Raw genomic sequence first — 67,549 nt, forward strand, 5'->3', positions numbered from 1 at the left:
GCTGTTGTAGCCCATCAGCCTCAAGGTCGTGCGTGTTGTGGCTTCACAAATGCTTTGCTGCATACCTCGGTTGTAACAAGTGATTATTTCAGTCAACGTTGCTCTTCTATCAGCTTGAATCAGTCGGCCCATTCTCCTCTGACTTCTAGCATCAACAAGGCATTTTCACCCACAGGACTGCCGCATACTGGATGTTTTTCCCTTTTCACATTATTCTTTGTAAACCCTAGAAATGGTTGTGTGTGAAAATCCCAGTAACTGAGCAGATTGTGAGATACTCAGACCGGCCCCTCTGGCACCAACAACCATGCCACGCTCAAAATTGCTTAAATCACCTCTCTTTCCCATTCTGACATTCAGTTTGGAGTTCAGGAGATTGTCTTGACCAGGACCACACCTCTAAATGCATTGAAGCAACTGCCATGTGATTGGTTGATTAGATAATTGCATTAATGAGACATTGAACAGGTGTTCCTAATAATCCTTTAGGTAAGTGTATATACATATATACATTTATTTATATATATATATATATATATATATATATATATATATATATATATATATTCTTGTATATTTATTTTTACAATCACTCACACAGTAATATGCTACTTATGTTTTGGATTTTACACCTTGTGAATATTATTGTGCTATTGTTGAAGTAGAGTGCCTTTTTATTCACAGATACTTTTACTAGACCTGATGAAGTGGTGTAATCCTGCAAAACACCTTGTGTGCTTCTGATCTTTGGAAGTGGCAAGTAACTACCCCTCCTCCATTTTAAACCTTTTTAAATATTGTTGGTACCCCCAACCCCAGATTATCGGTTAATTACTTTGGTAGTTAGTTTTTTTTCCCTGAAGCGTGACAACTCGGTAAACTTGTTATCCACACCTGCATTGTGTTTTGTTGTCTTGTATTTAACCTAACTTTGTGAGTATTCTCTAAAGCAATACTATCCCAGGTTACATCAGCTTACTACAACTTTAGAGGCTCTTGGTTTCCGCTTTTGTCTTGTTTCTACCAGAAGAGGGATAGGGATAGTTATAAATGGGTAGATGTGTGAGCATACAGTTGAGGATAGAATATTGTTAGGTTTATCCAGGATTAAAGTTACAGCTAAATTAGACCAAACTATACCCCCAGTGTGAAAATATGATGCCCAAAAAATGGTGCCTAGTTTTTTTGTTGTTGTTTTTTAGGGAAATAGTAGCTGACAAAGCAATTTTTGGCCAAGACTGGAGTTGAGAAAATCTCTTTAATGGTCAAGTGTTGAAGTCCATCAACAGTCATTCAGTGCTGAAATAGTTCTAGGTAGAACAACTACCACTTCAAGTTCAGGTCAGTAAAATGTACTGACCTCGTATAAACGCTTAATAAAGTAGATTTTTACTGCAGCATTCTTGTGTGCTCTGACCGCTTTTAGAATGAATGAGGAGCAATGCAGATTGGTTCCTGATCACTATGATCACATAGTTTTCACTTTTTCTCTCTTAAAATAATTTCCACCTCCATTTAGTGCCCCTGCAGTGAACCCAAGAATTAAATAATTAACATAATTTTGAAGTCTCTGAATAGAAAACATGGAATAATCAGTTTCTGAAAGTTTTACTGCTGAAATTTGAGATATTTACATATTTTTGTTTAAAAATTCAGAAAAGTCAAATTTTTTTCATTTTTTAAAGTATAATTTCTCTTAAAAACTCAAGCACATTCCGGATTTATTATAATTAAATGGTATCAAAAGAAAGCCCTATCAATCCTGAAAAAAAACAAGACTAAATGTGTTTGTGCAGACTAAGAATTGCCCGAGATCTTTCAACTCAAGCAAAGGCATAGCAGAAGTCTAAAATTGGCTTAAATCTAAGTTCATTAATGATCAGTGTAAAGTGCAGTAGTCCATAGCAGCCAATCATATTACAATCTCTGAACTCAGAGGGGCACATGAAATCCATGAAATATAAAATAATATTTTTGATTGGTTCCTCTAAACAACTGCCCTTCATTCTACTCATAACTAAAGAAGACTGCAGAAGCACTTTATAAAAAAAACATTATCTTCTCTCTTGTATCTGAGCAGCCAGTAGCTCCTTGGCTTTCAAAAGGGCTGTGTCAGAGGGGACCTGTAAGTCAGGCAGCACCCCTTTGCCTTCCCAGGATGATTTGGGGTCTTCAGTGGCTGATCGAGATGTAGGGATGGTAAGGTACAGATGAGTATCATCAACATGGTAGGTCTGGGGAGGATGGCACCCTCCACTTGTTTTTTCTCCTATAATGTATGCTCGTCCTAATCGCTTCATGATGTAGATGAACTCCTCAGCAGCACCTTCTGTCAGTGAACTGGTTAGTATAACAACAGGTTTCTTGGAACCAAAGGAAGTACCTGTAGAAGAAACATTGGGAGATTTACAAAAGGACAGTTAATCACTAAAACCAAATTCCCTTTAGATATTTAAAAACAATCTTTAAAGTGTATCTGGGGTGGATTTAGTGGGCACAAATGGACACAGAGGCATGTTCCCATCTATAGGGCATGCCTTTGTGTCCCCTCAATCTAATGGCATGACAATCTAGGAGTGAAAGGGGAATCCTTAGCAGGAGAGGCACTTCTGTGTAACACCCCTTCTCAGAGGCGTAGCTAAGGAAGGGTAAGGGGGGACATTTGTCCACTGTTCTATCCTGATCTCTGCCCACTCCCCGCCTCCCTCCAGCCCCCTCTTCTCATCATTGATAAAGTAACTATTTTCAGTGCACTTATTTTTTGGGGGGCCAGGATCAATTGCTCCACATATGTAATTTTGCCCTACAGGTTCATTATTGAGTTAGTTCAGCATCCGCTTATTGCTAAAAGTTTTGGCAACTAAATGTACCCACCCATTATGGGCTACACGTGCGCCACAGGAATCCCCAAACGCAAAAATTGTAGTTGTCCCCGGGCGCTGAAAAACATAGCTACACCTCCGCTCTTTCTCCGCCTCTCAGAGCCATCTCACTAGGTCTCCTCCACCCCTTCCTCTATTCTCAGTCCTCTGTAAGGGGCTGTACCTGATCTGGCTAGCTCCCCTGATCAGTTAGGGTTTTTTTTACATTTTGTTTCCGTCCCTAGTTCTCTTGAAATGCACGTGACATGAGATATTTTACTTGCCAAAATATTTGTAGTTTTGTCTATGCAGCCTTCAATGCAATTACCAAACTCGCCAACGATAAGTGCTGGCGAGTTCTTAAATTAGGCGTCAGTAAGGTTGCCTAATGCAATTGCATTTTACACCCCGTGGGGTGGAAAAGAACTCGCTTGGGCGATATAATCGCCCAGCAAGTTCCTTTGCATTTTGCACCCGCCAAACATTGATGATAACTTTTCACCTACTCTGAGCAGGCGAAAAGACCTATCGCCGGTGTCGGCAAGCTGTTTTAGGCATCTGAGAGCCTCCTTTGCTAAGGAAACCCCAGACACCAGGGATTTAAATAGGTAAAGGAGTCAGTTTGGACTCTTTACCTATTTAAAATGTAACCAAAAAACATACCTCCATCGTTCCCGTCTCGCCGCATGTCCCACGCCGCTCCTTCGCTTATTCTTCCTCCATCTCTATTCTCGGAGCCGGCAAAGCATCTTTGAGTCTCCCGTTGGGGCTCCCCATTCGTCCACTAGGTGGCCCAATGGGAATCATCCTGATTCTCATTGGTCCAATTAGAATCAGGATGATTCACATTGGGCCACCTAGTGGACGGAGGAGCGGCGTGGGACATGCGGCGAGACGGGAACGATGGAGGTATGTTTTTTGCCGTGTCCCGCGGTAGCGACGGGTGGCGGGTAAGAGCCTTGCGACGATGCGCTGGCTCTTGCGACGAAGCGCGCGCATCTCCCGGGGAGTGAGGCTGCAGCGCTGTGGTGCTGAATGACAGGTCCCCAGCACTAATGCCTCGCTCCACATCGCTGGCCACACAGGAGCATCGCTCAGCGAATACCTAGTATTCACCTGAGTTATGCTCCTTTACGCAAGGACATCGCTCAGGTGAAACTGGCAATTGAATTTGCCGGTAAATCCTTAGCGATGTGAGGAGATAATAAGCTCGCATGTTTTAAGCTTCTTATCTCCTCGAATTGCATATGGCCCCCAAACACACTGCACAGCTAGGAGAAACATTTTCCTAACATCAATAAGCTAACCTTATTTATACCTTTGATCTGATAAACCATTTGATCTACATACTTGTAAAGAGCTATTAGTTATTGAAACATGCTAGAATGACAACATTCTGCAATAAGAGCCCGAGTCTGGCTCACAGTGTTGGTCCTCCATATCTTAGTTTTATAGCAGTTGTAGAGTGGAGAGTCAAGAGCTATAGGGCTGGTTCACATGGATGTTTCTATTGTGGTAAATTATGGCAAATGTGATGTTTAGCGGCACATAAAATTTGAGTTACTTATCTATGATGAAATGCCAATTAATCTATTCCCAAGTGAAATAAAGCTAATGGAACAGTAAGTTACAGAATGTGTAACATGTCTATAATACCATTCCAATAAGAAGAAAGATGTGGGGCAGGACCATAACATGTGGCACAATGAACCATTTTGTAAACATCCTTGCCAAAGATTAATAGGATGATGAGACTGTAGACTATTTCATACTGTGAATCTAGGACATCTGTATCCTACCTGCAATCTGAGGCAGGGTCCACACATCTGTTATGGTATTTGAGGTCCGGCTGTAGACTTTATCAAGGAGAACAGGAGTTCCATCATCAAAAAAATAAGAACAGATTGCTGGGATTGAATTTGTGGGACCTCCAATGTTAAACCTATGAAAAAGATGAAACCTTTATTAATCCTTTTCTGTAGCATAATTAAAGGCTAATATACTCGAACGTTTCATTGCAATGCTGGGTGGACATTGATACCAACAATTATACATATACTGTATAATTATATATAAAGTACTGTTCAAACATTTTAAGATCTCTACCTAACAAATAAATGTTGCCCACATAGAAATATTTAAGCTTCTTCAGCCAAATAATATTGCCCGGGTAGCAGTTAACATGTACAAATACTGTAATTGCAGCTGATCACTTTTTCGCAGTGTAGGGAGACCTCCTGTTGCTCTAAAAAACCCAACTACAGGACACACAACGTGCATGACTGTCAGAGGCTGCCTACCACGTTGTCAGCTGAAACAATCATGAATGATCATAAACACAGAAAAGAATGAAGTTGAAGTTGTCAGATTTCATTGCTTAAATATGCTAAAAAAAAGAATTGTGGTCACGTATATTTTAGTCAATTGTGATTTTGAATATTATGCATTAACCCTTTCGGGACCGGCTGCTTAACCCCCCCCTTTATAAAGCGCCAACATATTACGCAGCGCTGGACATTAGTTTAGGTTACAGACAATATTTAGGGGTGACCTACAGCAAAATGACAATACATGAATACAAGAAAGACCAGATCATGCAGCACAGTATGAGTACAAGGTAATGCTTACTCAGTCACTGGAGGGGAGCATGGAGATTAGGCAAGTTAGGTTCACTCCGATGCATAGCATGGTTTCAGAGTAATGGAGGTGCATGATCAGGTAGGACACAAAAGGAGGAGGACCCTGTCCAGAGGCTTAAACTCTAGAGGGAGAGGTAAGGACACGAAAGGTACGGGACCAGAGTTCAGCTGTGGGTTTAGAGCACTTGTGAGGGGTCATAGGCCAGAGTGAAAAGGGGAGTTTTGAGGGCCTTCTTGAAGATGTTGGAGGGGGCTGCCCTAATGGGTGGAGGTAGGGAGTTCCATAGTGTTGGAGCAGCTCTTGAGAAGTCCTGGAGGCGTGCATGGGACTGGGTGATGCGGGGGGCGGTTAGGCGAAGTTCATTGGAAGAGCGGAGTGAGCGGCTAGGTGTGTACCTCTGAGTATGATCGGAAATGTAGGTTGGACAGGTTTTGTGAACAGATTTGTAGGTCAGACACAGCATCTTTAATCTGATCCTGGACTGGATAGGAAGCCAGTGGTGGAGCCATAGTGGTGGAGCCATAGCCATAGTGGAGGGATTCAAGGAGGGGATCCACCGTGGTGAAGCGATGGGAGCAGTGGATAATTCTGGCTGCCGCATTCATGATGGACTGCAGTGGGGCTGTTCAGGTCATAGGGAGACCAGACAGAAGGGCATTGTAGTAGTCAAGGCGGGAAATTATGAGGGCATGGATGAGGAGTTTGGTGGTGGCCGAGGTCAGGAAAGGGCGAATCTTACAGATGTTATGAAGGTGGAAGTTGCAGGACTTTGTGAGGTTTTGGATGTGAGGAGTGAAGGAGAGTGCGGAGTCCAGGGTGACACCCAGACAGCGGGTTTGATAGGTAGGGCGAATGGTAGTGTGGTTAACAGTGACATGCACATCTGGAAGGTTCATGGATGGGGTTGGGAAGATCATAAATTCCGTTTTGTCTAGATTTAGTTTCAGGAACCTAGCGGACATCCAGGAGGAGATGGCTAATAGACAGGAGGAGACCTTGTCCATGGTAGTGGTGGATATGTCAGGGGTGTGGAGGTAGATCTGGGTGTCATCTGCATACAGAATATAGTTAAAACCCATAGAGGAGATAACCTTGCCAATGGAGGATGTGTATAGGGTGAACAGTAGGGGGCCAAGGACCGAGCCTTGGGGGACTCCCACCGAGAGGTGGTTGGGGGTGGACGAGGACTAACTGAAGGCGGTCGCGAAGGAGTGGTTGGAGAGGTAGGATGAAAGCCAGGTCAGGGCGAGATCGTGAATGCCCATGGACTGGAGGGACTGGAGGAGTAGGGGATGATTTACTGTGTCAAAAGCTGCTGAAAGGTCAAGGAGGAGGAGAATGGAGTATTTACTTTCAGCTTTAGCTAAGGCAAGGTCATTGACCACTTTAGTGAGAGCAGTTTCGGTTGAGTGGGCAGGCCGAAATCCATAAATCCGGGGGGCGTGTTTGGGGAGTCAGGCAGCCGTATCCCTGCTGGAGCTTGCTGGGCATGGTATCCCCCCTGTTTCCAGACGTCCCCCATGTAGCCAGTAGCATTTACTCACCTCCCAGGCTCCAGCAAAGAGCCACTGTGGACCGCTCCGGCCGGCATCCCCGCTCGTACTGAGTTCTGGGTCGTCGCTTGATGATGTCATCAAGCCGGGACCCGGCACTTATGTCAGAGCAAGCGGGGATGGCGGCCAGAGCTGAGGGGATCAGCAGTAAGATTAGTGGATCCTCTTCTTTCCCCCCTACCGCCGCAGCTCTTACTAGTGTTTACTAGGATCCGCTGGCATTCATAGTGATCACGTGATCAGAAGCTTAATCTCCCCTCTCGGGTGCACACGGTCGCAGCGGGGTGCATCGTTTTCGCGGACGTTGAATCTATGTCCAGTCAGAGCGACAGCACCACTTGCTGGACGTAGATTCAAACTACGTCGGTTCTACTGTACTGTCATGCTCTGCCAAATGTTGAAATGTAATTTTTTTATGTTAGTGATATTGTGAGTTGGAGAAAGCCTTTAATGTGTTTTTGCTGAGAAAGAGACGTGTTTCTAATTACAGTTATGTTCTAGACCGTAACTAAAACGAAAGACAGAATCCCTGTCATCTTCAGGGACATGTAATTGGTTGAAAAAGAGTTTGGTGCTATGTTTCGATTTATTTGATTGGTATAAGGAACAAACATACACACATAAATAAGATATATAGACTGATTAGCTAATGATTGAACACATGAGATATGCACACACATATTTTAATTAGAAATAGCAAATTTTACATAACTGTTAGATTTTAACCTGTTAGCAGTTTCAATCAATCAAAATATTTCATTTGAAACTGATCTGTACTCTAAACCTCTGCCAGCAGGGAGCAGTTATAGTTTCCTGTTTCGGACGGCTTTTTCTTTTCTTCCACCTGCGGCTCTCTGAACTTCCGACATGTCTTCTGGGTCCCGCTCACATCCGCTCCTGGTATGACATGTGATCAGGATCCAGGAGACCATGTTAGCGTTACAGCGCCACCCAGGGGTGGTAGAGGGGTGATGGAAGAGATGGAAGACACTCATCACCAGGTGTCGCTGTAAAGGTGCGTACACACATCAGATAAAAGTCTTTGGAAAATGAAAGATCACAGACCAATTTTACCCCCTTACATGTAGTATAAGAGCCACACCTTCACAGTCTATTCTATTAAGCTGAACTCTCCATCAGATAAAAATCTTTGCAAGATACTGTTCACAAAGATGCTGTACACACGCAACAGATCAGTATCTGCAAAAGATCAGTTCCTGCAACATATCATTTTCTGCAAAATGAATTCATAGTCTATGAAATCTGCAGATCTCATACACACCTTGTTTAATGGACAATCATCTGCAGACCAGATCCACCAGGATGGATTTTTTGGATCTTCAGATGATTGTCTGATCTGCAGATGAATGTCCGTTAAACAAGGTCTGTACGAGATCTGCAGATATCATAGACTATGAATTCATTTTGCAGGAACTGATCTTTTGCAGATTCTGATCTGTTGCATGTGTACAGCATCTTTGTGTACAACATTTTGCAAAGAATTTTATCTGATGGGGAGTTCAGCTCAATAGATTAGACTGTGTAGAGTATGGCTCTCATACTGCATGGATGGGGGTAAAATTGGTCTGTGATCTTTCATTTTCCAAAGACTTTTATCTGATGTGTGTACCCACCTTAACGCTGACATGGTATCCTGGATCCGAATACATGTAATACAGTAGGAACCCAGAAGACATGACAAGATTACATCGCCACCTCAGTGGAGGAAAGAAGAAACATATCCAGCCATCCAGGCACATAACTATAACAAATTTGGACCTGCAGCAAAAAAAAGATCGATTAATTGATAGAGATATTATAACACGTCATGATAGTGACCTGTTTTCGGACTTTCCTCAAAATTTTCTGTTCATACTTTTTTATTAATCAGCTAAGAACAAGATGGCGGTTAGAAATGATCATTAAATCATTCCATGCGATATGAACTTAAAGGGATACTGTAGGGGGGTCGAGGGAAAATGAGTTGAACTTATCCGAGGCTTCTAATGGTCCCCTGCAGACATCCTGTGCCCACACAGCCACTCGCCGATGCTCCAGCCCTGCATCCAGTTCACTTCTGGAATTTCAGACTTTAAAGTCTGAAATCCACTGCACCTGCGTTGCCGTGTTTTTGCTCCCGCTGATGTCACCAGGAGCGTACTGCGCAGTCGCAGACCATACTGGGCCTGCGCAGTACGCTTCTGGTGACAACAGCGGGAGCAAGGACACGGCAACGCAGGCGCAGTGGTTTTCAGACTTTAAAGTCTGAAATTCCAGAAGTGAACCGAAGGCGGGGCCGGAGAATCGGTGAGTGGCTGCGCTGGCACAGGATGTCTGCGGGGGACCATTAGAAGCCCTGGGTAAGTTCAGCTCATTTTCCCCCGACCCCCCCCTACAATATCCCTTTAACACCAATTATCCCCTGATAGTGATAATAAGATGTAAGTAAGATTAACCCCAGCTGACACATGATAGATCGTTGATTGACGTAGGTAGAAAATTCCCCTAGACATCACTTTGGTGGGATTTAAGGTATCCAGCCATAGAACAATACAAGATCTACTGAGAGACACGCAGCAGCTGAAGCTCTTCAGATAAGCTACCTTCCCACACTTTGAATCTATTGGATCTATTAAAATATGAGTCATATGCTATATTTTTCTGATGACAAGCATTCATTTTCAGCATTTAATTATTTAATAGAGATCTTTATTTTTAACATTTAGGATTTAAGTTAAGATATAATCATTAGATCCATTCTATAATCAACTCCCTATTATACAGTATAACTTGATCATTAAGCTTGGGAGACAGGAACCAGCAATTCTTTTCAAGATATATTTTACTAACATTTTTTATTCAAGAGATTACCTTGAATTCATATACAGCTACTATCACTGATCAAGATGATTCTAATATTCTACAATGCATATCTGTCAATACTAACTGGAATTTACTGGAGAGAACTGTTGTGTTTAATTGTACAAGGCATAACAGAAGGAAGAGAGGCTAGATACAGTGGCTAACCTGCTAAATGTACCTCTGTCAACTTTGAAAGCTATTTGGAACTGTTCGGAACATTTGAGTGATGCTATGTTTTTGTATACATCCTGTTGTATTATAACCCAATACAATCTTTTGTATAAAATCAAATACTGAGTGCTCTGATTCATTACAAGGTGTAGCAATCTATAATCACTGTTATAGAAGGGTTCAGACCTTACTATGCCTGATTTATGATAGCAATGCTTTAGAGGCTGGTTCCTTTACTGAGTTACCAATCATGCAATAAGTCAAGAACCGCATAGGTTTTTGACACTGTGCTGTTCTGTTATTTATTTATTTTTTTTCCGCAGGTAAGCTAACAATCTGAAGCAAGCTGTTATACTTGGGAGAGATCAAGAAAGAGCAAGGAGATAATGCTGTCTCAAGTTCTGATTACTTTTTAGAGTTGGTCATAAGAACTGTGGAAACATATGTCACTCTTTGTAAAATTCCCCACTCTTGTACCAAGCTTTAGGCAGGATTCAGAGCTGCCCTCAGCTGACTATAGTAATCCAGATAGAATTAAATAATTTAAATAAATGAAATAACTTTTCAGCACAAAAAAAGTACCAAAAAGTAGGTGAAAACAGTACTGTCAAAATGAATGAGTATTATTTTGCTTGCTGGTAGCTTAAAAAGCATTTTCGTGATAAGGTGTGGCAATATCACTTAGGAAAAAACTAAGGAGAAAAAGTAAATGGAATAAGGCCCTATACAGGTGAATTTTGAAAAATTAGAATATCGTGAAAAAGTCAATTTATTTCAGTAATTCAACTTAAAAAATAAAACTAATACATGGAATAGGAACCCTTTGGAGGTGCTTTGAATTAAGTAGCTAATTAGAGTCTGACACTTAGAGCCTAGCATATTGAACATTATCACAATATTCTAATGGTCCAAGATTTTGATTTTGGGGTTCTCATAATCTGTAAACCATAATCATCAAAATGTTAACAAATAAAGGCTTGAAGTATCTTGCTTTGCTAATAATGGGTCTATTAAAAATATTAGTTTTACATTTTAGGTTGAATTGCTGAAATGGACTTTTTGCACAATATTCCAATTTTTCAAGTTTAACCTGTATATTGCTGTATGAAAACATTACAAATAATTCGAATTTCTTATGTTTTTAAATCCTCTTATTGAATATACTTACCTCATGTCTATAATTAAAGCGTTTGTATAAACAACCTTTTTCCAAACATGTTCCACTAGAAGGCTTGAAACTTGAGTGAGAAGATCGCAGTCAGCAAACATATCAAATCGCAGGTAACCAATGTTCTTCTCATATACATCTGTGTGGAAGGAAAACTTGATGAGGTCCTCAAACATATCTGGAGAGGGGATCTGTAAGTAAGAGTTTCAAAGTAAATGTATAGTTCTAGTTTTATTTTTATTACTTTATTTACTATGTTCATGACTTAAACTCGCACTATGCTGCAAATTTTAAAATAGATATCTATACATTCATATATTTATCCCAGAGTACTGTAAAAGAGCTGCAAGCAATATGGCTACCTCTGCCTGGTGCATCTTTTCAATTCTTGCAAACCATTCTCCAAGTGCAAGTGGATCTCTATGCCTCCAATAAAAGGCAATAAGATTTTTTGTTGCATTTAGCATAAAGGGAATCACAGTGTTTCTATATTTTTTATTGGAAAATGGAACAAGATGAAAAAGTATAACCCAAGGGTCATGTGGCAACTCCACCAATGTAATCTGCTTGATCATGCTTAATGCTTCAGACCAAAATGGCTTTATCACTGGCCAGTCCCAAAATGGATGGGACAATGTCCCTCTATCCCTGCAGCCTCTCCAACATGCAGGATCCCGAGTAGGGTCAAATCTGGAGACCTCTACCAATGTACCAAAAGCTTATAACTACTCTCTTGTCTTTTTGTGCTAATTGAAGCTGAATGCATAAGACCCAAGATTTTCTGCACCTGAGCATCTGATATGTTATAGTTCACTTTCCCATTCCCTTATAAAGAGCGGTTTGGTCAGAGATCCTGTATCAATTATCATTTGGTAAATAGTAGATCAATCCAAGGTTTTACTGTATTTCCAAGGTCCTTCCTGAATAGGACCTATACAAAAACATGCCAGGGAGTCTACTGCCTACTCACTGCACACAATTCTGTCAGCTGTAATGTGCCCTTACCATTTAAGGAGTGCAGAAAGTAAAACAAATCCAGAGAATCCTCTATGAAGGGATGGACTAAGCGAGAACCAGTAAGTCAGTAAGAGGTTCAAAGTTGGTAGATTATAATACCTGCTGTAAGTAACATCTACGTAGAAAGTGAAACATTTCTCGTACCTTTACTCAAATGCCTCTCCCCTCCTTTGGAATTCCTTTCCAAAACATATGTCATTCTCCAACCTTGGAAATCTTCATACGTTACCTCAAAACGCACTTTTTTTAATTTACAAACATACTCTCTAACGTAGGGCCAGTTCACACGGACGCTTGGCGGGTGTTTACTGCTAGCATCTGGAACTCGTCAGCAAATGCTCCCATTCAAGTGAATGGGACCCTTTTAATCGGGCAGCAGTTATCGTTTGCGGGAACGTGGCGTTCCGAACCCAATTTTCCCAGTCGTTTTAGGCAACTCTGGAAGCTTCATGCGGCTTCCAGGGTCGATTAACTGCCATGTCTTCATATCCCCCTGCAAGGATGAAAAACGCAGATTGTGACAGGACACTGCCGATCAGTGTCGAAAGCCCGCGAGAGCCCCGAACAAAATGCCGCAGGACGTGACTCTTCAAGACGTCCGTCTGAACCCGGCCCTTAGGCCATTTCCTAATCAGCTATCAGCCAAGTTGTACTCTTTAGTAGATAACCTAATAACACACTGCCTCTAGGTATGCATATTGTATACTACTGCACTTTTAACAACCCATCAAAATGTAGCCATTTTCTAATTGCTGCCACTAATACAGTTTTGAAGCTACAGTCACCAAACTTGGACCAACTATTCTTGATGACAACCCAAATAAAAATGTGAATTTTGAGGGAATGTTCAAAAGTGGGTGGAGCAAAAAATAGCCAATCAAAATGTATCTCTTTTCTAATCGCTGCTAGTTGTACTTTTATGAGGCTACAGTCACTAAACTTGGATCAATTATTCTTGGTGTCAACCTAAATTAAAATGTTTTTTGTTTTCTGAGGGATGCCCAAAAGTGGGCAGAGCAAAACACAGTGGACCAAAATTTAGCCATTTTCTAATTACTGCCACTCATATAGTTTTGAAGCTACATTCACCAAACTTTAACTATCTATTCTTGATATCAGCCTAAATGATTGCAGGGTCGTCAAACCTGGCACAGTCAGTCACAACTCACGGAGTGACAGGGGTCATAACTTGAAATAACTTAAAATCCTATTGGAACAATATGTATCAATCAATATATCAAATTGCACAATTTTTCTAATCTGATTGGTCCAATCATGCAATGTGATTAGTTTAATGTGATTTGTCCTATAATGCAAATTGATGAGTCCAATCATGCAATTTGATAGATCCAATATGATTGGTCCAATCAGATTGTGCCACTCAGATTGGACCACCATTAATGAAAGATTAGTCTAACCACATGCATGATTCAATGATCAGATTGGACTAATCAGATTGGCCTAGTCATGCAATGGGATTAGTCCATTTAGATTGGACCAATCACATTGCGTGATTGGACATTCACATTTCATGACTGGGACACTCAAATTGGTCCAATTGTGGAATTTGATGGGTCCAATCAAATTGGGCCACTCAGTTTGGACCAATGGTATCGAAAGATTGGACTAATCACATTGCATGACTGGACTATAACATTGCATAATTGGGCCACTCAGATTGGTTCAATTGTGCAATGTGATTGGTCCAATCATATTGGAACACTCAGATTAGACTAAAGGTGGCTACTAATGATCCAATTTCTAGCTAAAAATAATTTGAACGATCAGATAATTCTGATCAGAAGAAAAATTGTTCACTACATCATCAATGAACCAATCTTTGCTTCCTATCTATTACAACCAACAAGAAAATCCAAATGTTGGCTTGACAAAAATCCAATCGGATGACTATTTTTATACTCGTTCGTAATCGATTGGGCCTATCAACAGAGATTATTTACAACCAATCTGATCAGAATTTCTGATCGCTCGAATGATTTTTCGCTAGAAATTGGACTGTTAGTGTGGCCACTTATGATCCAATCTTTTCATCCAATTTTACCAAATCTATGTAGTATAAGGGTAAACTGAGTGATTATATTGAATGGATAATTTAGGCAGTTCCCTTATATTACATTGAAATGGTAAGATTGATGAAAAAGATTGGATCATTAGTGGCCACTATATAGAAATTGAAAGACTGGCCCAATCACATTGTACGATTGGACCAATCTGAGTGGCCTTACTGTGCAATGTTATTGTCCAATTATGCAATGGAATTGGTCCAATCTGTTTGGTCCAGTCATGCAATGTGATTGATCCAATCTGATTAGTCCAATCTTATTAAAGATGCCGACTAATGATCCAAACTTTTTTGTCAAATCTTACCTCAGTTTACCCTTCTACTGCATAGATTTGGTAAAATTGGTCAAAAAATATTGTATCATTAGTGGCCACCATAATACAATCATGCAATGTGAGTGGTCCAATAAGATCTGATTGATCCAGTTATGCAATGTGCAATGGAATTGCACAACTGAACCAGGCTGATTTGCCCAATCATGCACTTCCATTGTTACAATCTAATTGGTCCAGTGATGCATTCTTTGGTGGCACCCAATGTCCAGATGCCATATGCACTCTTTCTCCAGGCAGTGTAGGTGCACCACCAGCTAGTAATAATATATGTACATATGAAGTTTTAATTTTAAAGTTTTTCATCACAATGCCCTTTAAACATGCAAATAACTCTCAATTCATGACAGAGTTGTCATTATAATATAATCTTAACATAAGTTAAATCATGATTTGTCATTAATCCCAATAGAAATGTTCATAATAAGCCCTTCAGCCTTTCAAGCCAGCCATCATCCACACATTACTGATGTCATTTGATCTATCCCTGTTTTTCATCTACCACTTAATTTCTCTTCTTCCATAGTTACATAGTTATTTTGGTTGAAAAAAGACATACGTCCATCGAGTTCAACCAGTACAAAGTACAACTCCAGCCTGCTCCCTCACATATCCCTGTTGATCCAGAGGAAGGCGAAAAAAACCCTTACAAGGCATGGTCCAATTAGCCCCAAAAGGTAAACATTCCTTCCCGACTCCAGATGGCAATCAGATAAAATCCCTGGATCAACATCATTAGGCATTACCTAGTAATTGTAGCCATGGATGTCTTTCAACGCAAGGAAAGCATCTAAGCCCCCTTTAAATGCAGGTATAGAGTTTGCCATAACGACTTCCTGTGACAATGCATTCCACATCTTAATCACTCTTACTGTAAAGAACCCTTTCCTAAATAAATGGCTAAAACGTTTTTCCTCTGTGCGCAGATCATGTCCTCTAGTCCTTTGAGAAGGCCTAGGGACAAAAAGCTCATCCGCCAAGCTATTATATTGCCCTCTGATGTATTTATACACTAAGGCGTCTTTTCTCTAGACTAAATAAACCCAGTTTATCTAACCTTTCTTGGTAAGCGAGACCTTCCATCCCACGTATCAATTTTGTTGCTCGTCTCTGCACCTGCTCTAAAACTGCAATATCTTTTTTGTAATGTGGTGCCCAGAACTGAATTCCATATTCCAGATGTGGCCTTACTAGAGAGTTAAACAGGGGCAATATTATGCTAGCATCTCGAGTTTTTATTTCCCTTTTAATGCATCCCAAAATTTTGTTAGCTTTAGCTGCAGCTGCTTGGCATTGAGTACGATTATGTAACTTGTTGTCGATGAGTACTCCTAAGTCCTTCTCCAAGTTTTATGTCCCCAACTGTATCCCATTTATTTTGTATGGTGCTAGACCAAAATGCATGACTTTACATTTTTCAACATTGAATTTCATCTGCCATGTATGTGCCCATATAGCCATCCTATCCAGATCCTGTTGCAATATGACACTATCTTCCTGAGAGTTGATGATTCTGCACAATTTTGTATCGTCTGCAAAAATAGCAACATTGCTCACTACTGCATCTACTAGGACATTAATAAAAAAATTGAAGAGCACTGGGCCCAGTACAGACCCCTGTGGGACCCCACTGCTAACAGTCTCCCATTTTGAGTACGATCCATTGACCACAACTCTTTGTTTTCTGTCCATTAGCCAGTTCCCTATCCATGCACACAGATTCTTCCCCAGTCCTTGCATCCTCAACTTTTGCACCAGACTTTTGTGGGAAACAGTGTCGACGGCCTTTGCAAAGTCCAAGTATATCACATCTACAGCATTCCCAATATCCATATTAGCATTCACTACCTCATAAAAGCTGAGCATGTTAGTCAAACAGGACCTGTCTTTAGTAAACCCATGTTGTTGCTGAGAAATAAGATTATTTTCTACTATGAAGTCATGTATAGTATCTCTTAGTAACCCCTCAAATAGTTTGCATACAACTGATGTTAAGTTTACAGGTCTATAATTTCCTGGATCTGATATTTTGCCTTTCTTAAATAATGGGAAAACGTGGGCTGTACGCCAATCCACTGGGACTCTGCCAGTTGCAAGAGAGTCACAAAAGATAAGATAAAGGGGTTTATCTATAACTGAAGTCAATTCCCTTAGGACCCGAGGATGCATGCCATCCGCGCCAGGTGCCTTGTCTATTTTTAATTTATTTAGTCTTGCCTTCACTTCTTCCTGCGTTAAGTATTTAATATTACAGTTAGAAGATTGAGACTCTTCTGCTTCTGTAATTTGCAACAGTGCTGTTTCCTTTGTGAAGACAGAAGCAAAGAAAGCATTTAATAAATCTGCCTTACCTTTGTCATCCACCATTGAGTTCCCACTCTCATCCTTTAGGAGTCCTATACAGTCAACCTTTCTTTTTTTAGAGTTTATGTACTTGTAAAACTTTTTTGGGTTAGATTTGATATCCCTGGCAATTTGATTTTCAGCTTCGATCTTTGCCAGCCTAATTTCTTTTTTACAATTTTTATTGCACTCCTTATAATTGCTTAGTGCAGCCGCGGTCCCCTCCTGTTTTAGGACCTTATAGGCATTCCTTTTCCTCTTCATTTTATCCCTAACCTTTCTCTTCATCCATAGAGGCCTTTTTTTTATTCCTAGACATTTTGTTTTCATATGGGATATACATACTACAATATTGATTGAGAATAAGTTTAAAAGCTTGCCATTTCCCTTCAGTGTCCTCCCCTTGTAGTACATTATCCCAGTTCACCAAACTTAGTGCCTGCCTAATTTGATTGAACTTTGCGTTTCTAAAATTCATAGTTTTAGTGGTCCAACTGCCCCGTGGCCTATCAGTCACCAGATCAAACGTTATCATGTTGTGATCACTATTTCCCAAATGTTCTTGAACCTGCACATTTGATACATTATCTGGTCTATTAGAAATGATCAGATCCAGTAACGCATTCCCCCTAGTTGGTTCCGTTACCATTTGAGTCAAGTAATTGTCCTGTAGTGCTATCAGAAATCTGCTGCTTTTACCAGAATGGGTAGCCTCAATACCCCAGTCAATGTCTGGAAAGTTGAAGTCGCCCATAACTATGACCTCATTTTTACTTGCAGCTTTTTCAATCTGCTGTAGTAATCGCAGTTCTGCAGCTTCATTAATATGAGGTGGTCTGTAGCATACCCCAATAAGCAATTGGCACCATGAATATTTACCCAAACGGACTCCACATCATCGCAATCTTCTTCCATCTCATAATTGAGGACAGCTGTAAAAGAATTCTTAACAAAGAGACAAACCCCTCCACCTTTTTTTCCCTGTTCTATCCCTCCTAAACACATTGTATCCTTTTAAATTAGCTATCCAGTCATGGCTTTCATCCATCCATGTCTCGGGTATTCCCCCAATGTCATAGCCTTTGTCATTCAGAATTAACTCTAGTTCGTCTATTTTATTTGCAAGGCTCCGAGCATTGGTTACCATGCACTTTATATTTTTACCACCACATTTACCAATTTTGTTTACATGAAATGGGCTACTTGAAGTTTTACCAACCTCCTTAATCTTTATACTGTCCCCACTCCCCTCCCCACCCCCCATAATGTTAGGCTCCCACTGTCTTTTTACCTTATCTTGTCTACATATTGAGACTTTATCCTCCCGCCTCCCCCAGATCCTAGTTTAAAATCTCCTCCAACCGTTTAGCCATCTTCTCCCCAATGCAGCTGCACCCTCCCCATTAAGGTGCAGCCCATCCCTGCTGTAGAACCTGTAGCCGACTGCAAAGTCTGCCCAGTTCTCCAGGAACCCAAACCCTTCCTTCCTACACCAATTTCTCAGCCACTTATTTAACTCCCTAAGCTCCCTCTGTCTCTCAGATGTAGCACGTGGCACTGGCAGTATTTCAGAGAACACCACCTTGGAGGTCCTTGCTTTAAGTTTATCTCCAAGTACCTGAAAATCATTTTTGAGGACCTTCCATCTCCCACTAACTTTGTCATTGGTGCCAATGTGTACCATGACAGCTGGGTCTTCCCCAGCCCCACCCAATAATCTGTCAATTCTTTCCGCTACATGCCGAACCCGAGCACCCGGGAGGCAACAGACTGTACGGCATTCACGGTTTCTTCGACAGATTACCCTATCTGTGCGCCTAATAATTGAATCCCCTACCACCAGTACCTGTCTAGCCTTAGCTGCACTCCTATTCACGTTCTCGTTACAGCAGTCTGCCCCTTGGTTGCTAAGGAGCACATCCTGCTGCAGCATTGCTACTCCTGAATCATCCTCCCCAATATTACGCAAACAAGCATACTTATTAGTGAGGGAAAACTCGGGACTGGCCTCCCTGCCACTTTTTCCCCTACCCCTTCTAACTGTGACCCAACTAGCGGCTACCTCTGCTTCCCTTCACCTCCAAAGTACCTGAGGGCCTGGTCTACAAATGACTGTCCCATTGTTTTGTCTCCAACGCAATTTTGCCCCATTCAATCTGGATTCTGCCTGCCCACTCCACATAGACAGCACTCACTAAGATCTTGAGATCACCAATGACCTCATCTTAGCCAAATCAAACAACCAGTCTTCCATCCTTCTCCTCCTCAACCCCTCTTTTGCTTTCAACACCATAGACCAACCCAACCCCCCCCCCCCCTCCCCACACACACACACACACACACACACACACACACACGTCAAACCCTACACTCAATTAATTTCCACGACTCACCCACCCCTGACCTGGTACTCTCTATACCTCTCTGGTTGCTCCTTCCAGGCATCATTTAATGGATCCTCCACCCCCTTCTGTTCTTAGCCCCCTACTCTTCTCCCTCTACACCTCCTCCCTTGGCAAACTCATCTTCTCAATTTTTCTCAACTACCATACTGATGACACCCAAATCTACCTTCACACTCCTGATCTCTCCCCCTGCCCTGCACTTTGGATAAAATCTCCATTTGCTTGTCTTCTATCTCAACCTGGATGTCTGACAGGTGTTTGAAACCTAACCTGGAAAAGACATAACTTATGATCTTCCCACCCAGCTCATTCAGTCCTCTACTCAAATTCTCCTTTACTGTCAATAACACATTAATATAAAATGAACATGCCCTTACTCTTGCCCTATTCCAAAATGGCACCAGCAACTGCTAGTTGCATCTGCACATGTGCAGAATGACTCGGTACATTTACCAAGCACTGTGATTGGTCAACCAACCCCTAAAGTAGTATAAATGAGCACTCCTGGAAGTGAGCCCTCACAGAGGTGCCTGGCTCTTCTACTGACCACATATGGTAAGTCCCAGCTTTCCGTTCCTTATGATACCTTCATTTTTTGTATTGCTTGTGAATTTTTGCATTGAAAATTCGGTTTTTGATTCGAGGTATATCTTTTTTTTTAGATTTTTACATTCTTTGCTTTTAGCGCAAAAATGTACGAGATCAATATTTTATTGTGAAAACATCTAAAACGGTGTTTTAGCGCAAAACGTCTAAAACAATAATTTTAATTCTAGCCTGAAAGATCAGTATTTTTTTCGTTGAAATTTGCAATGTACGCAAAAATTGCGCAAGATAACCGGAATTTTCTTTATCCCAATCACCCCCACTTTTTAATACCTATTTCACCTCTAATGTTTGATATTTATTTATAGTTATAAGTTTTTATATATATTTTATTTTTTTATATAAATTACTGACTGTATCACTGACTGTAACACATGGGTTATGAGCCAATTATCTCTGTTTACAGCTATTGCTCCGTTGTTATTGCCTGATGAAGCGGGATCAAACCTGCGAAACGCGTTTCATATTTGGAGTTCATAAATAAAATATATTGACTGTCTTTACTATAGTCGTTGTGTGTCTACTTGGAGGAGGTAAGTCCACCACTACCTCCTCTATTTACCAAGAATTTGGTTTTTAAGCTCATTTAGCTTCCTTTTATCCTCTTGGCGCCTCTGTTCTCCTGCATAACATTAATATCCTCGTCTCAGCACTCTCCTTCACCCCCCCCCCCCCATCCATAATTTTTCCAGGTCCTGCTACTTCCATCTTCACAACATTGCCAAAATTTGCCCCTACTTAACCCCTGACATGGCCAAATTCCTGGTCAATGCTCTGGTCATCTCACATCTGCAACACCCTTCTTTCTGGACTTTCCGAGACCATACTCTGACCCATGTAATCCTTTATAAACGCAGCTGCCAGGCTCATTCAATCCTCCTATTGCTCTTCTTCAGATGCTTCCTGTCCCCCTCAGAATTAAATTGAAACTGGCATACAAATTCATGCATGTTGGATCTCATCCAGAGATAATCTCCAACCCACTCTCATCACTTGCTCATTTGTGAGGGTCAAGGACCTCTCTGGAGCAGCCCCTACTCTATGGAACACCCTCCCTTCATCAGACCAAACCCACCTTTAACTAATTCAAGCAGGCCTTAAAGACGTATCTGTTCACCATCGCTTATCTGCCTCGCTTATCTGCCTTCTTCATAGCTCCAAACCCCTCCCTTAGACTTATACCCCAACCCCTCATGTGTCCCTCTCCCCCACCCCTTAGATTGTAAGCCTACTTGGCTAGGTCCTCTTCCCTGTATGCTTTTTCCCACCATATGGACTCAGTAACTCATCTTCTATATTTATCTCTAACTTGCAATCTGCGCAACATTGTTTATTGTTGTATTACTATTTTGTGTATCATTATTTAACGCTGTAATGTTCTTGTGTAATATTGTTTGTTTGTTTTTTAACAATGTATTTATGAAAAGTAGAGTTTTTATAACATATACAAACATAATAAAAACCATTTGAAGATAAAGAAAACAATGTATTTGTTGGTGCTATGCACTCAAACCAGCAGGAGAGGGATGTGCCCTGGCTGGTCCCGTGACACCCGTGGCACCAAAGCTCTAGAAAGAAGTGATCCACTTAGTAAATATGCTATTTAATTGTTTAAATGCTAGCATACATATTTGTGTGACATTTCAGAACAGCTGTTCTTTTACCAAACCTGTCAATACCCTTACTGACCCGTTACAGAGCTCAGCTCAGTTATTTATACATATGGCTAATCACTGCTTAAACCAGTCAGGATCCTCTAATAGATATCAATCAATCATAATAAATTGTCACATCATTCAACAGACCTGATGAAAAACTGTGTTGCATCTCCACGACTCACTGACCAGGGCCCACCTCCTTTGCATAGTGCTCATGCAGAGTGAATGCCATGCATGCAATCGATGAAGAGCCGGAGACAAGATACACCCATCCATACATACATCCCTGTCACCAACCCAAGCCAGAAATACCCGATGGGAAACTTAGGTGACCACATAACAATGGGTTGTAGCCACCCATTAGTCTCTTTGTCCCCCAGTATGTCTAATGGGAGGGAATTATGTAGTTGTCCTCTCTGAACACACCTACTTCCAGTGCCAGAAGTCCCCTAGAACCATGGTCTTTTCTATAAAAACTCTACTTTCCAAGATGTATAAAAGGGAGATATGGTGGATGGACTTGTATTTATATAGACCCAGTCAACTCAAGGCATAGAAGTTCTACAACTTAAAAATTAACTTAACACATGACAAACTGATGATAATCCTACAAACTAATTCACAAATAAATAAAAAATAAATAATAACAAATAAATAATAATACATAGATAAAATAAAAATACACCAAATAAAATACAAATAATAAAAATGAAACAAATAATAAAAGAAAAAATAATAAATTAATGATAAAAAAATAAAAATCCTAATCAAATAGAAAACAATATAAATAAGTTTAATTGCATGTACCAAATCTAATTCTCTGTTAAGTCATTGAGGCTCCATCATATCTAATAATTTTAATCCAATAGGCTTCCCTGTATAGCAGCAGCTTCTTTCAATCCCCTCCCCTCCTAGGCATCCTGACCTCCTCCAGGACAGATAATCTAAGTTGAGACACCTTATGCCTCTTCTGTGGAAAATCAAAAAGGACCAGTTGGTCAAGAAGACCTTTACAGATTGCATGTTTGTGTGAGGAAATACATTTTTTCATAATATGAGATGTCTTCCCCACATGTAACAACCCCTCATGGACATTTAATTACATAGACTACATAGATGGAGTCACAGATAAAAAGACCCATTAGTCTAATGAAGGTGTCAGTGCGAAGATGATGAGAAATTGTGTTGCCCTGATGATGTTATTGCAATGGAATGCATGTGGAGTTACAGCAGTACCAATGTCTGCATGGACAAGTTTGTCATGCAGGGATGGGGCCCTTTTCTAATACATAAAGGGAAAAGCTCAAAATTCTTCTGAGGAAAGGAATCCCTACCTAGATGCTAGTTTTTTTTTAATAATATTTGCAATTTATTTACTATGTGTATTGCATCACACAGGGAATACGTTTCAAAGGCCTCTGGCCCCCACTCTCTCTCTCTCGGTTGCTCCTGGCACTCATCCTGAGCAGACCAGAGTGGTCCTCAAGACATGTTGTGGATAATCTCTTCATCTAAATTTAGTTATTATGTAATTCGCTCTTTTTTTGTTTCAAAATGTGGTTAAAATTTTAAAACAAAAAAGAATGGATGAAATGACATATCCATACATGCACTGAAAGCATCATTGTCTGTATCACGGCCAAGACTTTATCTGCATGCATGTTTGCAGTGGTTTCATCCAGGTACTCTAGTCGTCCTCCCCAATCCAACGCTAGTCAGTGCTATTATAAAATGCTAAGTGCTACCTTTCCAATGCCCCCCCCCCCCCCCCCCCAATCAATGTCAGAATGATAATGATTATGATGATTATGCATACCAAAATTTATATATGACCCTTTAACTCACACACCTCATATGATCTATGTAGTAGGTCGCATTCTTAAATCTTGAGGCAAAATGGGACTTCAGTAAAGTAACCAGAAGTTGACTATATAGAGATGACAATCTGTCCTTTAAAAAGTCCTTTGCCTTTTTAATGTCCGCTCCAACCAAATGAATCCACTCCTATCTGTGTTTAGTGTTTATACAGTTTGCCCTCACCATTTTCATGGTGAGGGAAAACTGCATAAACACTAAACACAGATAGGAGTGGATTCATTTGGTTGGATCTGACTTTAAAAAGACAAAACAAATAAATGGTCATAATTTAGAAAAAAAAATAACAGTAAAATTATTTTACCTGTGTATTCCTGACCACATGAGCAATAAGTAAAGTACATTTTTTGGGTGTTCGTATTTTATAATAGCAAATGTATTACCTGCATTGGCACGACACCTGGTATCCTGTCCTTTGAGTTGTCTGGTATGTAGACAGCTTTGAGGTGAGCATCTCCTGAAAGAGTCTGAAGATCATAGTTAAGTTTTTCTACTAGTTCCAGTTCAGATCTAATTGTTCTGTAGTCATTTCCATTCACCAATGAAAGCAGTTTAGAAGCCACTTCTGCCCCAGTCTCGTCAAAAGCATAGTTATCAGCTACCAGTTTCCCAACTGTCTGGATGACAGAAGGAATTTTTGAGCGCAAATTTATGATAAGTTGGGCAACATTCATTGCCTCACTGGCTTGAATGATCACATGAGGCTCAACCCCAGATACACTCCATACTTTGCCTGTCACAGAGCTGATTACCACTTGGTTAGGGATTGAGACATAAAGGTGGCTTTCTCCTATTCTGTGCATACCAACAGACAAAGACACCCCACCAGTTGGCTCACCAATTATTATGGCACGATTTAGATCTTTCATTGATCTTGTAAAAGCTTCAGCTGCTGAACCTGTCATATGACTTGTGAGTATATAAATATCTTTGGTGGATCCATACCTTTGACCAGCCACTATTGGCAATGTCCAGATCTCAGTGCCAGTAGAAGTACTACGGTCATAAACAGTGTAAAGGTGTTGTAGAGGCTCAGGATCAAAAAAATATGAACAAAAAATTGGTATGGCAGTAGAGTAACCCCCTGTGTTGTATCTCATGTCAATGAATAAGGAGCTTGTGTTGACTAGCTTATTCCAGACAAGGCTAACTAGCTGTGGTCCAATAGCTTTAATTATCTCTGCATCAGCCATCATGTCAAATCTCAGATATCCTATATTTCCTTGCAATACTTCAATCTTGAATAAAGCATCAATAATGTAGCTAAGCTCTTCTGGAGAAGGAATTTTTGGAGGCTGATCTTCTAATACTTCTGGTTCAATATCACTGTAAAAGACATGAAGTCGATGGTCTCCTGACATTTCCTGAATGTCTGAAGTAAGTTGAGAGGCCAAGGATTCCAGATCCACTACAGAGCGGTATCCACCCTCAGACCATTTATGCTGAATAGCACTGCTGACTTTGTTAGCAACTTCAGGAATGGCATAATGTACCTCTAAAAGCAGTCCAGTGCCCTCTACTAGAGCAAAGACGTTAGGATGAAAAATAATTATTTCTTTTGCTTTTTCCAAAGCTTCTTCTGCTAGAACAATTGCATCAGGCACTACTCCTCCTCCAAGCCAGCACTCACCATTATTGTCTATGAAGTTAATCACTGGCACTGTGACCATCAACTGAGTGCCTTCCAGGTTAAATGAGCGTGAGTGCATAAGAGTTCCGGAAGTGATTTCTCCAATAATTGTGGCTCTGCTCAAAGACTGCATAAGATATGCAAATTCTTCTCCTGCAGTTTCAGTTCTGTGACTTGTAAGAACATAAACCCCTTTTTTGGCACCAAAGGGTTTTCCAAGGAGCTCAGGAAGGCTATAGAATTCTGTTGTAGTATTTGACAGTCGATCATACATTGTGAAAAGACGAATCCTAGACTCTGGTTCTTGGAAGTAGGATAGTAGCAAAGGAACAGCAGATGAGGGACCACCAATATTGTAACGCAAATCTATTATGAGGTTGTCAGTGATGGTGATTGGGTCCCAAACCTTGTTCACAATGTAAGGTCCTAGTTTACCTAGAAGAGAGATATCAGCAAGCTGATCGAATCGCAAATAACCAATGTTCCCAGGAAGTATATTAACTTTGAAAACACTGTCGACCAATGCTTGAAGAATATTTTCATCATCAGGTAAATTCTCAACAGATGGAAATGATTCTGGCAGTGCAGGAGTATCTATTTTGCTTCGTATAACAAGTCTTGGGTCCTCGGTCACAGAATGTAGCTCATAATTTAATTTGGCTGCAAGATCTTCTTCAGAAATGACGGTGGTGTAGTCCATACTTGAAATATGCTTTAACAAAGTTGGAACACGGTCAAAAAAAGCATAAAATTTCCCAAGAATATCACTAAGCTGCTGTTGCACGTGTGGAATTTTAAAACGAACAGACAATATGGTCAAAGCCCTATTGAGTGCATTCTCTGCATTAACTACAACGCAGGGGAAAACGCCAGCTACTTCCCAGGTCTGTCCAGTCAGAGGACTTATTGATCGAGATACTGGAACAGTGATGTAGAAATCTGACTGACCGATCTTAATTTTTTGTATGTCCAGAGATCCACCAGCTGTTTTCTCTCCAACAATTACTGCTCTGTTCATGTGTTTAAGAATGTAGGCAGTATCTTCTGCAACACCTTGGGTGAATCTACTTGTTAAAACGATCACATCTTTGTCTTTGCTGTACCGTTCACCTATAAGGGAAGGCAGAGTCCATATCTCTGTGGTGGTGTTGGTAGGGCGGTTGTAAATAGTGTCAATGTGAATTACAGGCTGAGCTTCACACAAGTACGATACAAGAAAGGGAATTCCAGAAACCTTACCCTGGTTGTTGTATCTTAGATCCAAAATGAGAGCAGAACTTGGCATGAGTTTACTCCATATGTCCTTCAAAAGTAAAGGTCCGATTTGTTGAACAACATCTTGGCCAATTAAACAGTCAACTCGAAGGTACCCAATGTTTCCAGGTAAAACATCATACTTAATGGAATGATTTACTAGGAATAATAGTTGCTCAAGAGTTGGGCTGGTGTCTTCCTGTTGCTTCACGGCTGTGTTAGTAGGCTCATAAGATACTATCAGACGAGGGTCATTAAGTGAACCTTGGACTCCAGATGTGAAGACATTGGCTAAAGTATAAGGATCAGTGATATGAAGAATCTCTCCACTCTTTATTGCCTGTTCTATAGTTTCCTGCATTCCCACCAAGTTCTCTGGAAAACAATAGTTGTCCAGCAAGACTTTGGCCATATCCAGCACCAGGGATGGTTGAAAAACAGGGTTAGCACAAGCATTATAAAAGAGTAATAAAAATATCAGTTTTTGGTAATAGGTAGACATGTCTGGCTCTGCTGCTGAATATCTGACTTTCCTCTGTCCACTGTGTCTGTGAATGAAGAATTAACCCAGGGCAGGGAACAGTCAAGTCTACTTTATCTCTGCTAAACCTTTAATCACATTAATGAAAGTATAAGCATCAGCAGAAGGATATTTCTGGGAAAACAAGGCTGTCTGAACAGTGTGCGTCTGTTTTAATTATTTTATTTTAATCTTGTTCATTTTTTTGCAAATTTTACTTTTAAAAAAGTCTTTGAGCTTTTATATACATGCATTGTGTTTTTAAAATGTAGCCAATGTCTGTATTGTACTCCTTAATAATACATTGAGCTTGTTATATTGTGCTGAGGAATAATACACTGAGCTTTTAGATATCTGCTTTGTATTCATATAAATGTACCCACTGTAGGCAATTGTACATAGTAGTGATGCTCATCCGAGCTAGGATATCCAAGATACTCGGATATCCTAGCTCTTTTTTTACTATTTGAGCTCGAATACCGAGCTCGAATAGTATTAGCTATCCGGGCTGTGCAATCCGAGCGCATTCGGATAGGAATCAGCTATCCGGAGATATCCGAGCTCGAATACGGAGCTCGGATAGCGTCATCAGCGGGTGACATCACCTCGAGTCCTCACAAGTGAATCAGAGGGCTCCCAGCCCTCTGACTGCAGCCAATCACAGAGGGGGACCCTGGCCAAGCCCCCCTCTATAAATAGCGGGCGCCATGTTGCCTCACTCGTCCTGCTTGTGACTTACTGACTGACTGTACTGAGAGAGACTGCTCCAGTGCTTTTTGTCTGTGCAAGTAGTGCATTTATTGTTCAATACACCAAGCGTTTTTACACTCCAACACTTGATATTCACCTGTATTGCTTTGTATTGTAGATAGATTGTATTTTAGGCAGTTTAGTTTGTGTGATTAGGGACTAGGGAGGGAGACTGTCACTGGTTCTGCTGCAGCTGCAGCAGCTAGGCCCTGTGCCTAGGCAAGGCAGCCTGCCCTGCTCTGTTCTCTAGTCTCTAGTTACCTGTGCTCTCACCTGTCCTACTCTACTGTACTACTTCTGTGTTAGATAGATTATTGTACTATTTTGTAGTTAGCAAGGCCCAGCTTTACTGCTATACCTGTCCTGTATCTGCTCTCTGTAATCTAGTCACACCTGTTCTATTGTTTAGCTAGATTCTTCTATTGTTTAGTTAGTACTGTAGTGTACTCTAGTCTGTGTATAGGGACCGTCCGTCACCGCGTTACCTAGAGTCTTTGTGTGGGCAGTGCACATCTGCGCTGTCTGCACCCTCTCATTAGTGCTACACCCGTCCTATTGTTTATATTACTTGTATTGTGTATTCGCTGAATTGTACTTTACTCTGTGTATAGGTACACCGTCAGTCAGCGTCAGCTAGGGTCTTTGTGTGCGCACTGCGCACTCTCTCGTTAGCGCTACACCGATCTCTGCTGTAGAGTACACCAGTCCGTCACCTCACACACCCACCACCACCAGTCCCACCCCATTAAAGTACCCCACTTGTCCCACCCGCCTTTACATACATAACTTTTTTTTTTCATTTGTATAATATTAAAAATATACGATGTCTGGCACTGGCAGCCGCGGTTTGGGCAGGGGCAGCAAGGGCATCGGCAAGAGAGGAGGTCGTGGCAGCCGCGCCACCATCACCATGTGCAGTTCTGCGTCTGCACCAGTGGCTATTCCGCCATTAGCCACTGGCCGTGGACGCCTTGGCCGCCCAACAGCTGGGAGTCACCATGCAGAGATGCAGCAGCATGTGGCGCAGATGTTCCTCCCACCGCCAGGTAGTAGCCATCCTATTGAAAAGGACGCAGACTCTGTGGTGGAACTGATGGTGGATGAGCAGGCCACCATTAGCTCTGGAACGAAGTCCTCCACCCCCGCCACCACTCCTGGTCGCAAGAGCAGCAGCAGCCGCCCAGCACTGCTTGGGGAGAAGGAGGAGGAGGAGGAGTGCAGTTCTCCAGCCCCAGGGGGCAACACCAGCACCCTGTCACTCAGCACCTTCTTTACCCCAAACACAGCGAGGGTATTGAGTGCTGTTGCGGCAGAATTTGAGGAGGAAGAAATGCTGATGGGCACTTTGGGGGATGATGCTTTGGACAGTCAGACAGTGGTGAGTGTCCATCAGCCAATGCATGCAGAAGGGGAGTTTGTGGGGTCATCCCAGCAGGACATGTTTGCGGAGGGGAAGGATGATGATGACAGGGTGAAGGACAGAGACTGGGTGGCAGATCCTGGGGATGTCATCAGCTCTGAGGAGGAGGATGCGTCTGCGGGCCTTGCTAGAAGGATCAGCATCGCAGACATAGGCAGGATCAGAAGTGTGCATGGTATACAGGCCACACAGTGTGCTGATCCGGAGAGTTCTGCCAGTGCCACCAGCCACACCAAGAAACACCCACCCTCCCCCCCAACCACCACAGGGAGACCAGCGGCAGCAGCACCTTCGAGCCGAAGGGGAAACTTCACCTCCCCAATTTGGAATTTTTTCAAGTATGCCACCTGCAACCAGTGCTGCCAGCAGCTCAGCAGAGGGAAGGAGCCCTCTGCGTACGGTACCACCTCTCTGGTGAACCATCTGGCAGGGAAACACTTTCATGAGCATGAGGAGTTCATGAAGTTGAAGGAAGCTGGCAGTGGCAGTGACAGACCCGCTACCACTGCGAAGAAGTCGGCAGCAGCCACCCGCCCTCCTTGACCTCCTCCAGCAGCACCAGCAGGAGTGCGTCAGAAACGCACTGCTCCTCCTCCCTCTGCAACTCCTGCCGCCGACACTGAGGCCTGTTCTGGCAGCCAGTCCTCAGTGGCCTCCTCTGCTCCCTCCAGTGATTCCCGTGCCAGCAAAAGGCGTCGCCAGACCCTGCTCAGCGACACCGTCCAGGGGGTGGTCAGGGTTCTGCCTCACAGCAGCCGTCGCGTGCGTCAGCTGAACGGCTTGCTGGCACGGGCCATGTGCTCCCAACTCCTGCCTTATTCCCTTGTGCCGGAGGGGAGCGACATGCGTGTGCTCCTGATGTGTGCAGCCCCCAATTGGCCAATCCCCAGCCGACATTTTTTTGCACGCACGGCCATCCCTGCACTTCACCGCTCTGTGATGGCCAATGTCGGGAGAGGACTGGATCACGCGGTGGGTCAACGGGTCCACGTCACCATGGACTCGTGGAGCAGCCGGTTTGGGACAGGCTGCTATCTGTCCTTCACCACGTATTGGGTCAGCTTGGTGGAAGGGGGTGAGGAGGGGGGAGAGCAGCATCAGGCACTGTCAGAGCAGCAGCAGCAGCAACAACGCAGTGGGTGGTTCCACCATGCAGGGTCTGCGGAATTGCAGCAGGTTCCTCTGATCCGCTTCCATCCTCCGGCACACCAGCCCAAACCCCCCGCCTCAGCAGCAGCGTGAAGCCCCGCCACTGCCAAGCGCTGCTGGAATTGGTCAGCCTGGGGAGGACCAAACTGACGGCGAACCATGTCCTGGCCAAACTCTGGGAGCAGGAGAGGAATTGGCTGACCCCCAGAGGCCTCAGAGTCGGAGAGGTGGTGTCTGACAATGGGGCAAACCTGATTGCTGCATTCAGCAGGGGAGACCTGACCCACATCCCCTGCCTGGCGCACGTCCTGAACCTGGTAGTCCAAAAGTTCCTGCGGGCCTACCAGAAGATGGACCGACTCCTTGAGGCGGCAAGGAAGGTTGTGCGTCATTTCCGGCACTCGGCTGCAGCTGTAGCGAGCCTGGAAGAGATGCAGAAGATCGCCTCCATACATTTCCTCTTTAAAGAGAATCTGTATTGTTAAAATTGCACAAACGTAAACATACCAGTGCGTTAGGGGACATCTCCTATTACCCTCTGTCACAATTTCGCCGCTCCTCGCCGCATTAAAAGTGGTTAAAAACAGTTTTAAAAAGTTTGTTTATAAACAAACAAAATGGCTACCAAAACAGGAAGTAGGTTGATGTACAGTATGTCCACACATAGAAAATGCATCCATACACAAGCAGGCTGTATACACCCTTCCTTTTTAATCTCAAGAGATCATTTGTGTGTTTCTTTCCCCCTGCATCTCTCATGCACTGAAGTTTCAGGCTGCTTGTTTCTTCCTGCAAACAGCTTTGCCCTTGTCTGTAATTCCTCAGTATGTGAAAGCCCAGCCAGCTCAGAGGACGATTTATCCAGCTTGTAAAAGATAAGAGAGAAGAGAGAAGCTGCTCTAATCTAAACAATACACAGGCAGTGTGCATAGAGGGGCCTGGAAGGGGGAGTTCATATCAGAACCACAACACTGAAGAACTTGGCAGTCTTCCAGACACAGGCCGACAAGTCTGACAGGGGAAAGATACATTGATTTATTACAGAGACTGTGATAGTAGAACTTGCTGCAGTAAGCCAGAACACATTAGAAAGCTATTTGGAACTTGTAGGATGATAAAAAAACAGGATGAAATTTTTGTTACGGAGTGTCTTTAATCTCCAGATACCTCCCCGCCCGGACCCTCCGTTCCTCACAGGAGACCCTTTTGTCCTCCAGCCTAGTCACCTCGTCTCACTCTCGCATCCAAGACTTCTCACAGGCTGTCCCTCTCCTTTGGAACTCTCTCCCTCAGCCGGTTCGTCATGCCTCAAGTCTGGAAACCTTCAAACGTACTCTGAAAACACACCTGTTCAGACAAGCCTATAATTTGCTATAGGCAGCACTGAAGGCACACTGGCTCACCCACTAATCCTTGGGTTTCCTTCCCTTTTGTTTCCTCCCCACTACCCTCTAGATTGTAAGCCCGCAAGGGCAGGGACCTCCTCCTAGTGTTTCTCATACTGCTGTTATTTTAACATATGTACATGTACCAACCACATATCAACTATGTATGTATCTGTATTTACTCTATTCAATGTCATGACGGTACAGTGTCTTGTATTTCTTATGTATATTTGTTCCCCATTATTTGTTTGTACTATGTACAGCGCTACGGAAGATGTTGGCGCTATATAAATACAAAATAATAATAATAATCTTGTCTGTCTCACAAGTCTGTGGACAGACTGACGTTTCTCAAAATGAACCAGGCTTGGGTGGAAGGCGAATTCCTGGCCCCAGTTGTCGGCGAGAGGGGGACATGAAGTGGCATACAGCCAATACACATTACACCTGCTGCTGCTGTATTTCTTCCTGCTGTCTGTGTCTCCACTGCCAGGGAACACATTAAAAGGTGCTGCTGCCTATGCGCAACCAGCTATTTACGCTCAAAAATAGCTGCATTTCTGAAAAAAAAAATGTAATAATTTTGTGTTATTATTTTAGAGGTGTCCGGGTTGAAAACTGTGCTGTCCCAATTGTGTATTAGACACAATGTGGGCTTCACGACCGCTGTCTGAAACCTCATGGTGTTTATTTACGGCCCTGGTACCACCGCTAGGACCCAGGGCCTATTATGTCTCGCTGCCTGCCCTCCTGCCTGTTGCCAGTCTGCCACACACTCATCCTCCTCACGCTGCCTGCTGCTGTATTTCCTCCTGCTGTCTGTATGTTTCCACTGCCAGGGAACACATTAGAAGGTGCTGCTGCCCATGCGCCATCAGCTATTTACGCTCAAAAATAGCTGCATTATTTTGAAAAAAAAATTAAATTATTTTAGAGGTGTCCGGGTTGAAAACTGTGCTGTCCCAATTGTATTGGACACAATGTGGGCTTCACGACCGCTGTCTGGAACCTCATGGTGTTTATTTACGGCCCTGGTACCACCGCTAGGACTCAGAGCCTATTATGTCTCGCTGCCTGCCCTCCTGCTTGCTGCCTGCTGCCAGTCTGCCACACACTCACCCTCCTCACGCTGCCTGCTGCTGTATTTCCTCCTGCTGTCTGTATGTTTCCACTGCCAGGGAACACATTACAAGGTGCTGCTGCCCATGCGCCACCAGCTATTTAAGCTCACAAATAGCTGCATTATTTTGAAAAAAAAAATTAAATTATTTTAGAGGTGTCCGGGTTGAAAACTGTTCTGTCCCAATTGTGTATTGGACACAATGTGGACTTCACGACCGCTGTCTGGAACCTCATGGTGTTCATTTACGGCCCTGGTACCACCGCTAGGAACAAGGGCCTATTATGTCTCGCTGCCTGCCCTCCTGCTGCCTGCTGCCAGTCTGCCACACACTCATCCTCCTCATGCTGCCTGCTGTTGTATTTCCTCCTGCTGTCTGTGTCTCTACTGCCAGGGAACTCATTAAAAGGTGCTGCTGCCCATGCACCACCAGCTATGTCTCGCTGCCTGCTGCCACTGCCACACACTCATCCTCCTCACGCTGCCTGCTGTTGTATTTCCTCCTGCTGTCTGTGTCTCCACTGCCAGGGAACACATTAAAAGATGCTGCTGCCCATGCGCCACCAGCTATGTCTCGCTGCCCGCCTGCCTGCTGCCACTGCCACACACTCATCCTCCTCACGCTGCCTGCTGTTGTATTTCCTCCTGCTGTCTGTGTCTCCACTGCCAGGGAACACATTAAAAGATGCTGCTGCCCATGCGCCACCAGCTATGTCTCGCTGCCCGCCTGCCTGCTGCCACTGCCACACACTCATCCTCCTCACGCTGCCTGCTGTTGTATTTCCTCCTGCTGTCTGTGTCTCCACTGCCAGGGAACACATTACAAGGTGCCGCTGCCCATGCGCCATCAGCTATTTATGCTCAAAAATAGCTGCATTATTTTGAAAAAAATGTTTAAATTATTTTAGAGGTGTCCGGGTTGAAAACTGTGCTGTCCCAATTGTGTATTGGACACCATGTGGGCTTCACGACCGCTGTCTGGAACCTCATGATGTTCATTTACGACCCTGGTACCACCGCTAGGAACCAGGGCCTATTATGTCAGTCACATCACACTGCTTGACACACACTACTCCTCCTCCTGTAGCTGAATTTAGCTTCTGCTGTCTGTGTGCTGCTACCACTGCCAGGGAGAACAGAAGAAGAACTATTTTCTGCTGCCACCCACTCTCCTACCAGCTATTACCACACTACAATAGCTGCAACTACTTCCTCCTCCTGCTGATGTCTGTGTTTTACCACCGCCAGGGTACATAGAAAAAGGCCCTGTGGCTTGCAATGTGCCACTACCTATTATACCATCAACACAAATATAACTATGGTGTTATTAAAATAAAATATTTCCACAAATGAAGTAAAAAAAATATTACAAAAGAAAGGAAGAAGAAGGAGAAGAAGAAGAAGAAGAAGAAGAAGCTTCCAACTTCCAACCATTTTGGACACACCTTCTCATGCAAACACTTTTCATGAAGTTAATTTACTATTTTTGATACCTTTTTTATAACTACTACATCCCCACATAATCACTTGATGTTTTTCTTCATAAAAAAGGTGGTTTCATGCATCATTGACCTCCAATACAAGTTTTAAAAGCTATTTAAGGCCAGCTCGAATATTTTACTCGAATACAGACTCGGATAGTGACGTCGGATATCCAAGTTCGAATCGGATATTCGATTAACTCGAATATTGAACTTCGAGTGAATTCGGATAGTTTACTATCCGAATTCGACCAAACTCGAATGGGATAATGAGGTATCCGATCAACACTGGTACGTAGTAATACCTTAAACGTAAAACTAACAAAAAAGTATTAGTAATGATAAAGAGAATGTTCAAAAGACATTTATTCTGTTTTCTATAGTATGGCAGTTTCTGATCAGTTTGTTTGAGAAACTTACCTATGTATTGTATTAAAGATGAAGAATGCACTTCTGACAATTTTAAGAGATATATACCATAGACTGTTATACCTTTATACCATTATCTTGTAGTCAGCTAGAGTTAATTCAGGTAAAAAAAGCAACAAAAAAAAACTTTAGATAGTATTTGTATAGTGATTTGCATGTTTATTTCTTTGGAAGCCTGCTGAAGGGAAAAACATTTGCTAATACAAATCTATCCGCTATTCCCCAGAGCAGGCTTGACACCAGTTGTTGATCAAGTTTTTTCAAGCATGCAGTTACTTTTCTATACAGCAACAGATAAACGGATAAGATGATAAACATCATACGCCTGTGCTAATCTTTAGCATATGCTGTTTTACCATGATTATCAGAGTGCTGTTGACTGTCTCCTTGGGTTTTAGGGACCCCAATTGCAAAAGAACATGGAAATAGTGAAGGCCAAACCATTGGCTGAGGAACGATTCCCGTCAATCATCGGCCATTCGCCCACCGACGAACAGATCATACAGTTTGATCCACCCCCATTCATTTACATGGAGTCAAAAATGTACCCGTCACCCCAGAGTCAGCAGACACATGGCAGCCAATGAGGTAACTTCCCCTCCTGGCCCCCTCCACCCGCATAAAAACGCAAGCACAACAGCAAATTTACATTCTGCCTGTGACTCCAGTGCTAGGTAAAGTAGAGAGAGAGCTCTGCTGAGCGAGGGATAGCTTAGGTAGTGTGCTGTTCTGTGTGTCCAGTGCAGTTAAAGGGAAGGTCCAAGGTGATTAACCACTTAAGGACCGCAGTCTTTTCACCCCTTAAGGACCAGAGCCTTTTTTCCATTCAGACCACTGCAGCTTTAATGGTTTATTGCTCAGTCATACAAGCTACCATCTAAATGAATTTTACCTCCTTTTCTTGTCACTAATACAGCTTTCTTTTGGTGCTATTTGATTGCTGCTGCGATTTTTACTTTTTATTATATTCATCAAAAAAGACATGAATTTTGGCAAAAAAATGATTTTTTTAACTTTCTGTGCTGACATTTTTCAAATAAAGTAAAATTTCTGTATACATGCAGCGCGAAAAATATGGACAAACATGTTTTTGATTAAAAAAAACCCATTCAGTGTATATTTATTGGTTTGGGTAAAAGTTATAGCGTTTACAAACTATGGAGCAAAAATTGAATTTTCCCATTTTGAAGCATCTCTATTTTATTTCTGAGCACCTGTCAGGTTTCATGAGGTGCTAGAATTCCAGGATAGTATAAATACCCCCCAAATGACCCCATTTTGGAAAGAAGACACCCCAAAGTATTCACTAAGAGGCATGGTGAGTTCATAGAAGATTTTATCTTTTGTCACAAGTTAGCGGAAAATGACACTTTGTGACAAAAAAAATAAATAAAAAAAAGTTTCCATTTCTGCTAACTGGTGACAAAAAAAAATGAAATCTGCCACGGACTCACCATGCCCCTCTCTGAATACCTTGAAGTGTCTAGTTTCCAAAATGGGGTCATTTGTGGGGTGTGTTTACTGTCCTGGCATTTTGGGGGGTGCTAAATTGTAAGCACCCCTGTAAAGCCTAAAGGTGCTCATAGGACTTTGGGCCCCTTAGCGCACCTAGGCTGCAAAAGAAATGTCACACATGTGGTATCGCCTTACTCAGGAGAAATAGTATAATGTGTTTTGGGGTGTATTTTTACACATACCCATGATGGGTGGGAGAAATATCTCTGTAAATGAGATTTCTTTTGATTTTTTTACACACAATTGTCCATTTACAGAGATATTTCTCCCACCCAGCATGGGTATGTGTAAAAATACACCCCAAAACACATTATACTACTTCTCCTGAGTACGGCGATACCACATGTGTGACACTTTTTTGCACCCTAACTGCGCTAAGGGGCCCAAAGTCCTATGAGTACCTTTAGGATTTCACAGGTCATTTTGAGGCATTTATTTTCTAGACTACTCCTCACGGTTTAGGGCCTCTAAAATGCCAGGACAGTATAGGAACCCTACAAGTGACCCCATTTTAGAAAGAAGACACCCCAAGGTATTCAGTTAGTAGTATGGGGAGTTCATAGAAGATTTTATTTTTTTTTCACAAGTTAGCGGAAATTGATTTTTATTGTTTTTTTTCACAAAGTGTCATTTTCCACTAACTTGTGACAAAAAATAAAATAGTCTATGAATTCCCCATACACCTAATTGAATACCTTGGGGTGTCTTCTTTCTAAAATGGGGTCACTTGTGGGGTTCCTATAATGCCCTGGCATTTTAGGGGCCCTAAACCGTGAGGAGTAGTCTAGAAACCAAATGCCTCAAAATGACCTGTGAAATTCTAAAGGTACTCATAGGACGTTGGGCCTCTTAGCGCACCTAGGTTGCAAAAAAGTGTCACACATGTGGTATCGCCGTACTCAGGAGAAGTAGTATAATGTGTTTTGGGGTGTATTTTTACACATACCCATGCTGGGTGGGAGAAATAGCTCTGTAAATTAAAATGTTTTGATTTTTTTTACACACAATTGTCCCTTTACAGAGAGATTTCTCCCACCCAGCATGGGTATGTGTAAAAATACACCCCAAAACACATTATACTACTTCTCCTGAGTACGGTGATATCACATGTGTGACACTTTTTTGCAGCCTAGGTGCGCTATGGGGCCCAACGTCCTATTCACAGGTCATTTTGAGGCATTTGGTTTCTAGGCTACTCCTCACGGTTTAGGGCCCCTAAAATGCCAGGGCAGTATAGAAACCCCACAAGTGACCCCATTTTAGAAAGAAGACACCCCAAGGTATTCCGTTAGGTGTATGGTGAGTTCATAGAAGATTTTATTTTCTGTCACAAGTTAGTGGAAAGTGACACTTTGTGAAAAAAAACAATACAAATTAATTTCCGCTAACTTTTGACAAAAAATAAAATCTTCTATGAACTCGTCATACACCTAACGGAATACCTTGGGGTGTCTTCTTTCTAAAATGGGGTCACTTGTGGGGTTCCTATACTGCCCTGGCATTTTAGGGGCCCAAAACCACGAGGAGTAGTCTGGAAACCAAATGCCTCAAAATGACTGTTCAGGGGTATATGCATCTGCAAATTTTGATGACAGGTGGTCTATGAGGGGCCGAATTTTGTGGAACCGGTCATAAGCAGGGTGGCTTCTTAGATGACAGGTTGTATTGGCACTGAAGTGCAGGAATGTTCTCAAATCGTGACCTGGACATGGCAATTAAGTCGTACAAGCAGTGATCAGAAAAAAAAATTCTGTCACTGCGGTGGGGCGGGTGAGGGTTTGGCCGGGTGATCAGAAGCCCGCAGGGGGCATATTAGGGCCGGATCTGATGGGTATCAGTGACAGGTTCTAGGGAGGATTTGAGGGTGTGGGGGGGGGGGGGTGTTCAGGAGCCCCCAGGGGGCAGTTTAGGACCTAATCTAAAAAATAGCGTTGAGATAGTGACAGGGAGTGATTAATGGGTGATTAGGGGGGTGATTGGGTGCAAACAGGTGTCTGAGGGGTGGGCAGGGGGGGTCTGATGGGTGCAGTGGGCGATCAGGGGGCAGGATCAGTGTGCTTGGGTACTTACTAGGAGGGCTGCAACCTGCCCTGGTGGTCCCTCAATCACTGGGACCACCAGGGCAGGAGGCAGCCTGTATAATACGCTTTGTATACATTACAAAGCGTATTATCCGCTTTACATGCGGCAGATCGGGGGTTAACAACCCGCCGCCGCTGCTAATTGGCTGGCGGGTTGACGTCGCGGGTGGGCACATCCAGCGTGCAATCCCCGGCCAGCTAGTCCGCAACGAGCCGCCGCCGATCGGCGTATTGCGGTCGTTGCGGGCTCCACTTTGCCGCCGCCCCTAGGTAGGGGCGGTCGGCAAGTGGTTAAAATCACAATGCAGTAAAATATATAGATATAGATATATATATATATATATATATAGATATATCGATATATATATATATATAGATAGATAGATCTATAGATAGATAGATCTATAGATAGATAGATCTATAGATAGATAGATCTATAGATAGATAGATAGATCTATAGATAGATAGATAGATCTATAGATAGATAGATAGATCTATATATATATAGATAGATCTATATATATATATATATATATATATATATATATATATATAGATAGATCTATATATATATAGATAGATCTATATATATATATAGATAGATCTATATATATATATATATATATATATAGATAGATCTATATATATATATATATAGATAGATCTATATATATATATATATATATAGAGAGAGAGAGAGAGAGAGAGAGAGAGAGAGAGAGAGAGATCTATATGTATATATATAGATCTATATACAGGGAGTGCAGAATTATTAGGCAAATGAGTATTTTGACCATATCATCCTCTTTATGCATGTTGTCTTACTCCAAGCTGTATAGGCTCGAAAGCCTACTACCAATTAAGCATATTAGGTGATGTGCATCTCTGTAATGAGAAGGGGTGTGTTCTAATGACATCAACACCCTATATCAGGTGTGCATAATTATTAGGCAACTTCCTTTCCTTTGGCAAAATGGGTCAAAAGAAGGACTTGACAGGCTCAGAAAAGTCAAAAATAGTGAGATATCTTGCAGAGGGATGCAGCACTCTTAAAATTGCAAAGCTTCTGAAGCGTGATCATCGAACAATCAAGCATTTCATTCAAAATAGTCAACAGGGTCGCAAGAAGCGTGTGGAAGAACCAAGGCGCAAAATAACTGCCCATGAACTGAGAAAAGTCAAGCGTGCAGCTGCCAAGATGCCACTTGCCACCAGTTTGGCCATATTTCAAAGCTGCAACATCACTGGAGTGCCCAAAAGCACAAGGTGTGCAATACTCAGAGACATGGCCAAGGTAAGAAAGGCTGAAAGATGACCACCACTGAACAAGACACACAACCTGAAACGTCAATACTGGGCCAAGAAATATCTCAAGACTTCTAAGGTTTTATGGACTGATGAAATGAGAGTGAGTCTTGATGGGCCAGATGGATGGGCCCATGGGTGGATTGGTAAAAGGCAGAGAGCTCCATTCCGACTCAGACGCCAGCAAGGTGGAGGTGGAGTACTGGTTTGGGCTGGTATCCTCAAAGATGAGCTTGTAGGGCCTTTTCGGGTTAAGTATGGAGTCAAGCTCAACTCCCAGTCCTACTGCCAGTTTCTGGAAGACACCTTCTTCAAGCAGTGGTACAGGAAGAAGTCTGCATCCTTCAAGAAAAACATGATTTTCATGCAGGACAATGCTCCATCACACGCGTCCAAGTACTCCACAGCGTGGCTGGCAAGAAAGGGTATAAAAGAAGAAAAACTAATGACATGGCCTCCTTGTTCACCTGATCTGAACCCCATTGAGAACCTGTGGTCCATCATAAAATGTGAGATTTACAAGGAGGGAAAACAGTACAGCTCTCTGAACAGTGTCTGGGAGGCTGTGGTTGCTGCTGCATGCAATGTTGATGGTGAACAGATCAAAACACTGACAGAATCCATGGATGGCAGGCTTTTGAGTGTCCTTGCCAAGAAAGGTGGCTATATTGGTCACTGATTGTTTTTGTTTTGTTTTTGAATGTCAGAAATGTATATTTGTAAATGTTGAGATGTTATATTGGTTTCACTGGTAAAAATAAATAATTGAAATGGGTATATATTTATTTTTTGTTAAGTTGCCTAATAATTATGCACAGTAATAGTCACCTGCACACACAGATATCCCCCTAAAATAGCTAAAACTAAAAACAAACTAAAAACTACTTTAAAAAATATTCAGCTTTGATATTAATGAGTTTTTTGGGTTCATTGAGCACATGGTTGTTGTTCAATAATAAAATTATTCCTAAAAAATACAACTTGCCTAATAATTCTGCACTCCCTGTATATATATATATATATATAGAGAGATAGATAGATAGATAGATAGATAGATAGATAGATAGATAGATAGATAGAGATATATATATATATATATATATATATATATATAGATAGATATAGATATATCTATATATAGGTGGTTGGGAGGGGATCAAGGGATATATGGGGGGGGGAGTGCTGGATAAAAAAGTTTATTTTTACACTAAAATCGCACAGCCTGTCGCGGCTGCAGGCTGTGCGTCTCTCCCTGTCACACAAGATCCACAGTGACAGGGAGAGGGAGGCGGAACGGCAACTATGTTGCCTTTCAGAGGGTGATCGCTGTGATTGGCTCACAGCGATCACACCGCAGGGAGCCAATCAGTGACGGCTCCTGCCGATACCCGGAAGCCTTAGCTGTCATAAGACAGCTAAGTGCAGCCGGTTCGGTGCGCGCGATCGCGGCGGGGAGCGGCGGCGCCGGTGATAGAGATCTACGCCCTGCCAGCCAGGAGCCCATCAAAACAGGGCGTAGATCTCTATCACCTCGGTCCTTAAGTGGTTAAAAAACAAAAATCTACTTACCGAGGGCTTCCCCCAGCCTCTTGCAACCATCCTGTGCCCTCGCCACAGCTCTGCTCCCTGCTCTATTCATGGCTCTGAACATAGCGTCACTTGATTTGGTCTGCCAAACACATTGGCAATTTTTATGTCTGCTTGGAGGAGGTAAGTCCACCACTGCCTCCTCATGTTTTAAACTTTTTAGATATTTTTATACTTATTGCGCCTCTATATCCATACTACGCTATATCAAGTCCACCCCTGGTGGAGGGGTGTTATCCCTTTTTTTTCCTCATCTACGGAGAGTGACTTCTTAATCCTGAGTGGGGTCAGGTCTAATCTCCCCACCTGTCTATACAGTGGTTGCCTTTGAGGTAACCCTGCTTTGTGAGTATAGCTTATTACTTCATTTCAACTACTAGTACATATTACACTAAATTTGGCTCTTGGTGTCCCTACTCTGTGTTTGTCTGGAGACAAGCTTGCCCAGTCCAGTACCTTTACCCTCTGTTTAGCAAGGCAGTGGTGGTTGTCTTGGAAATGTGTTTGGGTTCATTATCATGTTGGAATACTGTCCTGCTGCCCAGTTCCCAAAGAGGGGATCATGCTTTGCTACAGTATGTCACAATACATGTTGGTATTCATGGAAGTGAAGCTCTTCGGTGCCAGCAGCACTCATGCAACCCCAAACCATGACACTCTCACCACCATAATTGACTGTAGGTAAGACACACTTGTCCTTGTACTCCTTATGAGTCATGAGGCCTTATGATATTAGGGTTTGTGTATCCGTTGCATTTTTTGTGGACTTGTTAGAATATTGCGGCTGATTGCCTATAACCTTACTGAGGGATACAATATAGAGCAATGCCAGACCCGGGTCTCATAATACTAATATAAAGTGCAAATGCCTTAGGTAAACAGTTGAAAAACCATAGTGCAAATGAAAGTGATAGTGCATCAAGATTATGCTCAAAGAACATATGGTGCAATGAATGATAATGAATAGACAGTGCATATGAGGATCAGCAATGCAAGTGTAAGAGAAGTATATATCTACGTACCCCGGTACTGGATGTGCAAGCAGCTGTAAAGTAAGGGCGGAGGGAGCCACAGAGGACACTTACTGAAGGAATGCTGGTTAAAGGTGCCCATAATTTCTAATAGATTTTAACATTAAATTGTTAATGAATCGTTCAATCGTTCGTCCTAGCAACGCTGCCTCTGTCACCTGACTGGCTGCCCCGCAAGTGTTTAATATCTCCCCCCTCCCCATGCCTGTGTTCTGTAAACTCTCACTTGTCCAATGACGTGATCCCCAATCTCCTCGCCATCACTGCTGTGTCCGCCATTACAGTGGGTGTCGGTACCACGTGGTGTGTGTACCAGATGGGGCATGTATGACATTACATTTGCGCCTGCTGCCACGTGATACAGGCATAGCAGCAACAGCAAACATGTTGGTGATGACGAAGGAGGCTGGGAGTCGGGGCACAGAACAGGAGAGAATTTTCGGAGCATGGGCACTGGGGGAGGGACATTTAACTCTATGGAGGACAGCAGCCGGGTGTCCGTCGCGTACATCGGTCATCTCGAAATTTCGTTACGCTGCGCACCTGCTTGAGCACGTGCAACTGAGATTTTCCAGCATGTCCAATCGCTTTCAACTAATTACGACCAGAAATGGATCGAAACGTCGATTGGGCTGACATTTTGCAATACCAATTTCCCCCCAATTTGATAAAATTATCAAATCAGATGGTCAATCGGGTCGCAAAATCAGTTGATGTATGGCCTCCTAGAAACTTCTGTACTAGTTAGTATTAGGACTATAGATACAATTGTTTATCTCATTAATTTAATCCACAGATTTCCTTTAAAACAAAAAATAAAATTATAAGCATATTTAAATACATTATGTTTTGTGTAACATCAATATGTATTACATACATGTTTACAAAAATATAGGTTCTTTCCAAAGTAAAATTGTTCCTAGTAAAAGTACCTGTAAGTATCTGTTGGTAAATAAGTACATGTATACAGTAAACACATGTTTGAATCCTGTAATAATGAATTTGCATAGATAGGATTTGTCTGCTTTATCCCAGAGCTACCTCAGGTCACAGATGACACCAGTGCTCCTGGCCAATAGAATTCCTACTGCGTTTAATGCAGACCGTGAACTTTTCAACTTATCAAGTGGCACAAAGCTGATCATGAATGTTCTGTAATCCCCTCTTCAGTGCTACAGGGAGATGACAGTGTATGTCTTTATAAAACTAAGGTAAGATTTGCAGCAAATTTACAAAATTTACATTTTTTTTTTGTAAAATCTTTTTATTGTGGGTAACAAACATTCATACCAACATATTAAAATATCAGTGTAAATCTATCCACATTTTTAGAATAATACAAATAGAGAATAAAAAACACAGCACTAAAACAAAGTAATTCCAAGTTAATACATTGAATTTACTAGCTAACCTTTGCATAGCTTGGAACAAACATTGTGATGATGACATGTTCTATAGAAACCAATAAAGTTAGAAAATTAAATTATAATATAACAGCCCTCAAACTGGGACCCAAAAAAAATAGAAATAATAGCCATATGGGTTGCCTGTCAACAATTTGAATATGACCCCCCCTCCCCCTTAGACTCAAGCACATAGTTTATAAGTAGCCAGAGTGCTTCCTTCCCTAATATATAGGTAGCCAGGGTGCCCCCTCCCACATAATTGGCAAGGATGCCCCTTCCCATATAGGTGGCCAGGGTCCCCTCTTCTCTCCCATATAGGTGGCTAGGGTCCCCCTCCTATATAGGTGGCCAGGGTGCCCCCTCCACTCCCCTATAGGTGGCCAGGGTGCCCCCTCCCCTATAGGTGGCCAGGTCTCCCCTCCCCTATAGTTGGCCAGGGTCCTTCCTCCCATATAGATGGCCAGGGTTCCCTCTCCAGTATAGGTGGCCAGGGCCCGCCTCCTTTATAGTTTGCCAGGGCCCCCCTCCCCTCCTATATAGATGGACAGGGTTCCCCCTCCCATATAGGTGGCCAGGGTGCCCCCTCCACTTCCCTATTGGTGGCCAGGGTGCCCCCTCCCCTATAGGTGGCCAGTTCCCCCCGCCCCTATAGTTAGCTAGGGTACCCCCTCCCATATAGGTGGCCAGGGTTCCCCTTCACTATAGGTGGCCAGGGCCCCCCTCCTTTATAGGTGTCCAGAGTCCCCCTCCCCGTGAGAAACGCAGGTGAATCTGGAGAATTCACAGTCGATTTCCTGATCGCTCCCTGTCGGATCTGTGCAGTCGTGCAAGCGATCAGAAAACAACTTCTTTGTTTTTTTTTAAATCCAGAGATCTGTTCCCCTCACCTCTCAGGAATGCCTCCCCCCCCCCCACCCTCAGGAATGTCACATGTGGCCACATTCCCTGCAGGGACCAGCTCATTCCCCCTACAGCCAGATGTCTACATGAAAAGGACTAGGAAGCTGGCTCCCCAGGGGGGCACTGAGGAAGCCAGACTCTCCGGCACCGACCAGAGCAGACCTGAAGTTATGTGATATATGGTTTCGTGTCGATTATATGGCGAATGTACATCGCACAGCTATAAAATTCATATAGTCTTGTTCGGTAAAATCTGGCCATCGTGCTGATATGAAATTCACCGCGATAGTCCGTCCGGTTATTGAGGTATGACCCTTCTCAAGAACTGGGTCCGTTGCGCTAGCCATGTCTGATGTCATATTAATCTGTATTTTCTGACAAGTATGAATCTGTTATCCACCTGAATATGACGTGTATCGTTTGTGATTTACGGAAGTTTGTAAGTTTAAAACCTAAAATCTCTCAGAGGAAATGAACTGTCATTGGTTGGTAATTCAGAGGGGCCGGCATTGCCACACCCCCAAACCAGCTTCATCAAAAGCATATGTGAGGGGCTCTTCCCTCAGTCCTCCACATTCCATCTGCATGAGAGCTGTCTGGTGCTAGCCAGAGGACACATGGCTAGCGGCCATCTTGATCGGCCATCTTGTCTGAACTGAAACAAAGAACATTTTGCTTGGATTTTAAATTGAGCTGAAACAAAGGACTTTACCAAGGAACTTTGATTCTTCCCACTAAAGGACATCTTTCCAGAAACTAAGTATTTTTTCTCCCTTTCTTTATTTTCCTACTGTGTTATCTCATGTCTCAATAATTGTTGATTTTAATAATTTTCTGTATATATTAATTATTTATATTGCCGTGAATAAAAGACTTTATTAAAGTCATTCACTGTTCCGCTACCCTGCATTTCAGCCATACACAGAAACTGATCCCAGGTCTTTGGAGAGACGCTACTACTATTGTTGATATCTAGACAGAATAGAGTGTGTTTAACCGTTTTTATTCGCAGGTCCAGTCAGTCAGTCTGGTCCACTGCCATACCAGTGGTGGTGGCAGTAATACCCTGAAATCGTGTGTAAGTTGTAATTACCGGCTCCCTTCTGGTTTGTCTGCGGCCAATTCCCAACAGTTCCTACGCATTGACTGCGACCAGAGTTCGCACGATCTGTGCGCTGGCACCGTTTGGAAGGTATTTCGCGTTCTGACCACTAGGGCTCCTGTGACACAGATGGCCAGGGTCCCCCCTCCTATATGGATGGCCAGGGTCCCCCCTCCCCTCACATATATGTTGTCATGGTCCCCCCTCCCATATAGGTGGCCAGGGTGCCCCCTCCCCTATAGGTGGCCAGGGTCCCCCCCATATAGGTAGCCAGGTCTTCCCACCTCCCCTCCCCATTTTCATATTGCATATTTGTCAACAGTGGTATGACAAGAGCAGATTAGAGATAGAACTTTGCTGCTGATAGGGAGAGCGGTAGTTAGGCCTCTGTTCTGCGTCCCCAGTGGAGTTTCTTGCTGCTAGTACATCGACCTGATGACCCAACAGCCCTTCTAAGGGCTACTACATAATTACATAATTACATCAACTACATAATTTTTGGTGGGACATTTGCCATGGATCTACCTCCGGCATGCCACGGTCCAGGTGTTAGGCCCCTTAAAACAACTTTTAGATCACTTTTGTGGCCAGAAACACTCACTATAGTTTTTAGAATTTGCCTTTCCATTGAAGTTTATGACGGTTCGTCCGTTTTGCCTGTTCGCGAACGATTGCAGCAAATTCGAGTTCGCAAAACGAAAAATGTATGTTCGCGACATCACTACTCATCAATAGGAACACTATATTTTTACTGCTATGCGTAATCATTTCAATGATTTTATACCTTTCTTCTGTCACTGTGGATGTAATTTTTGTATTTAGGTCTTGGCCTTTTTTGTTTCTCTTCAGGCAGTGCATCATCCAGTATGTGTTGCAGTTTGCACAAACAGACAGTGATGAAACCAGCTTACTTGTGGACCGGAGGTACCCCCTTGGGGCCCTTTACGCCTCTACTCAGGGACCTGTTTAAAATCTGGCATGTTCCTTTGACACCCCCACCTCATAAAATGGCCCTGCCAGCACTGTGCATGAATAAAGCCTTCCTTCTTTTTTTCTTGGCTTGTACAGTGTTGTGCAGAACTGTGGGAATCTTGACATGCATTTTTAAATTTAGAGGCTGTTTAAAGGACGACTGTAGTGAGAGGGATATGGAGGCTGCCATATTTATTTCCTTTTAAGCAATACTAGTTGCCTGGCAGCCCTGCTGATCCTTTGCCTCTAATACTTTTAGCCATAGACCCTGAGCAAGCATGCAGCAGATCAGGTTTTTCTGACATTACTGTCAGGTTTGATAAGATTAGCTGCATGCTTGTTTCTTGTCTGATTCAGACACCACTGCAGCCAAATAGACCAGCAGGGCTGCCAAGTAACTGATACTGTTTAAAAGGAAAAAATATGGCAGCCTCCATATACCTCTCACTACAGTGGTCCTTTAAACTACAGTCCAGAATAATAACCCAAATTTTCCTCCCATTGACTTTAATGATGTTTGAATTTGACGTTCGGAGGACCTAAACAATATTGGCCTGTTTGAGCGAAAGCCAGCAAATCAAACCTAGAGCTATTCACCCAACATTACTACTCTACTAAAGTTTCTTCTGTTTGTGTATTCCCTTTTTTTTTTCCTTACTAACATGATGTTTATTAATATATTTAATATACTGTTTCTTTTTTCTTTCTGCTTGTCCTTTTTATTTATTTAATTAGAATGATTCCTGCAAATGCATTTAAATAAGCTTTATTAAGTCTCCATGCTGTTTACCCTTACTAATACTAAACTACAAAGGCTTCTCCTGGAACCCAGGAAAAATTGGTTTAAAGTGATCCTGAGCTGAAGCTCAGGTTTAAAGTAAAGCCCTGTATTCACCGCCTGATAGATACTTGACGATGGGTCCTTGACAATGGTCGTCAAGTGATGCTTCTTCCTGCTGGCAGGTATGGGCGACATCATGCGACGCTACATGTTGGGAGCGAACGAGACTTCAAGCGATCGCGGTACTTTGCGCGGGAGTCGTCGATCTTAGCGGTTTGATCCGCCATGACGGTCATTATTGGGGCACGACACTAAGTGTGTTCGTGTGACTGTACTCATGTCGCGATATCGCGGAAATGACTGCTCAGTTTTCAAAAATTGTTGGTTGTCGGGAAAATCGTCGGTCAAAATCACAACGTGGGTATATTTAGCTTTAGATACTCCCTTGGTGGTCCGGGACACCGGACTACCAAGGGAAGCCTCGGGATCCTATTGAGGTTTCCCTTGGTGGTCCGGTGTCCCCCGTTGCTGAGCGAGGCCCCTCTCCACATCTGGGCTGTGCAGCTCCTCATCTTGCAGCGTGGCCGCGCAGTAGACACATGAGCGTGGCCGCGCATGCGCAGTAACATGAAGCCTGCAGATCCAGCTTACTGCGCATGTGCGAGCGGGCTCACGCAGCTACTGCACAACCCCGCTGGAAGAAGAGGAGTTGCTCGGCCGTGATATGATTAGCGATAATGCCTTGGGGGACATCAGAGCAGGGAGGGAAGCCTCAATATAATCCTGAGGTTTCCCTCTCTTATCTCAATTGCCAATGGCAATCTGAGCTTTGGCTTGGGTACAATTTAAGGCAGTCATAGGTTGGAAATGAGTTAAAAATGGATAGGTGTTATGAACAGTTAAATAATTTAAATATAAAACCACTAGTGTGGCCCTTATCTTTAAAGAATCCTTTGCCCATTAGCAGAAAGGAAAGCTGTTTCTAGAGTTTTGCCCCACCGATTGGCATTTAGGCTTTTAAAGGATACCCGAAGTGACATGTGACATGATGAGCTAGACATGTGTATGTACAGTGCCTAGCACACAAATAACTATGCTGTGTTCCTTTTTTTCTTTCCCTGCCTGAAAGAGTTAAATATCAGGTATGTAAGTGGCTGGTGGTGGTGGTGGTATGTTTTTAGCTTCTAAAACGGGATAAGAAGCCTTGAAAAGACCATTTCCGGTTTTCAATTCGGATATCCGAATCCGGCCGGATACTAGGGTCGGATACCCGAATTCAGTTCGGGTATAAAAATGTCAAATTCGGATATCCGACCTGGATCGGATATCTGGATACTCGGATCCGGATCAATTAGGGAAACAACGCATAGGGTTTAATGGCATTGCGCGCGTAAAAGTTTACGCGAGTAAAACTTTATTTTATCACGCCTAAACTAAGTTTAGGTGTGATAATGGGCTTTTCACCAGCATGCTAACAGTTAGCACGGCTTTGTGAATCAAGCCCATTGTGTCTGACCTACAAATCTGTCCACAAAACCTGTCCAACCTACATTTCTGATCTTACTCAGAGATACACACCTAGCCGCTCACTCCGCTCCTCCAATGAATTTCGCCTGACCATCCCCCGCATCACCCAGTCTCATGCACGCCTCCAGGACTTCTCAAGAGTCGCTCCAACACTTTGGAACTCCCTACCTCCACCCATTAGGGCAGCCCCCTCCTTCAACACCTTCAAGAAGGCCCTCAAAACTCACCTTTTCACTCTGGCCTACCACCCCAATTGCTCTAAACCCACAGCTGAACTCTGGTCCCCTACCTTTCGTGTCCCTACTTCTCCCTCTAGATTGTAAGCCTTTGGACAGGATCCTCCTCCTTTTGTGTCCTACCTGATCATGCACCTCCATTACTGCAAACCCATGCTATGCATTTGAGTGAACCTAACTTGCCTAATCTCCATGCTCCCATTCAGTGACCGACTAAGCATTACCTTGTACTCATACTGTGCTGTGTAATCTGGTTTTTCTTGTATTCATGCATTGTCATTTTGCTGTATGTCACCCCTAAATATTGTCTGTAACCTAAATTAATGTCCAGCGCTGCGTAATATGTTGGTGCTTTATAAATACAATAAATAAATAAATTTACATTATATTGCAGTAATATTTTATGGAGCAGTGCCATCTGCTGGGCTTACACAGTAGTGATGCAACTGTATTATTAATATTATTACATCATTAATATGTTCATAAATTCCTTATAAAAGATAATTATAAAATCAAATTATTTGAATAATTGATCTGCATATATGTTATTTGGTTATTCTTATAAAGATAGCTATACATTAAACTCTATTATTACAAGAAAGGTGTGAATTTGAAGCTGCTGACTGAAGGTAAAAAGATGACAGACACATTGAACCAGAGAGAATTACTTACGCCATCAGACAGATATGATGAGATGTTTAATAATCAGAAGTAAAAATGTCGAATGACATTATTACAATCAATCGGTCAAGTCTCATTGTATACAAAACAAGATGCAGACAAGATGGCTACTGATTTATACTACATAAATTTCAGGCAATCATAACAAGATATATATTTCAAAATACGTCAGTGGAAAATTCCAAACAGGCAGCCATTTTGGAAAAACTGGCATAAATGTAGATGGGTGAGGCTCATTCCTCACATTTTGACAACAGTTACCTTGGGGTGAGACCGGAGGCGTCACCCCTTTCTTACTCTATAAATCTTCATTAATCAATGATTGATTGTTATGCTAGTCACATGCTTGGGGGAAGGGGGGGGGGGTGGCTAGGGGTTCTGGCAACAATTGCTGTGGATACCGTGCTGGACAGCCTTGCTATTGGAGGTAGGTTGTTAAATAAGACACCTTTAGCTAATGGGTGAATGCGGGGTGGTTTCTGAGGCCTTGTTTACATCTAAAATCGCAATCGCTGACACCATCAATTTGCGATTTTGTGTGCGATTTTTTTCCCCCTCACAGCACTCCGCTACGTGCTATGATTTTTGATAAAGCACTATACAACTTGCTTTTTCAAGGGCTTTGCAATTTCCCTATACCTTCCATTGAGCAAAAACGCTCAGAAAATGGTACAGGCAGTGCTTTGCTGAGCGGATCGGAAATGAACCTCTCAGATGTGAACACTCTCATAGGGAATCGTTTTTAGGGTGATTTTCAAAGTCGCCGGTGCTTGAAAAAATGGCAAAAACGCCCTTAGTGTGAACAAGCACGGAATTCTGTTATCAGCTCAGCACCGAGCAGCTAGAACAGAGAAGAGCAGGAGGGAGAAGTACATCAGGCACTAGCCTAGCCTATATCTACATAGCCTTACTCCTCTGTAACTTAGCCTGGAGCTTGGTGTCACCCCCTCTGCTGGTGACACCTGGTGCAGTCCGCACCTACTGCACCCCCCTAGTGAGGCCACTGGGTGAGACCTTCTACATAACCGAGGAGAGCTATGCCTTACTGTTATTATCAGGGCCGGCGCTACCATAGAGGCAAAGGAGGCAATTGCTACAGGGCCCCAGGGCCTGTAGGGGCCTCCAGTGGCTACAAGAGGAAAAAAAAAATTCAAAAAGACCTTATAGTATTTGAGAAAATCGACTTTAACGGTTAATAGCAAATCCACCTTAAACGTTAGAAACCCTACATTTGCAGGATATGTTAAGGAGATCATTGGGAATAAGAGGAAAAAACAATTTTTCAAAAAGACCTTATAGTTTTGAGAAAATCGATTTTAAAGTTTAGAAGGAAAAAAGTATACTTTTAAATGCGGTAAATGTCACTTTTAGTAGCAATCCCAACGGTAGTATAATTTTACATGTATCGAAAGAAAGAGCAATGAATTTCCTGACAGGGTTTCCAGAGGGTCCATACGCAGCCGCAGCGCTTTGTCCAGGGATCGCTATACAGCCGCAATATGGCTGCATGAAGATCCCTGGCATTTTTTCTTTTTTTCCCTTTTTTTTTTTTTTTAATGTTTAGAGTGTAGGAATTTTTTTTTTTAAATTATGTGGGGTCCCGTCTCCTGAAACTTTTTAACCCCTTGCCCCCCATGCAGGCTGGGATAGCCAGAATGTGGAGCTCCGACCGATTGGGGCTTCACACCCTGACTATACCAGCTGCAAAAAAGGTCCCTTAATGCTGACTTTTGTTCCGGGATATCTGTTGGGGGCCTCCCAGGTTTATTTTGCCTTGGGGCCCAATTGTTGCTAAAACCGGCCCTGGTTATTATACTTTGGTGATTCTTAGCATTGAATATTTTACTTTGCCTAATAAGCATTGAACATTAGCATTTTTTATTAGCATTATTTTAGTTGTACTTGTTGTAGTCTCACCAAATACGGTGCTAGAAATTGACAGAAATATTTTAACATTAACTAATTTTTGATCTACAAGTTAATATATGCAATAGTTTGTTTCATGGAACTGTGAACTTTGAACATATTGAAGATTCATATTTTTCTGCTGTAAATATATTGCTCATTGAAAATACACTTTTATATAAAAATTCAAACTGAGTCTTTTGAGATTATTTCAAGAGGAACCATCATGTATAATTTTCACTGTTGTAGAGGGAAGGAACTCCACTAGCCCCTATGATTTGATTGCAACGCTTTAGAGGTTGGACACTTTACTGAGTTTTGTGATCATACAAAGGTAGATACCGGTAATGTTTATAACAGTGCCTATTAATAGAAGTAGGGGTTTATGGTGTGATCTGATCACCCACTAAGCTAGAAAAATCAGATAAAAATTCCCACCCAGAGGTGTAATAAAAAAACCTCTGCTACCCCTACAACCGCTGGGGGCCTGGGGGCTGCAAGGGTCCACTCCTCCTCCCTCTCCTTACGCATGTGCAGAGTAGCACAGGTAGTCAAAGTAAGGTTTACCTGCTCCAACACTGTGGGTTCCCTCCATGCGTTACAGCCTCACACTTTCTGCTGTGATTTGCTGGCTCCTGATCACATGACCGATATGAGTCAGGTGATCAGCAGCACTGGAGCTAGTAAATATTACTCTGGTCTATCCCATCAGAGCATGGTGTGTGTGTGTGTTGGGGCAGTGCCAGACTGGGAGGTGAAAAAGCTGAGGAAATCCACCTTCATCAAGCAGGCAGACAAATGGCAGTGCTCATTGCATGCCTCTGTTGGTTTTCATTTCAGGTGCATCCTTCAGCGCTGTCATTTGTCTGCCTGCTTGATGAAATGTGTATACCATTTGTGATCAGCAGCACAAGGTAAAATTATGTTTTTATTGTTAGACTAGTGCTAGGTATTCCCTGTGAGGGTCCATCATCGCCATGGGGAAGTCCAGTAGGGAATAATCTGTGCTCAAATTAATTACTGAAGCGAACACCCTCCTTTGTTATACCTGCTTTTAGTGCTAGTTGTGTAATGTTGTCCAGTTCCTGGAGCTCTACACATCCATGCAGATAGATCATTCAGGTACAACCACTTTCTGAAAGCGCTGCCATGTCTCCCACTGTACATATTGAACGTAAGTATACTTGTGGCTAGCTGCATTCATTGCTTCAATCCGTATTCAAATTTTTTTAGATTCGAATTAGTACATCATTGCATCTGTTTTGCATTCAAGGCATGTATTTAGTCCCAGTGGGACTCTGCATGCCTCTGTTGGTTTTCATTTCAGGTGCAGCCTTGAGTGCTGTCGTTTGTCTGCCTGCTTGAAACAGTACCTATAACCTGTCAGTTTTGCTGATTTTCCTGGCTTCAGTAGTGTCTGACCAACAAACCTGATACAAGCATACAGCTAATACAGTCAGATTTCAGCTATAAACACCAGATTTGGATGGGGAAAAGTTGCATTGCATGGATAATACTAAATTCAAGTGAGCTTCAGTCCACCTAGGAACTGTCAGATAGGCTCTCAAGCACTGTCATACCAACAAGATGTATTGTAGCATCACAGATATCCCCAATTAAATAACTAGAATCCTAGACCAGAAACTTTTTATAAAAAATTATTTTTGTATTTATATACAAAGAATATACAAAAATTACATAGAGCAGAGTTATAATCAGCATTGATATAAAAAAAAATTTTTTTTAACAACATAGATTAGCATTAGTCATCTGAAGATTAAAGTCAATACATTACCAACCTCTCGTTAGCCTGAGCTAAGCTGTATTAACCAATTGTATCACTGGTTACTTAATGTACCTAAAGTGACACTAAGGTCCAGGGCCGGTTCTAGCTACAATGAGGCCAAAGGGCAAAAGTAACTTGGCCCCCCCTTACCCTAGCAATGACACCCCCCCTTCCCCGCAGCTTCCAAGCTGACTCCCAGGATCCGTCCCACTACTCCCTCAGCCACACAAGAATCATTATATGTCCCCATTATTCCCCTCCTCCTTCCCCTTATAAATTCACAGTGTACACACATTGGCATCTTACCTAATCCAGGCAGGACACAGGAGGCTGCACCATGTTCTACACTCCTCCCCATGGCACCTCTCTTACTCGTTCCCTGCAAGCATGTATGGGGTCACCATAACTGGAGGGGAGGGGACACACACCTTGGGAGGCCCCTAAAGGCTCTGGGGCCCTGGGGCAATTGCCCCCTTTGCCTCTATGGAAGCACAGGCCCTGCTGAGGTGCCCAGTTTAACTTACCGGCGGCTTCTTCCAGACCCTGTAGTCGTACTGGCCCCTTGCTGCCATTCCACCCTGAAACGTTCAACAGCTGTGCCCCTCCAAAAGTTGCCTGACTTAGCTAGTTGCAGGCTACCGCACATGTGTGACCGCCAGCCCCAGCCCCGCTTTCCACACCAGTAGCCAGAGCAGGATCATCCACAAGCCAACATAAGTCCCAGGGGGTGTCAGGAGGCCCAACGGTCACTTTCTCAGGCCTTTTTTCCATCTTAGAACTATAAAAACCACAAGGAGGAGCCAAAGCTACCACCTTGCCTAGGGAACCCATTTCATCTTAATCCATCTCTGCCCGTAGCCAGGAGCCTTCGGCGCATGCACAGTAGCTATTTTTATGAACTGTGCAAGGGCAGAATGCTGCTGGCTAAGGTAGTGCAATGGATGCAATGGCCTGGAGCCATACATGTAGTTTTCAGAGGGGATAGCTGCTGAATGGATCAGAGTGGAGAGAGAGCGAGGGACCAGGATGACTACAGGGGGCTGAAAGAAGTCACAGGTTAGTTAAAGGAAACGTCCGGGCAAATGAAAAAATTAAAATCCACTTACCTGGGGCTTCCTCCAGCCCCTGGCAGCCGTCCTGTGACCTTGCCGCAACTCCGGTGGCTCCCAGTCTCCTCCGCAGCAGATGCCGACCTGCGCTCCACCGGGCGGCTAACGTGATCATGCTTACATCATCAGGACTGTACTGCGCAGGCCGACCCGGAAGCACACCTAACGAAGTCGGCACCTGCAGCAGAAGTGAACGGGAGCCACTGGAGCTGCGGCAAGGACACAGGACAGCTGCCAGGGGCTGGAGGAAGCCCCAGGTAAATGGATTTTTGTTTTTTAATTTGCCTGGACGTATCCTTTAAACTGGTCACCTTTTTGTCACTTTAGGTTTCCATAAATAATATCATGCTTGTACAGCAAATCTTTCATAATTCAAAACAGGACTGAATACAGTACATAGTTCTCTACAGCAAATATAATAATAAATAACAGGACAGGCTACCTGCAACCACACTCTACTACTTTCATTCCTTCATAATTTTTCTTAATGACGGGGCTCTTTCTGTCCTCTTTGTAAACAACCTGCAAGGACTCCAGCTTGGTTGGTACACAGCAGACACTTCCAACATCTTTTGGCTTTTTGATGTGCATTAATGACTGGATTATTGCATGTTTTGTAGGGGTCACATTATCTGTCAGTGGATAGTAACATCTTCCGACACACTGGCCAGCATCATAGCTTGGAGGGTAAATAATGATGTTGTCCCAGCCAATATCCTTGAAATTCACCATCAGAGATACTTTTTTACAATGGTCTCTTACTGTACTGCGTTTTAATCTTGATCTCCCTTTAGTTACGTTTCTCCGGACCTCCGTGTGACTAGCTGAATTGTTTTTATAATATATATCGAGGATGTTCTTTTGCTCATGAAGTATCATTTGGTTTGGCTCCATCATCTCTTTCAATTGGTTGCCATGATGGTCTGAAAAAACTATTAAAATAGGTTGATAACTGCTGTCAAATAAAATGTCAGACATTCTAGATTGGTTGCAAGAATCTTGACCTGTTTTGGGATTTAAGGAAAGTTCCAATTTTTGTGTTTTCTTCTTAGTAGAAGTCCATTTATTTACAGTTTCAGTGACATCAATTGTTACCGATTCATCTGTTCTAACATCTTTAGATGCCAACAAGGAATTTAAGGTTTCTGAATTTCTAGAGGTTTCTTTGTGCACCACCTCAAATAAACGAAGATGTTCAACACCCCAGTTGCTAAAAGTAGTCTTCAGTATGAGTTCTGCCTTTGTTACCTCTTCTTGCTTTGGAATACTAATGTTGAATTGAAAAATATGACTGTACGTACAATTTTTCTGCAGTGATGATAGGAATATATCTGCAAAAGAGCACAATGCAGTTACTGGCAACGGTAGTATTAAGCAGTTTTTATAAGTGATTTTGCTAGCTAGCAAGGCATGTTGATGTTTGTTACAGTTTTTTGCTTAAATGAAATACCCGCACCAGCATATGCACAGCATGGTGGCTTGTATTTTCAACTTGCAGTGGGACACAGATTCATTTCTCAGCATGGGCATTGAGGTTGTACGTTCTCTGTGTATGCTTTGGTTTTCTCTAGCCACTCTAGTTTCTACCCACATCCCGCGAAACACTAAAACTGTCCTGAGCACATGGTATGGATATTCAAATATGGCTACAGCATGCTGCCCCAAGACAACAGGCCAACCCTGCCACTCCACTGGCTACCCATAAAATGGAAAACCCTGTTTTAGGAGAAAAGGAGAATAGAATTGTAACCACCAGATATAGGTAATTCTACAACAAAGTCCAGTGAAAGCATACCCCAGGGGCCGGAGGGAATAGGTAAAGGTTCCAGTAACCCGAAAAGCTTACTCCTGCACAAACAGGTCAGGCATATACATATTGCTTACAATCTCGTGACATATTAGGCCATCAAAAACACAGAGGCACTCAAAGGTATATAAAACTGAATTAAAAATTAAAATGAAAAAAAAAAAAAAAGATGTGGCTTACCTCAATAATGACAACTTCATATAACTGTAACAAACATAGAAGAGACAGCTGCGGTGAACAGCGATACCACCGCAGCTGCCTCCATCTCCCTGCCTAGCGTTCTATCCGGGCCTTGAGCGTCTAGCACGCCAAGGACGGGTTTGTCAGCAGCACATAGGGTTGCATTGTCGTGTGTGCGCGTGCACAGACGGGACCTTTATGCGGGGAGGAGGCGCGTCAGCTGACCGGCCGGCCGGCTGACGTCAGAGGAGACGCTCGCCGCTCCTCATTGGTTGATGGGAGTGGGCGTGCCGAAGGGGTCTCCTCTGCTTCTTAAGCTTTGCTGATTCACTCGCAAGTTGTCTGCTGTTGCGAATACTTCGTGTTAGCGCTCAGGCCTTAGATAGATCCGGTGTGCTTTGATCCGCGAGGAAACCTGAAATTTCACACAGTGAAAGGATTGTTTGATAGCTATAATTATAATCTGAATACTGCTATTATCTGTGTATGACTGATATATATATATATATACACTGTACAGCGCTGCGTAATATGTCGGCGCTATATAAATACTAAATAATAATAATATGACTCTTGCTCGTTCTGACTACTCTTACTCTCAGTGATTCTGTACTTCTGCCCATCTGATCTTGCTGACGACTCTGCCTGTTAAAACCTTCTTGCCTTTGCCTTCTGATTTTGTACCGTATCTGTCTGTCTGTTGCCAACTCGATTAGTCTGACCACTCTACTCTCACCAGAGGGCCCTTGTCTCTGGTGAGGGGCTCTGTACTGTTAGTGCCCACCAGCTCCTCTAGTGAAGTATAGCTAAACCTATCAGTACTACTGTTGCACCAAGCACCATACTTGCTATCTCATCAGCTGCTGGTATACTTGTATTATTGGTGATTCTGCAGATCACCATATAATCAGGTATATATCTCTCTGTTACTTGCTGACACATATTGTTACAGAACAGCAGACCAAAATGTCTATGGACGCACTGTGCAGCCAAGTTGGGGCCTTGACCACAGCGGTGAACAATTTAACCGTGTTGGTCAATACCCAACAGACTCAGATCACCCAGCTGTCTGAAGTTGTGCGAACCCTCCAGCCTGCAACCGCACCAGTGCAGTCCCCTCCAGTTGTAGATCTTAGAATGCCTCTCCCTGAAAAGTTTTCAGGGCACAAATCTGATTTTCAGAATTTCAGAAATCGTTGCTTCTCTTACTTTGAGATGAGACCTATTTAATCAGGGACAGCGGGTGACCTTTATTAAAACCCTATTATCAGGGGATTCACAGACATAGGCATACAGTCTTCCTAGTGATCATGAGGCATTATCTTCAGTTCAGGAGTTTTTTAAGACTATGGCTATCATATACGATGATCCTGATATCGCAGTCACTGCTGAAAGGAAGCTAAAGACCCTCAGACAGGGACGTAACATGGTGGAAACTTATGCCGCAGAATTTAGAAGGTGGGCTGTGTCGGCTAGATGGGGACAGTTCGCTTTATTAGATTGTTTCTTAACGGGGTTATCTGACCCGGTCTCTGATGTGATGCTAGCTCATCCAGAGCCAAAGACTGTCGATGAAGCGATTGCATTGGCGATAAAGATTGATCGCCACATTCATAGTTACATAGTTATTATGGTTGAAAAAAGACATACGTTCATCGAGTTCAACCAGTACAAAGGCACTCGTTATCAAAGGCAGACTCGTGGAAGATACTCTGTGAGGTCTGTTCCTAACGTCTCTCCGTCACCTTCTCCTCCTCCAGATGAACCAATGCAAATCGGACATTCTAAATTATCAGAGGTAGAGAAAAACCGAAGACGGTCAGAGAGACTCTGTTTATACTGTGCAGAAAAGGGTCATGTAGTTCAGAGCTGCCCTAAGAAGTCGGGAAACGCTGCCGCCTAGGTGTAGTTAGAGGTACTACCCTAGGCGAGCCGGCATTACCTCTAACTGATAATCGCTTGCTCCTCCCCTGTTCTATCAACTGGGAAGGTCAAGATGTGTCCACTCAGGCATTTGTGGACTCGGGCTCTGCAGCCAATTTTATTGACTATGACTTTGTTAAGAAATTAGGGATTCCCCTAATCCCTTTAGACAGACAGGTGGAGGGGGTGCTTAAGCAGTATGCAGAATTTGCGGATGTTTTCTGTCCCAAGTCGGCAGACAAACTTCCTCCACACCGAAGTTTTGACTGTCCCATTGAGTTACGGCCAGTTTGTATGCCCCCTAGAGGTCATTTGTATAACCTTTCTAGTCCTGAAAAACTTGCTATGCAGGATTACATTAAGGAAAACCTGTCCAAAGGATTTATCCGTCCTTCTAAGTCTCCGGCCCGAGCAGGGTTCTTTTTTGTCCGGAAAAAGGATGGTGGGCTTCGCCCGTGTATTGATTATCGAGGATTGAATAAGATTACCGTAAAAAATCGTTACCCACGCCACTCCCTCTAATTGATGATTTATTCTCCCAGGTGACTAATGCAAGTATTTTCTCTAAACTCGATCTAAGAGGGGCATACAACCTGGTACGCATAAGGGAGGGTGATGAATGGAAGACGGCGTTTAACACACCCGACGGGCACTATGAGTACCTTGTCATGCCCTTCGGGTTGTGTAACGCTCCTGCTGTCTTCCAGGAGTTGATCAATGAGGTATTCAGAGAAGTCCTGGGGAAGTTCGTTCTGGTATATTTGGATGATATACTGATCTTCTCATCTAACCTGACAGAACACAGGGAACATGTAAATTTTGTTTTGAAAAAACTTAGACAGCATTCCCTGTATGCAAAGTTAGAGAAATGTCTCTTTGAGGTGTCTGAAGTTCCATTTTTGGGGTATATCATTTCTACCTCTGGGCTTTCCATGGACCCAGGAAAAGTCTCTGCCGTTCTGGAGTGGCCACAACCCATGGGGTTGAAGGCCCTCCAGAGATTCATAGGCTTCGCCAACTATTATAGAAGATTTATTAAAGGATTTTTCTCGAGATTCAGGTTCGTGATTACCTACAAGCCAGGTAGTAAAAATGTTAAAGCAGATGCCCTGTCTAGATGTTTTGAGCCTGAGACAGTTCAGTCACCAACCCCTGAGAGCATTCTTCCAGAGAAGGTGGTCTTAGCTGCCACTGAGACTTGGGAAGATTGGTCTACCACTTTAGGCCCCTATCAACAAGATGTTCCCGAGGGGAAACCTGAGGGGGTTCTATTTGTACCACTTCCCTTTCGCCTGCAGATCTTGCAGTTATTTCATGCACATAAGAATGCAGGGCACCCTGGGGCTGCTCGGACACAGGATCTGCTTTCCAGATGTGTCTGGTGGCCATCTTTGGCTCTAGATTGTAAGGAATTTGTGAAGGATTGTTCCGTTTGTGCCAGGAACAAGCCGTCCCGTCAGGCTCCTGTGGGCACTCATTGCCAGTGCCTAAGGAGCCATGGACCCATTTGTCCATGGACTTTGTGGGGGAACTCCCCAGGTCCGAGGGTAAAACGGTCATCTGGGTGGTAGTCGACAGGTTCAGCAAGATGGCTCATTTCATTCCTCTGGACGGATTCCCCTCTGCCCAAGAACTGGTGGATAATTCAGCACATTTTCCGGTTGCATGGCATCCCGGAGAATGTGGTGTCAGATAGGGGAGTTCAGTTCGTGTCCAGATTCTGAAGAGCCTTTTGTCATCTGGGGATGGACCTGTCATTTTCCTCCGGCTACCACCCACAGACCAACGGGCAAACTGAAAGGGTTAACCAGTCCTTAGAGCAGTTCCTTAGATGCTATGTGGCTAATGCGCAATTGGAATGGGCGAAATTCTTGCCATTCGCAGAATTCGCGCATAACAACTTGAAAAGGTTTTCCTCAGGCTTTTCTCCCTTTCAGGTGGTAACGGGGAGATCTCCCAAATTTTCCCCGTTGTCAGTGGTTACTTCTCCTTTTCCTGCTCTGGAGGATTGGCAGGGAGAATTAAAGGAGATTTGGATTATGGTTAAAAGGAATTTGGAAAAGGCCTTTCAGACCCAGAAAAAGCAGGCAGATAAAAAGCGGTCAGTGGAATGGGAATTTGTACCAGGAGACATGGTGTGGGTTTCAACCCGGCATCTGGCCCTGAAACACCCATCAGCAAAGCTGGGCCCCAGATTTATAGGCCCATACCCTGTTTCTAAAAAGATTAATAATGTATCTTATGTCATTTCACTACCACCCAGTATTAAAGGTGTAAAATCATTCCATGTGTCTCTGTTGAAGCCGGCTATGCATGTGGATTCCTCTCCCCTCCCCCCCTCCCCCCTGTAGTGATTGATGGGGAACCTGAGTATGATATTGAACACATTTTGGATTCTCGTCGGGTGCGTAATTCGGTACAGTACCTTGTTCATTGGAAGGGGTATGGGCCTGAGGAAACGTCTTGGGTGCCGAGTCATCGCATGCATGCTGAGGAGCTTAGGAAAAAGTTTCATGAGTTGCATCCTGAGAAACCATGCAGGACGTGTCCGGAGTCCACGCCTCGAGGGGGGGGGGGGGGTACTGTAACAAACATAGAAGAGACAGCTGCGGTGAACAGCGATACCACCGCAGCTGCCTCCATCTCCCTGCCTAGCGATCTATCCGGGCCTCGGGCGTCTAGCACACCGAGGACGGGTTTGTCAGCAGCACATAGGGTTGCATTGTTGCGTCCGCGCGTGCACAGACGGGACCTTTATGCGGGGAGGAGGCGCGTCAGCTGACCGGCCGGTCGGCTGACGTCAGAGGAGACGCTCGCCACTCCTCATTGGTTGATGGGAGTGGGCGTACCGAAGGGGTCTCCTCTGCTTCTTAAGCTTTGCTGATTCACTCGCAACTTGTCTGCTTTTGCGAATACTTCGTGTTAGCGCTCAGACCTTAGATAGATCCGGTGTGCTTTGATCCGGGAGGAAACCCGGGGATTTCACACAGTGATAGGATTGTTTGATAGCTATAATTATAATCTGAATACTGTTATTATCTGTGTATGACTCTTGCTCATTCTGACTACTCTTACTCTTAGTGATTCTGTACATCTGCCCATCTGATCTTGCTGCCGACTCTGCCTGTTGAAACCTTCTTGCCTTTGCCTTCTGATTTTGTACCGTATCTGTCTGTCTGTTGCCAACTCGATTAGTCTGACCACTCTACTCTCACCAGAGTGCCCTTGTCTCTGGTGAGGGGCTCTGTACTGTTAGTGCCCACCAGCTCCTCTGGTGAGGTATAGCTAAACCCATCAATACTACTGTTGCACCAAGCACCATATTTGCTATATCATCAGTTGCTGGTATACTTGTATTATTGGTGATTCTGCAGTCAGATCACCACATAATCAGGTATATATCTGTAGTATAGGTGATACTGCAGATCACCTAATAATCAGAACTCTGTTACTTGCTGTACATATCGTTACAATAACAATGAAATTTATTAAGCACCAGTAACACGCTTTGTGCGCCTAAGTCTACTTCTTCAGACCAAATGTAGTGCCACAAAAAATCTGTGCAGCCAAGCAATAAGCCAAACAATCTATTCAGCCAAACAAAAAAGAGGTAAAAGAGGTGGAACACTGAGTGAGCAAGTCAACCACCTCTTCTGCATTCTAGGAAGTAATAGCTTTATTCTGCATAAGATCAAATATGTCACGGTGATGGGATGATACACCACCATCCCTAGAACCTCTGTGCTTTGTCCTGCCTTTACTTGTCATATTTGTTGTAGTGAGTGACCAGCCAAGGAGTATTGCCAGAAACATCTGTGACACTTCACCGACACACTGACTGATATCACCGACAGTAACTCACAGTAAAGTTAGGTCACACAAGTGTGTTGGTGTAACACTGTAGGTCGCTAATCACTCAGTGACACAAAGGTCTGTGACACTGTATTTTTTTTTTAAGGACACAGTGACTGCCTGATATCAACTCCCAGTAAGGTGACATGGGTGACATTGTGTGGGGTTCAGTGACAATCAATCACTTATGCACAGTGACAGCAGGCTAGAACATTGACATAGCCAGCCACACACTATACTGTATACGGGTGTTGTGTCGCTACAACACACACTGCAATGCAACAACAGTATCAGTACAACAGTAATCAGTACAACAGGATCAATATCAGTGCACAAAATTACTTTTGTGGTCAGGATGAGTCCTCAAAAGGACTATTAGGGGGTTCCTAGCTGGTGCACTACAAGTAGCAGAGCACCTAGGAAGCTTGTACACAGCACAATATCCCAAATACAGTCTAACACTGTCCCTGTATTTATAGCAGTAACAGCTCCTCTCCCTACGCTGACTACAGGCAGAGTGAAAGTGGCCATCGGGATCCTGCCTTTTATGGGGGGGAGTGGCCCTGGTGCTAATCATGTCTGATTGGCCATCCTGTCCCTGTCACTGGTGATGACGCCCGCTTGCTGTGGCCTTGACAAAGCTTGTTACCTTAGCGTGGTTGAACTTTACACTTGCAGGGCTGGACAGAAGGTGGTTTCAGAAACCTGGTGAGGTTTCCCATCAGGTCCGCCACCACAGGCCGGTAAGTTGATTGGCAGCTCTTACTTTGATCTGATTGGCTGTTGGGGTTGATTACATGAAATAAGCACACTGTGTACTGCATTTCTCTGTTGGCTGCATGGCTTGATAACCAGAAGCCAGAAACAGCGGGCTGTCACCGGCAAGCCTTCAGAGCATTGTTACAACTTTGCCAATAAACTAAAATAGCTTTTTTACTTGGTGGTGCCTGCCTTCCCTTGCTTTACAAGATGTGAGACCCGCACATACAGTAGTCTGCTAACAGGATTTCAATTCCAGGCTCACTGCAGGAGCCCAAAAATGAAAAGACACCTTTTCTTTTGACCAATCAGCCTGGTATACCTGACTTTATGTGGAGGAAATAAGGCGAACTTTGCATCAGAGCATGGACATGCACAGGTTCAGTTTTAAGGACAATTTAAATGATCTCTGCATACCAGGCATCTGGACATTTTCTTTACAGAAACAAAGCTTGAGTGTCTGATTACTGTACTAATGCATGATTTTAAATCACAGACAATCCTTGGTAAAGGTGGGATCTCCCTCTGGTGGTGTGCGATCAGATAACTAATTCCACACAGGTAATACTTGAATAACAGGTAATACCAGGAAGAAGCAAAAGCAAACCCTTGCAAAACACATTGTAATTTCTTTGTACGGTTAAAATATACTTAACATTAGTTCTCCGTCTTCTGTATTCTTGCATCCTGCACCAGGAATTACTTGCATGCATGCACATCACCTGCAAATTCACTTTGCAACAAGCAAGATCCTAATCGCTGCCGTATATCATTTGGTCTATGGATAATTGAGAGCCAGGTCCCCAGCCACACAAGAGGGATGCACAAGCTAAACCTGATTCCTAATTGAACAGCCCACCAAAAACAGGCGAGACCTGTCCCTGTGGACATTTGGCCACCTTTAGTACACACAGTGATCGCATTTTCTTTTTATCTTCTAATCACAGAGGGATAGAGCAATGTGGAAACCAAGTGTGTATGAAGATTTAAAACTATAGGTAGAGAATTGAATTGAGATAATATGTCTGTATGATATTGACTGAATTTAATTGATTTAATTTAATGTATTGTGAACCCCTCTGAAGGACAGTTGAGTGAGAAGACAATATACACCCTGCACAGCGCTGCGGAAGATGTCGGCACTATATAAATATTAGATAATAATAATAACAAATGTTATATTTCATTTCAGCTTAAAAAAAATATTTTATCAGCTCTGTTATCATCTCATCTTGTGAATTCTAGATTTATGATCCTTTTAGGACAGGCTACATTCCCAAGCATGTGTGAAAGATGCATGACGTCTTATATATTCATCGTAAATAACCTGAATTTTTTTTAGGGATTTACAAACACCCACACATAAACCTTTTGATGTCCAATAAAATTACTACAGCACATTTCCAAAAAAGAGGGTTTTCTTAGCCTATGACTTTGTACCTACCACTGGTCTTTTAAAACCATCTTCGTATTTTTGATTGTGCTGTAACTTTACATAGTAAAGATGACAGAGTTCCTCAATCTAGTATACCAGTGTGTGTTACTATGTATAGCAGTGGAGTAGCTAGTGATCATGGGGCCCCATAGCAAAACTTTCATGGCCCAGGGGCCCGCGGATGTATCCACTGTTAATGCCACCTGCCTATACCCTATAGACATGCGATAATTGAGAAATTTACATTCTCATGCACTCAACACTGAACATAGTTCATGGGCACTGAGACAAAGTCAGAGGGTAGACAAACACATAAAAGTTAATACATTAAATACCACTTGGGCGCCCTATGCTCCAGGACTCCACAGCACCTGCTATGGCTATTGCTACCCCCTTGATGTACTGTACAGTTCAGTATATAGCCAGTTTATGGACTAATGTACAGTAGACAGTAAACCATGATCGTGTTTCAATTTCCACCATGCTATATACCCAGTATAGTGCAATATAATATGCAGTATAGTAGAGTTCAATCACATCCAAAACGTGGCAGGACGACGATTATGTTTGGACCAAAATCGCAACGCAAGTGTTAAACTGTACACTTGAGGCCCCTTTTACACTTGAGTAAACCTGCTTTGCGGTACCCTATTTTACAGCAAGGCGCCGCAAAAGCAATGAAAGTCTCTGGGCGATGCACACTGCGTGGTGCGTCGTGGGGCGCATGCACAGACCAACGAGAATCGCATTGACATACTTCCTGCCTAGCACTATGCATATGCGCTATGGATATGACCTCTGCCACATGGTCATATGATTCTAATTTTTTGCGTTGCGGTGGGGTGCGGCAGGAGCATTGCATCCCACCACAATGCAAAAAAAAATATGTAAACCCGGCTTTATAGTATAACACCACACTGTACAGTGGGTAATAGTTTGACTTTTTTTTTATAATTATGTAAACCATCTATGACTGCATATTAATGACCACTGAATAAAAGAGTGTACTTGGTGGGTTATCTTTATATAAAAATTGTACATTTGGGTGAGGTCTTACAGCTTTGAGTTATGTTAACTTGCACAATTGCACTATTAAGCTTGCATGCAGTTAAATACAGATGGAGTTTGAGTCCCAACCAGGGCACTATCTACACAAAGTTTGTATGTTCTCCCTGCGTCTACGAGGATTTCTTCCCACAGCCCCCAAACATACAGATAAGTTAATTGACTTCCCCCTAAATTTGCCATAGACAATGATGAAAATAAGACTATGTTAGGTATTGGATTATTTACCCCTCTGAGGGACAGTTATTGGCAAGACTGTAAACTCGGTAAAAGCGCTGTGAAAGATGTCAGTGCCATATAAATACTAAATAATAATAATAATGTGTTAAAACTGAAAAACTGCCAATTTATCAGACTTTATTTTACTAATCTTCATTTTTTTAAGTTGATGAATTTGCTGCTGAGATTTACAAATGGAATCATATTTTTCTTTAAAAGTTTTTCTTACGTACCTTGAGCTCTGAAACTCCTGACCATGTTAACCATTGGCATAGTCATCCTATCATCAGCATATTGATTATAAAGATCAATCATGTATTGAGGTAGCATCATCCTTGTCTTCTCTGGTATAGACGTCCCTGAAAAATTCCAAGTCATTGTAAAGCCCAGCATTCTTCCTGTTAATGAGTTTTGGACCCATCTTACTTCATCTTGATGCTCCTGCTTCCACTCTGGTAAAGGTCTTGGAACCGTAAACTTTGCAAGAAGGATCAAGAAAATTCCGAAGCCTAATATTGTAGAATACCACATTTTAGAGTCTTAACTTTGTTTTTTAAAGCGTGGAGCGTTTTTTTTAACTGTTCTAATGCAGGATGCGTTCCTCTACGCACTGTGTTTGGACGTGTCAGAGCTAAGAAATTATTCATGTCTGGATTCTTTTTTATTTTTTTTAAGCAAAGCAAAACGTTCACTGCTCCTTATCTTGAGACTCTGTTGCAGTGTATCAATTAGCCTTATCACATTCAACTTCTCTCTTAATGAAGACTCTGTAAACATAGAAGGCCTGTAAGCGGCTTGAAGGGAAGAAGGTATTTTATGTATTGTACATGAGTTCATATCTTAATGAACTTAACTTCCCAGCCAAAAAGCACATTCTTTGCCTGTTGAGTATCTTAGAAATTTGTTGCTGTTATATATATATATATATATATATATATATATATATATATATATATATATATATATATATATATATGTGTGTGTATGGGGGGGGGGGGGCTGCAGCACGCAACAGGAAATACAGTGACAGGGGCTCTTGGTCATGCTTTTAAGTGCTTAAGCTCACCAACTGAGCCAAAGTGTCCCCAATCTGGTGAGTCCTACTCTAACCATGCAAAAATGCTAGCTTTTTTAGCTTTCTAATGAGAACTATTCCAAAAGCCCAAGAGTCAACTAAATGGGAGGAAAGGAAATTAAAAACACCTCACCTTCCAACTAGCTACTAACTGAATTATCTGCACGCAGCACTGGAGATCCCCAACCTCCATAAAAAATATCAACAAGAAAGGGGAAGGTCCGCACTTATCCAAAGGTTCTTTTATTACTGGACATATTCAAAATTAAACGTCACATTGCTGACACGTTTCGGACAAAGATTAGTCCTTAATCATAGCTAGTTACGGAACGGCACTGTGAATACACTAGACATCACCCACTAACCCATCCCAAAAGTGGAGGTGAAAATCAAAAGAAAAAGGGGGGTGGGTCAAAGCAAATAGTATCAAATGTAACACTTGGCTAGCATTCTTACAGGTCACTGATATAATATAACATGACAATCACAAAAATAAAATCTTATGAAACTATAGGTACAGTAAAACCGTCCAAAAATGAATATAAAATGCCAAAGAACACGATACGGAGGGAGAAAGAATATATATGTGCAAGGCAGA

At 42.9% G+C, this 67,549-nt stretch overlaps 2 protein-coding genes and 1 long non-coding RNA gene across 3 annotated transcripts in view; 1 reads left to right on the forward strand and 2 right to left on the reverse strand.

Moving 5' to 3' along the window:
* Positions 1-1,239: 1,239 nt before the first annotated feature.
* On the reverse strand, positions 1,240-27,013 carry RBP3 (retinol binding protein 3). The gene is made up of 4 exons (XM_068255501.1): positions 23,958-27,013; positions 11,256-11,446; positions 4,661-4,803; positions 1,240-2,383 (listed from the first exon to the last, which is right to left on the reverse strand). Exons 1-4 carry the CDS (start codon positions 26,958-26,960, stop codon positions 2,055-2,057), a joined length of 3,666 nt encoding a protein of 1,221 aa, XP_068111602.1. The 5' UTR covers positions 26,961-27,013; the 3' UTR covers positions 1,240-2,054.
* A 27,962-nt stretch (positions 27,014-54,975) lies between these two features.
* LOC137534132 (dorsalin-1-like) lies at positions 54,976-66,300 on the reverse strand. Its single transcript, XM_068255509.1, has 2 exons — positions 66,110-66,300; positions 54,976-55,967 (listed from the first exon to the last, which is right to left on the reverse strand). The coding sequence occupies exons 1-2, from the start codon at positions 66,267-66,269 to the stop codon at positions 55,075-55,077; spliced, it is 1,053 nt and encodes a 350-aa protein (XP_068111610.1). The 5' UTR covers positions 66,270-66,300; the 3' UTR covers positions 54,976-55,074.
* The window catches only part of LOC137534133 (uncharacterized), a 42,261-nt gene continuing 37,796 nt past the window's right edge, over positions 63,085-67,549 (forward strand). Inside the window, exon 1 of the long non-coding RNA XR_011024317.1 lies at positions 63,085-63,141. This is a non-coding gene — a long non-coding RNA (uncharacterized lncRNA). The remainder of the gene's footprint in view (positions 63,142-67,549) is intronic.

The sequence above is a fragment of the Hyperolius riggenbachi genome, chromosome 10 (genome assembly GCF_040937935.1).
Source record: "Hyperolius riggenbachi isolate aHypRig1 chromosome 10, aHypRig1.pri, whole genome shotgun sequence".
Classification (NCBI taxonomy): domain Eukaryota; kingdom Metazoa; phylum Chordata; class Amphibia; order Anura; family Hyperoliidae; genus Hyperolius; species Hyperolius riggenbachi.

What these genes read in the sequence shown, in the direction of transcription:
- LOC137534132 (XM_068255509.1), bottom strand. Translation starts at nt 66,269, where the DNA reads ATGCTGGGCTTTACAATGACTTGGAATTTTTCAGGGACGTCTATACCA. An exon ending in CAGGAGTTTCAGAGCTCAAG is followed by an intron (nt 55,968 to 66,109) that starts GTACGTAAGAAA and finishes GCTCTTTTGCAG; the next exon opens with ATATATTCCTATCATCACTG.
- RBP3 (XM_068255501.1), bottom strand. Translation starts at nt 26,960, where the DNA reads ATGTCTACCTATTACCAAAAACTGATATTTTTATTACTCTTTTATAAT. An exon ending in GCTTTAATTATAGACATGAG is followed by an intron (nt 4,804 to 11,255) that starts GTAAGTATATTC and finishes TCTTTTTCATAG; the next exon opens with GTTTAACATTGGAGGTCCCA. An exon ending in GACCCTGCCTCAGATTGCAG is followed by an intron (nt 2,384 to 4,660) that starts GTAGGATACAGA and finishes TTTCTTCTACAG; the next exon opens with GTACTTCCTTTGGTTCCAAG.